The following is a 72089-nucleotide window of genomic DNA, read 5'->3' as shown; positions in this document are numbered from 1 at the left end:
TGGCTGCTGGTGACTTCAGCTCTCGCTACGGCAGGTAGGCAGCATAACGTTATTTTTCGACATCCATGACTACGCAAGGTCGTCTGATCAACATGGCAGCTGCTGTCATTGCACTAAACATTGAGCTATCCCACGATGACGCCACAAACCATGAGAAGAACATTGGATAACGTGCCACATGCTGCTTCACCAAGACCATTTTACCCTCATCACGTGTTCTGACAAATTTTCATGACAACATCTGAATAACGCGTGCTAACAGAGTAGCAAACGCATAATGATGAGAAAGATTTGTGTGAAAAATACTTCTAGAGCAAAATTATATTTTTTTTAACTAGTACAAGGGTAATTTGTAACCATGCCTTCTTGTTATGCGACGCTGTACTCTTCCACCAAGTAACTCGTTCACTACATGCCATTAGTAACCTCAAGTACCGTCGTAAGCCGAGTATCCCCTGTAATAATAATAATAAGAGGAAAAGCTAAAAAGTTAACAGATTATTCTGTCACTCCACTGATTCCCCTCCAGCGTATGTACACTGGGACAATTCACGTACCTCTCGTCCAATTAAATGACTTAGTGGAGCTAAAGTGGTAGCTCGGCTAAACCGTGCATGTAAATGTACTAACAGATGCTCTGCTTAAGCTGTCCCTCGATGCATGCTGTGCACCGATCCATTGGTGCGTGTGCGTGGGTGTGTCTTTATTGGATTAAAATAAGAGAGCGTGTATTAACTGAATTTCCCCCAAGGACATCACTGCTCTTCTATTTGGACGCATGATTTTCTGTGGCCTTCCTGACGCAACCTGGGAACCAAACCTAAGCCAGATGCAGGACAAGCAGCAACGGGATGCACTCGCGATACCCTGCCAATGGAATTCAAAAAGGATGCATGTTTAATAAATGGTTAGCATTCGGCTCTCAGGAATAAAAACTGTGGTTTATGGATTGTACTGTTACCGTTACGTATACCATGAATATTATAACACTTCGAAAGCTTTTCCCTCGGAGGTGGGCACTTCCGTCCATCATCTCTTCCCATCGTTGACGGATGCTTACATTTTCAGCGTATTTCAGCAAATGTGGTATGACGTGAAGCAAAGAAACACACGGACTGAAGCTGAGCAGCGGCTGAAGACGGTTTTCGTCCATCGATCCGGGTCAGAACAGACGGTCCTTCTCGGTATGTGTATTTTTTTTTTTTTAGGTTTTGCATCATAAAGCACTCGCCGGAAGGTGGGCAGCCGTCAATGACGGGAAATGCCCACATCTGTTTTTTTTGGAACACATGAATATCATGAATATGAACATACCTTCAACTCGGGATCGTACTAAACTGACTGCTGCATTCTGCTCATTCAGCTGCTAACTTGCTTCTCTTAGTCTTAGTCGATGTCTCCAAAGATGTGGAAGTGCATTGATGTACTTTTTTCTGTCGGAGTTTGAAATGTCCGACAGTATTTGAATGCAGCTGCAGTTCCGCTCGCCGAACGCTGTCAATGTAGCTCCCGTTAGCGGCTAGTTGCGAACACCGGAGACTTGTGTCGTATGCTCGTATCATAGAATGACAGACTAATTAACAGACTAATTAAGCGTCCTTAATTGGCAATTAAATATAATTTTGAGGTGGCGTCAATTTCAAAATACGCGTGGGTCAATTTCAAAATACAAATAACAATTGAATCAACGTCAATCTTTTATTTTGAAGTTGGCCTTTGCAGCGCATTTCCGCGTACTACGTACGTACCACCCGAGTCCAGAATCGTGGCGTTTGATGCGGATCATGGCTGTCGCACCACTCATTTAAACATGTACCGGGTACTCGCACCGTGCCACTGGATTAATTTTTCACCAGCACAGGCTGTTTAGTTGGCCGCATTTGCGGGTGAAATAGTCGCAGTCTCGAACCCTGACTAGTGGGGCTGCATGGAACATATTATTGTCAAGAATTTTTGGGGGAGTTGACTTCCCCTTTAAGCTTTTGATTTGTTTGTCAATAATCATTTTGGTCATGAAAATCGCGATATGAAACATCCCTATGGTCCTTTCAAACCTACACGACGTCAGTGTTGCTTCGTGATCGTAGCAAACAAACCGAACACTGTTGTGCACTTCTTCCTGAGAGAAAATAACAAGCAAGAAAATGAGAATTTCGCTCTCTCCTTCCTTTGAGCGTTTGCTCTCTGTGTGGCCTTGGAGGGAGCGGCACACACATCCTGCCTCTCAGTGTGATGCAAGGTCAGATGGTCAAAGCAAAGGAGCCAGCAGGAAGACTACAGTGTGTCCATCTGCTGACTTGTCCCGTTGAGAGATGTGTTGCGTTAGTGTTGTTGTCCGGCACGAACTGAATATAATCGCTGAACCCCCTAAAAATGCTTTCATACCACCAAAGACATGTATTTAAACTCCATCTTGATGATAAAGTTATGTGTCTGTGGCTATATTTATAGGGGTTCTTTTCATACATTGGATGAACATCTTACGCTATAACTAACATTACTCATCACCTAACACCCAGTTCTTTAACACTTTACACCCAAAGTAAACAAAAGTTCAAAAAGTAAAAATAATATATATATTTTTTTTTTAAAGAAGATACTTTGGATTCTGCAGATTTCCAATATTATGAGTTTCGCTCAGCTAATAATTTACAAGGTGATTTTTTTTACCCCAAGTATTACTTTCAGAAACGTTATACAAGACTGCCCATATGGGCTCCTCAGCGCCAATCCTCTGGAGAGCTCAGCTGCACAGGAAGAGGAAGTGAGGAAGACATTTTAGTGTGAAGCGACACCTCGCCTTGTCTAACAACTAGTTTGCAAGCTGTGACGTGGGAGGACAGGGGAGGCCCAGTGCTGTCCCCGCCCCCGCGAGCGCTCTCTGTCTCTGGAGACAGGGAACATTTCATTCAAGGCGTCAAGATTGGTACCAGACATTTCTAAATGTTCCCCCTGCCCTGCACGACCCCTCTCACCCTGGCAGAGGTCAACGCAGCTTCTATCAATCCTGTGTGTGTTGAAAGAGACATGCTTTTGCAGGTGTGTGTGCGTGTGTGTGGGGAGAAATTCAATCAAACATGTTGAATTGTATGCCATAAAAATCATGGTGGTATATAGTCACTAAACGTGGAAAAAAAGGGGGAATATTTTACCCCCCCCCCCCCCCCCCCATATATAAGACACACACCTTGTTGCCGCATCTACTGGGCGTGCCATAGCCTGATGGTGGCAGTAGTGTGGCACAGCTAGAGTTGATTGGTGAAGAAGTAGAGTTCACACTAAAATGGAGCTCAAGTCCAACCATTCAAATTGATTCACCACAACGGAAAGAACATAAGCCTGTGAGTATTGCTGTCACTTCTCTTTGTATGTATTAGTGCTGTGTTTGTGCAAAAATAACAGTTCCTTGATCGATTAAAAGGTTCGCGATAGCAATGCTAATTTCTTTTAGCCTGTCATTTGCCATTGTATGCTAGCATTGAGCTAGCAGGCTTATGTTTGGCTGAGGAAAGTAGCATCGAGCTGAGTGTAGCCTACTTTAAATCAATGTTTGTGACAAATCAACAGCATGAAATAAAAAAAAACGTTGCCTCTCTTGTAGAACTGATAGCTAATTGCTGATGTGAACACTGCACTGATGTGAATACTGTACATTCAAATCGGAGAGCCAACCAAAACGCATCATTGGGAATAAGCAGAAACAGCAGAGAGTAACAAAAAAATAATAATTAATAACGCTATTGACAATTCCGAGCTTACGTCACAAGTCAAAATGGCGGTCCACTTGGTGAAATGACGCTCTCCGCTTTGGATCGTTGTAAATTGATTTGTGGGGATTATTTTGATTTCAAATAACCATCTGCCTGGTTTGTATGCTAGTCACAGGAAATGGCAATATAATACAATATAATTGTTTTCATCGTGGAAAAGAAGCATTTACATTGTGTTGGATTGCGGAAATATCAGTAATGCCCGGATGTTTGGAATTGTCAGTTGTCACAACAAAATGCACAAAAGAAAAAATGCAGCACGTTTTTGACATGATGAAGCAATTGGGCATAACAGATAATAGGAATATTAATCTAAATTCATTAACAGAAAACACAATTTTGCTGAGTTGAGCAAAAGCTAAGACTCGACGAGAACATAAAGCTCCTGGGATAGGAGGCAGCCATTTTGCCACTTGCTGTCGACTGAAAATGACATCACAGGGCCGAAGAGCTCATCTTGTGAATGTCACGTGACCAAACCCCAAAAACAGATCAGCCGTGATTGGTCTTTACCTACAGCAAGTGCCAAAATGGCCGCCCATTTGAGATAGATAAAAACAGGTAGATTTTGCTGCTTGATTCATGTTCCGCAAATGCAATTTTAATCATGATGCTGTGATTATACTAGTGGGGGTGCAAAGAACCTAGTATTGTAAAGAAAATGTTTGACTTGACTTCCAATTCAAGCTGAATGAAAAAAATCACGGCTCACGGTCAGAACTTTACTGTACGTACCTATCATCCCGACTTGCTGTCTCCTTTGCTTTGGTGAGGGCATTTTGTTTCGTTCTGCATGAGTAAAGTCTTTTAGCGCGTTTTTCTCTGCACCTCTTTTCAGTGCGGCCCGCGTGTTGAAAGGATGCCTTCTTTGTCTGGCTCTTAAGTGAGATACACGTGGTCATAAATGGCAGCTCCTGTCAGCGGCATGAACTCGCCCGCCAACCTCGCGAGTGCACTGAAACGTAAAACTTGGAGTCAAGGCGCTGCAAATATTAGCCCGCCGTTCTCACACGCAGCATTCCACAATACTGGACGCCGACCAAAAACAAGCTTATCGACTGTATTAAGTCATGCGTTGTCGAATTGAGAGTTTTTTGGGTTTTCCCACGCACTCGCCAACCCCATATTTAATTCGATCTCAATCAGCGAGTCCATATGTTGCAACTTTTTTTTTTTCTAAGCATGGGACTTATCAAGCTGCTCCATTAATCATGCTTGTCGCCAGCTCTCCCACCAGTGTCCAACAGACTCATTAGCTAACACTGAAATGTGGTAGTCATAAATCCTGTCAGGGTGGAGCGGGTGGGGGGTGGTCTGCGTTGGTATGCGACAAGCATGGGAGAAATGACGGGCTGGGAGGAGGTGATACACCGTAAGAAGACACAACAGGAGGAGGAGGCGAGGTGTCAAGAAGCCGCAGCATCCAATCTTTAGCGCAGCTCGGTGGCCAATGGGACACTGACAGTGGGAGATGAATGGGAGGGAATTATCTACTCACTCGGCCAGATAATTGCTCCATTTGGCCCTGAGTTAGAGAATGGTTTCTAATTAGCTCCCTGCAGTCCCCTGGACCTTCACTCCTCCTTCTCCGACCCCCACGCCCTCCCCAAAAAGAAAACACCGTCACACATGTTGGGAGGTTTGACCAACTGGGCCGCTTTGATGACACCTGAAAAAAAGTCCTGTGCCAGTTGGCAACACGGCTCATTTAAATTCTCTTTAAAAGACAAGAAAAAGTTCAGTGACAACAGTTTGGCACATTTGCATGAGTCCTCCTTGCCTTTGGTTGGTTGTTGATTACATAAAAGGTAATGAGAAGAATTAGAGATAAGAAAGATTTTTACTGAATTGAGGGCATTCATTTATATATATATATATATATATTATATATATTATATATATTTTTAGTCTGATGACTATTTCAGTTTTCACTTTATAGCATTTTAAAATATAGAATTGATTTCTTAAAATACTGTACTTAGTTTTAAAAAAATTCAAGCTAACTTTTCTTCACCCCCTCCCAAAAAAATGGCTGGGACATCCTAGTTTAAAAAAAATGAAAAATTCCATCCATTCATCCATTTTCTACGATTGCCGATTATAAAGTTGTCACAATAAAAAAAAAAAAAGGGTTAGTATGTTCTTCTTTAATTCGTTCCAGATATGGAACAACCACATGAACAAAACATTCTTAACAGTATAGGCACATACATATGAATACACCTCATACACATACAGTATCTCGTTTTCAACATGTCTGAAAAGTGCAGATTTATATTACATTTAGGTGTGTCAGGTGATTAACATTTTTAATCGTAATTTTTCTTTTTTCTTTTTTTTATTATTTATTTTTATTTTTAAAGAGCTCAGTATTGTTCATTCGGAAATGTCATCATCATTTGCATTTTTAATCATAATTAATCGCATGACTTATAGTAGTAGTTAACTCACGATGAATCACACATTTTATATCTGTTCTAAATGTACAATAAAATGTACAATAGTTTTCATACTCTTGTTAACGCAAAAGATGGGACAACAATTTTAAACTAATAGAGATATGGTTGCATCTTTTAGTCATTGATACAGTAATTTCATAATAATTCATCACATTGATGTCAAACCAAATCAAATCAAACTTTATTTTTCAAGCACCTTTCATACATTAAAATGCAACTCAATTAAAACATCCATAGTACAATAAAAAGATAACCCATCCCTCCCCCAACATGCCCATGATCATATCCACAAACACACACAAACACAAACCACATTATGACAGGGCACAGAAAAACCCTGTGAGGAAAGGCACCCGGTAGGAGCTCATCCACACTGAAAGGAATGACTACCAACCACAAAAGGGAGCAATGTCATCCTAGAGGTCCCTGGCCCAGATTGACCGCGGCCGTCCCCACACACAGTGAAGCACGCCACAGCCCCCCAGGGCCAAGGGGCGCCCGGGACGACCGACCGCCCACAGCAGAAGCCCAGCCATCCCTCCCAGTGCGCAGGCTCCCCCATGAGGAAACACTGCAGCTAAAAACATTGTAACAACTAAATAAAAATAATTAAACGCTAAAAGAAAACAGGTAAACACTAGAAGAAAAAATAATAAAAGGCAAAAACAAAGCTAAAAGACGATATAATTAAAAAGAAAGAAAGAAAGAAAGAAATTGGGTAAAAATAAATAATTTAAATGCCAAACTGAAAAGTGTGTCTTGAGCCCATAGTGGCTGAGTGCAGCCTCACCTAGTTAAAATTAAAAAGATGTACTGTACTGTAAAAAAACCCAAAAAAAAAACGAGTGTGATATTGATTTGTGTTGAGCTCAATTTTCTGCCACTAGATGGCAAAATTGCATTTGTAAAACTTTAGGGACAGCAAAGTGCATTTTTCTTTTCATATTAAGAGCTATCTAATCTTTAATATGAAGTCACTTGTGAAATTCTGCACAGTTTTAAAATTGTTAAATAGAACTTGACCCCAATCTCCACAAATATATGTATTATTATTACATTTATTACTGCTAAATTTTGTCGTGGACGTGTCTCCCAGTACAGGTTTTCCAAGTAAGGGGCGGTCATTAATCACTCGTTAATTTTTTTTTGTAGAATTTTAAATGACCTCAAAATTAACTCACTAATTTTGACACCCCTAATTAAATTAATATTTATTTCTCTATCTATCAGACATTGTATTATTGGTAAATAACTCATGTTTGTCATTATTTAATACGTTTATGTAAATGTCAACGTTTAAGAAAGCGTCACTATCTCATTTTTATTCTCACTTAAAATACTGAAATCTGAATCAGCTGTGTCACCGTTTCGGTAATTGTCACTTCACTAAGGATAAAAAAGTGACTGCCACCCCCTGATATCGCTTCAAGTATCAGCAGGAGGCCATTTACAAATAAACTTCAGGAATTAGCATTGGCTTTATTTGCTCTCACTGTTTGGCAAAGCTCGCCTGCTTTTCCTCCGATCGCATTTTAAAGCATTTGTACTCCGGCCCGGTGTTCGCTAGGCTGTGGGTTAATCTGCATGAAACGAGCTGTTGCCGAGCTCACGCGGGTTTAACCTTTGGAAAGATGGCTGATCTTGAGCGTGGACGATGCGGATACCTCACATGACCTAAAAATGGCACTGAAATAAAGTTGTGCCCGTATCAAAGATCAAATAAGTCGCAGCAGGACAGATAACAGCAGTGGGAGCAGTGCAAGGCGGTGACAGCTTTAGTGCACTGTGGCCCCTGCCAGGGGTCTGAATGGGGACCCCTGACATTTGGAAGCCCACGAGAGTGGCCCGAGTCTGGGCGGGCCGTTGGGGTTGAGTGGGGTTAAAGTAGGTGATGATGGCTGGCCAGATTGGAGAGGGTGGAACATATTGCGATAACCAGCAATACCGGGTGGGGGTCCCAAACCGTGGGGGGCGGGGCACCATTTTTAACTCCGATGCTAACCAAAACAGCAGCACCAAAAAGCACAAATTAGCCAAGCAGAGGACTTCAAGTATGGAATTTTACTGGGTACCACTTAAATATTAAAGCCGATGATAAAACAAGTCTATCCAAATCAGCTCACTCTTGCGTCTGTTGCTAACCAAAACAGCAGTTCAAAAACTACCTTCGTGCAAAGAAACTATTGTTGTCCACACACGCCACGACGAGCCCATTTTGAATTCTGTTGCCGATCAAAATGGCAGCACCTAGCGCAGCAGGTAAAAGCACGGGGTTTGACTCGCTGTCACTGGACATGGCTTTCCTGCGTGATTACAAAATGTGTACAAATAAAAGCCTCACCCGTCTAATAAATGCCTTGCCCCTTATAGATGCTGGTCACAGTTGGGTAAATAAGTACCCAAGGTCACTATTATATAAGGATATTAGTTACATTATAAAAAGAAAGTCATGTACTTCTGCTACTGCCAGTTGGCACATCTTAGACATGTTACTGTACACACTACAGTGGACTCTTGCTACCGAAATAAATCCTCATTAACAAAGTCTGCCAAATTGCTGCTCGTTAAAATGACTGTCCTCCTAATCCTAGAATAAGGAGATGTTAAACCATATATTATAGTACTATATAGATCAGGTAGACAGCCAAGACATCATCATTTATACCACGCTCCCATCTATTTTGTCAACAGTTCTTCCATTAACACCCATCAATAGGTGGGTTTCCATCCACCTATTTGTATTCGCATTTTCAAGAATTGCGAAAAAGAAACTGAATGGAAACGGCAGAAATTTAAAAATAAAAAGGCCCAAAATTCGGAGAAAAAAAAAAGTACGCTGAAGCGTATCGAAAAAAGGAAAATGCGCATTTTGCCGATGGAAACAGGTTTTGCGAATAAGCGACTACAAGACCAGATATACGTCCCATACTACGCCACACGCACGTTTGTAGTCGCAATAAATGGCGGACGATAAAGTAAGATATGTTTGGGGAGATGAAAGAAGCAAACATTAATGCAATTTTAGATGGCTTTATTAACATCAGCTCTCGATGTAACGACACACTTCACTTACATGCGGGAGGGAAGCCAACAAGACAAATGACTTCCGTTCAGTCCGTCAAAACCAACATTCCCACCTGGAACTCTCCATTGTCCCAAAGTTCCGTCACTAGGTCATCTCGCGGCGCATATTCGCAAAAGAAGAGCGGAAGAAAAACGGGCATAAGTCGCATACAAATTTTTGCATTCAAATTTTGAAACATTTATATGGAAACATGACTACTGTGAGCTGTGAAGTTTATTGGCCTGCAGACAAATTCACTGGTCCGAGTCCCTCTATGAACCCTCATAGCCCCCATAGCCTTGCTCACCACGCATACCTCCGTTGCAGGAGTTTTATTAGCCTTCTATTTCCCCAAGTCCACACTACTTTTGGTAGATCATATTTTCAATTTCTGCCCTAAATGCCTGGAAAGACTCTGCTACAAATAATATATTTAAAAATATATATTATTTAGCCCATTATGGTGGTATGAAAAGTGAATGTAATAATTAGAATACAGAGTCAACATTGAAAATGGTAAACAAGTGAACAGAATGTAAAGCGTTAAACAAATTGCCCATCATGTTTTAATGCTGCAATACAATTCAGTGTGCTGCTCCTTGTGGTGAGCCCACTTTGGCTATCGGGGGCAGTACTGTATAATACAGTAAAGCAGGCACAAACAATGGAGAATAAACATGCACTACTACACATTAAGTTTCTATATTAACAGGGAGTTTTTCAAAGAGAATTAACAATATTGTTTTATATGTCTGAGTGTGTTCATATATTATTGTAAAATATATGATCTGCAAATATCCTTTGCGTAGAAAGTTCTATTGAAGCTAACAATTAGCAATACCAATGACATTTTCCACATGTTAGCATTAAGCTTGGCAGTTTAGTTTGGTTGTCTTAAATATACATGTGATTATTTGTTTTATACTATTTATTAGGGATGTGCCAAAAAAAATCGATTCTCATAAGAATCGCGATTCTCATTTAGTACGATTCAGAATCGATTTTAAATGTCCCAAAATCGATTTTATGTAAATTATTTTATACTGTCTTGCCTTTGTCTGTGTGTGCCTTTATTTGGAGCACTGTTCATGTTGTACCCGGTTTGGCCACTGAGGGACAGTGTGGTTCCACGCGGTCTAATACACTGTTAAGTTGTAGCCACTTTAAAGAGTAGAAGGAAAAAGTTATTCCAATAAAAGTTGGGGGGTGGGGGGGTCAGCGAGGAGCCGTTCTTTTGAGCGATAAAAGTGCCGCGAGTAGCGCGCTAATTAGCATTAGCAAGTCAGACTGGAGTAGATCATTACAATCTCTTGCACATCTATAGATTGAAGCAAAAATCATTGTCAATCAAATCATTTTGAATATAAAAAATCGTTCTTAATCGAAAATCAATTCTGAATCGAATCGCTGGCCCAAAAATTGGAATCAAATCGAATCGAATCGTGAGACATTTAAGGATTCCCACCCCTACTATTTATGGCATGGAAATGTTTTTAATTACTACTGTGTCTGCATAAACAGTAAACAGTGAAACCTTAACACTTTTGGTGGCGTTGTATGGTGAATAGGGGTAGGTGAGGCTTAAACATTCCGGGTGCGAGATAACCGTTAGCCTCGGAGACACTTTAGCAGTTCAAACAATCATGGCGGCTTCATCTGCTCATGGATTTTAGCACGCCGGGCGGGATTTCAGGTTGATATTTCCAGATTTGTGGAATTCCATCTCATCTGTCAAGTGTTTGTTTGAAGTGATTGGAGATATCCCTCCATGCGATCACAGGCACAGGGAGACCAGGAGACTGCACTGGCAATAATGGGAAAGGCGTCCTGGGAAAATAAACGGCAGGCAACGATCCCTGAATGCAACAGAATCCTTTCTACAAACCTCCAAAGTGTGACATGCGGCCTGACCTTGGCAACAATGTTTCATGTTGTACTAGACTACAGGTATTTGGAATACAGGGTTCACACAATATATTGCGATTCACAGTTTCTGACCCTGCTACATTGCACAATTTTAAGCTAGCGTTTCATGGTTTAAGTTAACAGTCAAGTCCGATTTTAGAGTTGAGGGCCTTTAGGGTCGTACCACATTGTTCCGTAGCATGTTGGGCAGAATTGAGCTCTCCTGGAATAGCTGCAGCACAATAAGGAAGAAGAAGAAGAGGATGCCTCTTTAATGTAATATAGTAGCTTGTTTTGTCATTTTAGGATTCATTTTTCTCACAGGCAAGAGGAAATATATACCTGCTGTGAGTATTATTAGTTATGTTTGTTATTGCAGCATGTGTGTTAAAGTAGCAGGTGTTTGAAGGTTAATAATTACAGCATTCCCACATATGTTACTGTGATTTTTATTCGCCACACTTTTTTGGCCATGCTATAACTCCCACATAATTCTTCCAATTTACACTGTTCGGATTTCAAATGGCTTCGAAAATTCACGCCATCCTGGGTAGATATCGTCTGATTCCACATTACTTGCAGTATTTGCACAATTTAACGTTAAATATCAACTTTTCCCCATTCATTTTCTATGGGACCACATTCCACGCCCACTTCCGTACATGCAACCGATCATCATTTCCAGCTGTCTGATACTGCTCAGTGGGCGTAGTTGTCCAGTAACCAGAAGGTCGGGGGTTCGAATCCCACCACTGTACGTTGTTGTGGCCATTATGCTAAGTGTATATACAGTACATGTATACCAACTGACTAGCGTATCAGGAAATGCGTTATAATTTCACTGAAATGATCAAACACGCGTCCCCATTCAGTAGCTTCCACAATAGTACAATGGTTAGAGCACATGACTGGCATGTGCTAGGTTCTGGGTTTGATTCCTGCTTGCCCATTTTTCATCCAATTGAAACCGTTCCAACTTTATTGTTTTCCAAAAATTCACATCTTCCCTGGTGGTATTCTTCTCAGTCGTAAGAGCTCCAGTTTAAGCATTTTTTGACATTATAAAACCACTAAATCTCCATTCTGGCACTCAGTAAGACATCCTTCTGTACAATTTCACGCAAAACTTCAATGACAACCGCAAGTCTGCTGTGGGTAGTGCAGCAGAGCTTTGACCAGTAAACAGGATGTAAGGCAGTTCAACTTTTTAGTTTTTTTTTTAATTTAGCATAAAACCCCAATTAATAATTTGTAATTTTCACGTAATTTATCTTTCGATTTACTTTCACAAGCATTCCACATGCATTCAGCTTTTATTAGCAACTAGCTTTCAGCAATCTCACACATTTTCTCCAGAGATTGTACTTAGTCTAGTAAGCATAAATCTATGCTCGTTTCTTTAAGCCAATCTACGGCATTTCACAATAAATGTTAACATTAAGCTATCGGACTTTTATTATATAGTTTGATTGAATATTTTGCCGTTTAAGCATGCAATATTGAATTGCCTTTTGTTGTATGTGTCAGTTTTTGGGCAAAATTAATCACACTTTGCCTCGTTTGGAGAACTGTGGAAGTGAGAGTACGAGAACAGGTGCTAAATATATATTTCAAAAATGTGTAAACGTGTTTAAAGCCTGTGGGAGGTGTACAGATTTTTATTAAATAAAAAATAATAATACTCATTTTGAAAAAGTAGCAGTGGTGTCCAAACTACGGCCCGGGGGCCATATGTGGCCCGCCCACTGTTTTTTAGTGGCCCGCAGAATAAACTAAAAATAGCATTTGACTTGGCCCACAAGGCTAACTAACAAATGGTGTGGGGGGAGGGGGGGGACGCGAGTGACGGGGACTGCCACTACTACTATTAATGAAGCTTTTCTAGATATTCAAACACAAGTCACCTGTAATAAAAAGCGGTGATGAAAGTAGTACTTAAAAAATAATAATAATAACAGCATCATATAAACAATGTGTAATTGCTTGTTTGATTGATAGATTTTTAGCATGTTTAATATGTATTTTTTTATTTTTAAACAAGCCCTTCTTTGTGTCCATTTTTCATTATGTGGCCCTTGAAGGAAAAAGTATAATCTGTGTTAAACGGGGGTTCACTGTACTCTACTGTACATGTACACACATGCATACACATAAACACACACACACACACACACACACACAGTACAATATTGGTCCAAGGCCACGGCTACAAGACACCAAGACATTAGTCATTAGCTTTATTTGACAGGCAGGGATTTATCCCTCTGCGTTAAATCACAATCGAGCATAAAAATTCACCCGTGACATGTGTCTTGTTAGCTAACATTTGCACGCGCTCTCATGCGGACGCTTCCAATCCGGCCGCCGACAATATAACACGAGTGCGACGGCGGGAACACGGCATAAATCAGGCGGTAACGGCGGCGTTGGCGAGTTGAGAATGTGTCACGCGTCACCTCTGGGAGAAACGAGTATAGCAGAGCTCAGCAAAGTGCACGGCGCTGATAAAGCTGGATTGTCTGGCCGTAATCAGAGCCAGATGTGGTCAGGCCCTCGCCATGGTGGTCCCACCACATCTGCTATGTCGGAGGGAGGGTTGGGGGGGGTAAGACGGAGTGGGGGGGCGGGGCCACAGCTGGATGACCTCTGACCCAGAGGAGGGAACCACGAGCCAAGGCTGACAGCTGCCATGGACGAGGCAGGCGACCCGCTATCATCTCCTTCGCTCGTGTGCTTTACGACGCAGACGTTCTGCTCAACTCATCCACTTTGCTATTTTTTTTCTTTTTTCACCTCGCACCGCGTGTGTTTTGTTCCAGCGTGCGCAGGTCAGCTTTTTTGCTGAAAGGAGGAAAAACGCAAACATCTGTTGCTGGCTGGAATTTTCATATTGCAGAGATTCAATGATAAAAGCACACAGTCAGCATGTTTATCGACACTATTTCCATTTTTGTTTGCCTTTTTGGCCTTTTCCAAGTTTGCTCTTTATTCCAAAGCAGAAAAGCGTCCCGAAGGCCATGACTGCGGCAGGTAAAGCGGCTGTAGCCTTATTTAAACGTTCACTATTAACCCAGGGGCTCACAGCCTGGTGATGGACAGCCTTGTGGTTGAGGCTGGCCCCGGGCTATTAGTAGATCATTGGAGGAGTTACTTTTCCCGTCACGTCCTCCACTTTCCTTCGGAGGGTGGGGGGGTAACGATATTGATGCGATTCAGCTGTTAAGCTGGGAAAAGAAGATCTCTGCTGAGGTTAGACATTTACTCAGATTTCGGTCAACGGGTGTACTGATTAAAAGGCTTGAGTTGGAAGGTTTTACCCATCGAGGCTTGTCGAACGTGTGGGTTATTTGTTACTAAAAGATTACAGCAACAATAAAGGATTGAACCAAGTTTGTTGCCGCCATGGTTACATACCAAACCAAAATGTACACCCTCAACAGGCTACAGTGTATGTACTCTTGATTGGATCTTTTTTATTTGAAATGGACTGGCCTCCACTCAAACAGATGCCATGTCTTGATTAATCACAGATTACGTAGAACTCTCCCTAAATCAGGGGTCTGCAACCGGAGCCACATATGGCTCTTTAGTCCCTCTCCTGTGGCTCCCCGTTGATCTCTCTAAAAAATAAAGAAATAAATTAAAATAAAATAAAAAGTAGAAATTAAGTTGTTTTTTTACATTTATTTATTTTATTATATTTTGGTAATTTTTTATAAATATTTTGGTATGTATATTATATATATTGTATTATATTTTGTATTATTTATATTCATTATATTATGTTATTTTATTATTAATTATATTTAAAAAATATTTTTAGATAAAATATTCTTTGAATGAATTTAGGATTAAGATTTTTTTTTTTAAGAATAAATAAATGTAAAAAAAAAATGTCAAAGTCCAAATTTGCAAGTTGCAAGATTTTTTTTAAAACTTAACATGTCCAAAAAGTGACCATAAAATGTCCCAAAAGATCCAAAAATAGCAGAAAACTATAACGTATGCAAAAATGCCCCAAAAAAAGTCAGGAAATGTCTTTTTTAAAAGCCAGACAAGAAACCTTCTTTTTTCATCAATCCATTTTCTGTTGTGCTCGTCTTCATTTTGGAAGGTGGACGAGCTGGAGACAATCCCAACTGACTTAGGGCGAAAGGTGGATCACACCCTGGCCTGATACATATAAACAAACATTTACACTTTCTTTCACACCTATGGACAATTTATAGTCTAGTGCATGCATGCATGTTTTTGGAATGTGGGAGGAAGGTGGAGTACCCAGATAAAAAAAAACATGCAAACTCCTCATAGAAAGGCCGAGGCCGAGATTCAAACCTAGAACTTCTCGACTATGCTAATCACTACCGAATTTGTGGTTCTTGCCTATTTATTTATTTATTTATTTTTATCAGACGTAAAATTTTCGGTAACTATTTACTTCAGTTCACTATTGTTCACATCCGTTGTGCGCCGTTGTGGGATGGAATGCGGCCGACTCCCGGCCAATTGAAGCGGCTCCCCTCATTCCCATTAAAATCAGGGCAGTGGAAGCGCACACATGCTTGACATTGTGGAAGCAAAAACTGACTCACTTGGGTCCTTGAAAAACTGAAGATCGCCTTGCACCCATGTGTGAACACCCCTCCGGGCCCACCACCGTTGTGCCGTGCGGTCAGGAGGTTGCTGCTAAAAAAAAATTACGATTATAATGATAATAATTTGTTCAATGAATTGATTTGTGATTCAGAGGGTTTGTCCCAATCTACTGTCATAATTATGAATGAAATACGATGACGTCCAACATGCACATACCTCCGCAGAGCACCAATTCTGACTGCCTGCACATTTATCAAATCCACTAAAATCACATTGCACCACCTACGCCACAATTTAGACCTCATTTTAAGGAGTCTAAGACCTAGTCTACTTTTTGTCACCAAATTGTCAGATGTGCCAGGGAGCTCCACCCAGCTAGGCGTACCTCTCTACCAAATTCATAAACATTGTAAGGTAGACTAGACCCCGACACAAAAATGAAGATGTGCCCGTTATTATTCAGAGACGCACAGGTGCCTACCTCCAAAAATAAGGCCTCTTGTGTTACTGACGATGTCACCATTTTGAATAAATTAAATAATTAACGTGTAAGTCCTATTTGGACAATGTTGCTAACCAAAACAAAAACAACCACCAAGGCACATGATGGTCTGATCCTCTGCAGTTGAGTAAATAATGTGGGGAAAATACATGCAGATATACAGTAAGACCTGCTGTCATTGAACTCAGTTGCGAACCAAAACGGGAGCACTTACTGAGGTGAATAAAGTGGCTGCCAGATGTCTCACACAAAAACAAACGGTTGAACTGTGAAGCCTAGTGTAACTCTGTTGCTAACCAAAACAGCAGCACTTACTGCGCCATGTTGACAGCCTGTAAATGAAGTATTCAGTTGGCTGTTGCTTATATTTTGATATGAATAAAAAAAATAATAATCCTGCTGACTATAAGAGGTTGTTAGGAAATCAGGCAGGACTCATGTTACATTCCATTCTGACTCTTTAACGCCGCATTCCGTATATGTTTGATATGTTTCACCACCGCTCTCACCCTGACACCCATGTTCAGCACTGTCCATTAACGTTGCGTATCTGTGCTCTTGATGGATACAGACGGAGACGGAGGGGTACGGCCACACTCCACTCCCCGGACGTCAGCGGCGCACGGTGCCGCGATAGGGGTGAGCGACGCACCTTCTGCACTCGACGATGGAGCCGCTGTGGAAAAAAAGACATTCATCTGTCCTCGCGAGCTCAAAGACGAATGAGGCGCTGCGTGAGCTATGCTTCAGGTGCCTCATATTTTCTCCACGGCGCCCCCCTCATTTTACTACAGCGGAGGTATGCATTTATCAAGAGGGAAGGGGCTTAAATCATTGCTCGCAGCCAAGCTCGGAGGTTGGAATGCCAAGGCTGATATGGCTGAATACACTTGTGCTTTGTGTGGGACGGGCGCTTCGTTCTCACCGTCTCAATTGAATTTGGTGCAGATTTAAGTAAGACAGTTGGGGCAATTTTTGAGCAATTATACTGTAGATATATGTAAATGTCATCAGCAAAGCCTAAATGGTTAAACACCAGGTTGCCAGGTCTAGAAAATCAACCACTGTGTAATAAAACTGAACAAAACTACTCACCATTTTATACAGATATGTGGAAAATAATAATGGTGTAATTTAATATATTTTAATATTTCAAGTTTAAAATGATACTAAATGCTGACAAAAGCAACATTTTTTTTTCTTTCTTTTTTAAGAGCTCAGTATTGTTCATTCGGAAATGTCATCATCATTGCTCTTTTTTTTTTTCTTTTTTTTTTTAAATATATATATATATATATATACATATATATACACATATATATATATATATATATACATACATACATACATATATATATATATATATTTTTTTGTGTGTGTGGGTGAGTATGTGTATGTGCGTGCGTGCGTGCGTGTGTGTATTTGTTAGCTCACCAGAAAACCTATTAGAAAAAAATCTCATACCGTTCACCTAAATCGAACACCAGGAGACCCGAGGGGACCGAAGAAAACCAAGGAAGGTGAAATCCAGCACCGACCAGACACCCCCCACCAGAACTCCTCCCCAGCCCAAGAAACATCCAGACCCCAACAAATCCAAAAAACATAAAGTCAGGGAGGCCTCAAGAGACCAACGGAGAGACCGAGAAAAGGAAGGAAGGACAGACGAAGCCGCGTGAGATCCGAGACACCAGCCTCCACCGATTCAATAACCTGAGGAGGAAACAGATTGTGTCTGAGTTTCGGTAGATGCTGGTGTGGTGGATCTGGCATGCATGAAAATCTCCACCAAAGAGGGGAGCCGTCGACCCCCGCCGGAACAGAGCAAGCGCAACACCTCAGGGCCCCCCAGGCCGCGGCAGCGCCAAAGGACGACCCCCGGGCCCCACCAGGGCCACCGGCCGGAGAGCAAACCCAGGAGCAGGAGCGCCCCCCGCCCCAACACGGCCCGCGCCCCCGGCCCAACGCAGCAGGACGGGGCACTGCAGGCCCACCAGGCACTCCCCCGACCCCCAGCCCCCGGGGACCACCCGCACCCAGGCACCGGCGCCGAAGAGGGGCCGGACAGCGGAGCGGAGAGGGCAGCCGCGCCCACCCCACCCCCCGCCGTGTGCAAGGACGGAACACCGGGGGCAGAAGGGGGAGATGGGGGCACCGGAGGGCGGCCGACACCCCCGAACCCCAGGCCCAGCGGGGGAAGGCCCCGGTCGTCACCCCAGCGTTCTTTGTGAAAATTAACCCCTGTTACTGAGTCCGCCAGCTCGCGGACTGGCGAACTCTACCCCTAAACCGTGAATGTGACCCCACCCAGTGTATATACAAGTGTGTGTGTGTGGTGCATTAAAATTAGGAGCAGGTGAACCGGAGCCGATGGAAATGATATTCCCACGCTCCGATCCACCCGCCACCCAAGCATGTTGCTGAGTGTATGTGGTGCATTAAAAAAAATAGATAGGGCGGGGACAAAAGCAACATTTGATGTGTCATGTTTAGGGAAATAGAGAGTGAGGATTGCTCAATTCCAGTCGATCATGATTTTGACTTTTTAACATTCTTATGCAAGTGTAAAAGTGCGTTCACCAGTTCATCGGCACTGTCGGGTGGAAACTTTCTGTTAGATTACGCCTCTTAATAATTAGGTAGGTGAGTTGAGCTAGGCCGTTGTGTCGCTGTGACCTGTCCTGGTTTGGCGTCTTTCTATCCATCTGCACTCTGACGCACTTGAAACCAGTTAAGAGCATCGGGTCACACATTGTCACATGGGCTAGGGTGAGCCGCTCACCCACATGGGTATTAAGGCAGTATAAGAGTAGAAACCATTTTGGACAGATTAGACCTTCTTCCACATTTTAAGAGGGGTTCATTCAGAACCTTTCACTTCTATGCCCTAATTTGGTCAATGTCATATTTTTCACCCCCCCCCCCCAAAAAAAAATATCTTTGAAGAAAAAAAATAATAATTCATGAAAAAACTTCGATAAAAATGTTACAAATAAAATGTTTTTTGATGTGTCTTTTCCAAGGCCGATACAGATTATTGGTCATATATTTGGAGCCGATATTTATTTGCAGCAAAACAGAAAATGTTAACGTCAAAATGTTTTTTCAAAACCCTAACTTTGTCGAAATACTATTAAGCATGATTGTAAGAAGGTAAACTCATTTTTTTCCTTTTAATTCTAAACATATATAGAATAGACAGCTCTGTTTTAAAACTCTCACAAAAACATTACTGAAATGTCCACTGCAATCATCAATGGGTCTGAAAGGGTTATTTCGAACAGAAAAAAAAAAGTGCAGGGAGTTCAGCAACTTATCTTACAAAGTTATGTACAATTTTAAATAAATACAACAAATAAAAAGTTCACCCAGTTTTAAATTGATCTCTTGAGCTGCTATCTCACTAAGCGACGAATGCTTACCGAGATAGCGAATTTGGGGTTTTGGTCAGGGTTCGTAAAATGTTTTTCCAAAGATGTTTGCCGTCAGTGAAAAAATGTATGAACATGTTCAAAGTTTAAAATGTAAATGTCAAAACTGTCTGTGAAACATTTTTACAAACTTTTGTAAACATTTTACAAACACTGACGAAAACCTCAAATTTGCTACGTTTGCAAGCATTTGCCACTCAGTGAGATTTAGCTTTATCGGCCTTCAGATTCGTAAAAAAGGCTGTGCCGACATTCGTCAATATGCTCATTATTGGCACCAATAATTGTTTAATCAATACAAAAAGTACACTCTAAAAACAGTTGGGTCAGCAGTAACCCAATCATGGATCAAAAACGGACCGATCCACTTTATGGGTCAATTTGACCCAAATTTCTGGGTTGTTTTATACAACATGACCCATTTCTTCACTCAAATGTGGCTCTAATTGATTCAAATCCATTTTTGACCCATAGTTTGATTATTTTTGATCCAAACTGTTTTTAGAGTAATCTGCCATTAAGTATAAATAAATGTTCCCTCTGATAGAAACTAACTACCGTTTGGCCCATGACAAAATTGACCGATCTCACTGAGCTGAAGTCCTGAAGAAGGTTTTAAGTTCCGCCGAAGGTTTTGCGCATTCCTCATATCGCCTTTTTCCAGAAAATGTCAGTGGGGTTATGCGACTTCAGTGCCATTCAACTTCAGAGCTTCCTCTGTATTAGAAATCACCGAGACTGCGCTCCATAAATCTTTACCTTTGGCTGCGACTTCTAAGAACGAAGGAAGTATGATTGGTTCAAAGTCCCTTACGTAAGAACTACAACACCCTGGACCACAGTAAAAGAAACGGGGGCCGCAGATAGGGAGCGCAGAGGCCCCTCCTTCCGAGCTCAGGCATTTCCTTCTGGGATATTCCCCTCTCGTGACCTCAGAAGAGAAGCGGGAGGGACGGCGGAGAGGAAAAAGTGAGCGAGCGGAGCTGGCAGGGTCCGTCGGAGCGAGCCCCGGCGTAAGGGAGAGTAAGCGAGCCGGGGCGACCTTTGACGGATGTGAGTGACAGGCCGTCGGTTCGGGATGGGTCGATGAGGAGCGGCTGGAAAGAGGCCCTTTTTTCTATTGTTCTGTGCGTGACGTGGCCTGCCACGCTTCAGCGAGGGCAGGTGCTTGAGGGTGTCAAAATAGGAAGGCGGGCGGACAGGCTTGGCTGCCGTCCATGCTCCTTTGACACATGACAAAAAAGACACTACTCTCACCTCACAGCACAAAAGAATACCACAAGTGAGATCGGGTTAGGCAGCGCGGTGCCCTAGTGGTTAGCATGTCTTCCCAACAATTTTTTTCTTCATTGCATTGTTTTTTGAAAGGGATCATGCCCAATAACGAACACTAGTATAATATGTCGAAATGAGCATACTGCTAATTCACATTTGTGGTCCCTTGGAAGGTGACATGAAACATGGAAAGAAATCAAATGTATTGTCATTGCACATGTCACAAGTACGGAGCAAGCCCCAAACGATGCTCCCATAGACAACACATATCAACAAGTAAAAAAAAATCCTTCAGTAGTTCACATTTTAACATTTAATCAACAGTTTAACGTGCCCAACTAAGTGCAAATAGTAAAGTGAACACTGTATTTTTTTTAAGCTGCAGTTTCGAATAATTATTTACAAATAAGTAATTGAAATTTGGAACAAATATTTGGGTGATCCTCTCGTACATACATACATACTATGAGCAGTTCATTTTTTAAGTGATACATTACAGGATAAGCACAAATCTACAGTATTTTAAAAGAGGCACTTGGGTTATTTTTCTTCAAATGGAAACACTCCCATTGTAAAAGGATTGGTAAAAAAAAAAAAAAAAAAAAAAGGAATTTGGGCGGAAAAGGGACCAACCCAACTTTCAAGGTTACAGTATTTATTTAACCCAAAAAATTGGGTCAAACAACCCAATAATTTGTGTTGTTTTGTATCCTATTTTCAGGGGTTGTTTTGTGGGTTATCAAGAGGATGCACTCAGATTGTAAAAGGTTTGGTAAAAAAATTTTTACCGAAATTGGGCAGAAAAGGAACCAATCCAACTTTCGGGGTTACAGTATTTATTTAACCCCAAAAAATTGGGTCAAACAACCCAATTATTTTTATTGTTTTGTATCCCATTTTGGGGGGCTGTTTTTTTGGGGTTGTCAAGAAGACACACTCACATTGTGAAAGGTTTGGTAAAAATAACTGCACTCTAAAAACAATTTGACCCCACAATGGGTCAAAAATGGACTGATCCTCTACTTGAGTCAAGAAGTGGGTCTTTTAGTGTAAAACAACTCATAAATATTGGTCAGATCCTTTACTTGGGTCAAAAAATTGGGTTATGCTGTATAAAACAACCCAGAAATTTGGGTCAAATTGACCCATAAAGTGGATCGGTTACTGTACCAACTGTTTTTAGAGTGTGAAATTGGGCAAAAAAGGGACTAACCCAACATTTGGGGTTTAAAGTATTTATTTAACCCCCAAAAAAAGTATTTGTGGGTTATCAAAAGGACACACTCACATTGTAAAAGGTTTTGTAAAAATAACTGAAATTGGGCGGAAAAGGGACCAACCCAAGTTTTGGGGTTACAGAATATGTTTAACCCAAAAAATTGCGTCAAGCAACTCAATTATTTTTGTGGTTGAAAGTTGACATACCTTTGAGGTATTAAAACTTATGAACACAACTGTACATGTACAAAATCGAACTTATTGTCACAAAAATGCAGTAAATCGTCACCAAAAGTCACGTCTACTCATGTCAACTTCAACCTCTGAAAATATCAAAACAATTTACACAGTATTTTGGATTTTATAGTCAATAAGACTTTTTCCCAGCATACAGTGCGCTCATAAATTTACATATCCCTGGGGTCCCGTATATACTTTCTAGCACACCTGTAAATGAATAACCCAAAGCGTTGAGTCTGTCTCTTTTTGACCCAATTTGGGTTATTTTTGACCTGACGGTTTTGTACAGTGACGCATGATAGTGGAAGCATGTTGCTTTGGGGCTGCTGTTTTTCAGACACAACTGTGGCCTTTCACTAGCTAGACGGAATTATGAACGGTTCGAAATACCCGTGAGTGTTAATACAAAACCATTAGGCTTTAGCTAGAAAGCAAAATTGCCTAATGTAATTAGTTGTAAAAATTAAAATTTTAAAATTTTGGTAATCTCAGAATGTCACTCAAATTATCTAAAATTTTAAAGAGTTTACTATTGAACTTAAGTTTAAGTGTAATTCTATTTATATGGGGGGGGGGGGGGTTTCAAAGTGAAAAATACATTCAGTAGGCTTTTTCTTGCATTAGAACGTGCTCAAAAAGTCAAACAAGAGTGTGCGGCGAGCGTTTGAGGAAATGCAATAAAAAGACACCGACTGGAAAGCACATCTGGACATTCAAAGAGGAAGGCATCGAGGAAAACGTTTCATGTCGCGAACGCGGAGCATCTTGAATATTTGTGACGCTTTGTGAAATCGATATCACTTGAAATAATCATTGGATGTCTGACAAATATTTTGTCTTTCAACATTGGGGCCTTTTTCATTTTTCTTATCTAAGACATGTAGTTACTCAGATATTCATATTGCAGGCGATGTCATATATTTGGAACAGTTTTATCGGCCTTGTTGCTTTTATGAATTGTATTTGGTTTAGGATTGGTTTGAAAACCACCTCCAATGTAGAAGTGTGTCGTCGGCCGGATTGCCTTGAATGTTCCACGGACCTCGGCTGCTCTGCGATTGCAAAACAACAATGGAACCTAATGAACAGTTCCTTGTCACTTGGGTGCAAAAGGTCCTTCTTGAGAACGCCGACCACAATCAAGCAGTTCTCCGTGCAAAATGAGCCAAGCTGTTATCAAAGCCCCGAGTGATTATTTTCCACAAGATTTTCCTGTCAGGATGTTATGAATGTCTCCGTGTTCGCTGGTGGCTGATAAATGGCATCGCGTTTCTGCGCTGATGTCATCCAGCGGCCTCCGCTTTCCTCTCCAAGTAAGAGTGCGAATGCACTCGACGTGGCCCGACGCGGGGCGACACCGTCGTAACCCGGACCGCATTTCTGCACAGAAGCAATAGGATCCATCACCATTACGCTGCCTATGAGGGTCTTTATTGGCGCACTATTGATCATTCTTCATCCTCACTATGTGCAGCATGAGGGCGGAATGTATTTGTACTGGCAACGAGAAAGGCTTCCACCGCGGTATTGTAGGCCGCAGCATTATATTAGCCGATCTCTGCATGCTTTGTTTGCTTTCACGGCGTGCTCAGCCATCACTCAGCAAATAGATGATCGGGGTACGACTTCCTGCAGCGCCAAGTAAGCCGTGGAATGTTAGCCCCATCGCAGCTGCGTGCAGGACGCAGAATGGAGATGTGTCACGTCGCTCGCCGTAGCCCGGGCCAAGGGGAGGTCGGTCGGGTTGCGGGTCTCTGCGCATGCCGCAAGAGAGCGCGCGGGACTGTAATCGAAGTCTTGTGAACTGCGAGGGTCGTAACTAAAAAACACCGTACGGGTGGTTGGAATGAAACTGTACACTCGCGCTAATGTCACGTGGCAACGGAATGAGTTGTTTTTGTCAATGCTCATTTCGGGTTAATATTTCAAATAGAGGAATTTTGTAATTGCAGTGTAATTACAGCTAACTTCCAGGTTGATTTCATTATTAAAATGGGAATTTAACTATTCCAGGCTCCATCCCAAAATCTTTATGAACTGTACGGGTGATCTCTCAACTCAAGTTTGAACATTCGCAAGTGTCCACTTTATGACGGAGGTGTCGTGCTAATGGAGCAACTTAACCTGAATTCGAACATCAATTGCAACACAACGAAGTCAACCACTAACCAGTGAAAGCAAAAACTAGTTTATTGTGCGGGAATACCGTACACCAAGGACCCCTCTTCTGCTTTATTTTGTAAATTAGTAGGATTCCATACCAGTAGCCAAGTCTCTTGAAATACAAACTAGACCCAACTAACTAGTATTATACACTCTGTTGATTCAGAATTATTGTCAATATTTCGTGAATATGCTACACTGCAAAAACTGGCCTTAAAAATGAGAGGAGGAAAGTGAAATGAGGAATTTACTGTCTAATTGAATTTGAGCCGACAGAACTGCAAAATTTGACTTTGACCTTAAACCGAGTAAACATAGCCAATAGAGGAGTGAACAGCGTTGTGTGACATGTGCTGTTCGAGTGCAATACCCAGAAATGTTTGCGTGTGTATGGAAATGTTTAGCTGGATGATGAGCATTATGAGCGTTAAATGAACTGTTCTTGGTACTGTCGTTGGCCATGTGTGTGACAAGGGATTCGGGAGGTTAAAGTAAAAAAAAGGAATTCCTTTTTTGTAGATTGTACACTGCGATATGATTTCAAAAAAGTGAATATGACGCTTTAGACAACATATAGTGTCGATGAAACACTATATAAGTACATTCCATTTAATATTCTGATTAAATTGGATTTTTTTTGGGGGGGGGGGGCATGACATGTTTTTCAGCAAAAAAATACAATTAGCACCCCATTTGATTGGATTCTGGATTCAGTGATTAAATGGTAAACAAATATGAGTACAGGCACTAACTAGCTCGACTTAAAAACACCCACCAATGTTTTAAAGTCAACCATAAACATTTCTTGACAATAGAATGTTATATGTGACCTCACCAGTCTATGACATTCTGATTAATATTACAGTTTAGGAATATGAGTTATGAAGCAAAATCCAGTCAATTTTATCCATCTCAGGGGGCGGCCATTTTGCCACTTGCTGTGGACTGAAGATGACATCGCAGTTGCTCAGGGCTCAGGCATCGACCAATCACAGCTCACCTGTTTTCTGAAGCTGAGCTGTGATTGATTGTTACCTGAGCAACTGTGATGTCAGAACAAGTGGCAAAATGGCCGCCTTCTGATATTGATAACAACTGCTGGATTTTGCTGCTTGACTCATATTCCACAAATGTCATATTAAACAGAATTCGATATTTAGACTAGTGGGGCTGCGTAGAACATATTGGCAAGAATTTATTTGGTGGGGGGGGGGTGACTTCCCCTTTAACACTAGCGTATACTACAAAATAAATGTCAGACAAGGATTTTAGCTTTTACAATGTACTATTCATAATTATACCTTAAACACACGAGTAGAATTCATTGTTTAGATGATCATCGAGTTGAAATGTTCCGGATTTAAAAAAATATATATATTTTTTTTTCATTCGCTCACACAAACACGCACACATACAAACATGTCAATTCACGTCAACTCAAAAAGCAATATTTTCAGATGCCCGCCTTCACTTTCGTAGCATCTCAATCCATTTTTGTGCCCATCGCCCTGAAGGCCGACCAGCAAGCGAGCCTGCGGGCGATTGTTCCCGGGCTGCGCCGTTGACGGACAACGCGGCCGATTCGCTTCCACTTCCTGTCGAGACCCAGACAGCCCGCTTCTCCGCTCTTATCACGCATGTCACCAAGCCAGGGGGAGAAGGAAAAAGAAGGGGAAGTCGGGGGAGTATTAAGAGCAAGAAGAGGGGTTTTCCTTTATGCTCTTTTTCTTGACATGGCGCCAACATCCATCTTGAGATGACGAGTGAAGAAGCTGCATGGTACTTTAAGTACGTGTATTATTTTCAGCAGAGGTGGAAGATGAAACGGCTTTTTTTTGTTCTTTTTTGTTTTTTTGTTTCTCCCTGTTAGGGCACGACAGGAGATTGTTGTTGCTGATAAGATAAGAATGTAGCAGTGGCCTGCTCTGGTTGGAGGAAATGCCTATCTGATGGCATTTTCAAATTGGATTTTGAATGCTCAGACGGGGGAAAGAGAAAAATAGCAACACGTTGGACGTCTCAAGAGTTGGCTTTTACCCGATGATGTCATCTTTTGCGCGACTACTGGGAATGTGTTGATATTCAGGATGTTCCCCCCAAAAATGCCATCATTTTGTTGTCTAATAAAAGCCCAATTCTCAATCATATTATCTAAAATTTTGTATAAGTAAGTTTAATTTACGCTCAACAGAGTTTAGTTAGTTTACATTTTATTTAAAAAAAAAAAATTGTGGAAAATGGCATTAGAAAATGTCACGGGGTGCAAAATCTATACGTTTTAAATGAATATTTTTGTTGAAATTTTTTAATTGTATGCATTTAGATTTATTTTTACTTTGAAGGATATGTATTTACTCAAAATGTAAATATATAAATAGATAAATAATAAAAAATAAAGTGAAAATAAAACATAAATAATAAGAATTTTTATTTTATTTTTTTTTTATAAATAAATCACCGCTAATATTATTGAACACCAGATGTCACATACTTATCTCCAACTTAATCATTGTTGTAAATAAGACAGTCAGTCAAAAATAAAACCATACACCCAAGATGATGTATTTTTGCCAGAAAAGTCATGTTTGGAAACTTTTCCAACAGGCCAAGACTAAATAAATGTGACCCTTGAGGGATTTTTTTTTCTTCACATTAAAAAGCCTGCTTGTCATGAGCAAGTTTACCTCATGCCATTAAGTCAGTCGTCTGTGGTAGTCTGCTAAAAAAAAAAAAAAAAAGGCCAGCGAGGTCAAGAGTCGATTATTTTTTCAAAGATTTGGATTCATTTCGAATGAAGCAGTCCAACAAAACCAAACGACATGAGCAGAATGGAGCCATTAAACAGCATGTCTTTGGGTTTAAACGTATTTGACAGGAGATGAGCTGCTTTTAAATGAGTGGCGGGTGCCGTCACCCTTTTCCTGCCTGCGTTACGGAGGGAGCACGGTGTAAACCCTCACACCTGACTGAAAAACCGGCAGCAGTGGCCCTTTGCTACTTCCTGGTGTCCCCTTGCTTTCGAGCGCCACCCAAATATTTCTTCTTACATTTCGATTTTATGGACAGGTCCTTTTAAGAAACACAAAAACACACATTTGTTTGCATTGGGGCCATTTACACACAGTAAATTTATTATAAAAACACATCAAATATTGACTCTTTATTATTTACTGTTATCTACAATTTTACTATTGTCATCTATAATCTGTTAATGAAAGCTTTCTACAATAGTCGCACCAGATGATGGTTGGTTTCATCAATCGAAGTTATTATGCTAACAATTAGCTATCGAAACAAAACAAGCTAGATAGCTGCCCAATTAAAATTATAATGAAAATATATATGAATTTTTTTCAGGTCATACCACATGATGTCCAAATAGGACCACTACATACCAGTTGCTAATGTATTTCAAAATAAAAGTGCCATATTTATTTTTGGTCGGACCACATCGAAATTCATAAAATGGGCGTCGTTGGACAAATTAATCAATCCATGACCCATTGACAGGACGTCATTTCCTGTGTGCCGAAAGCATCAAAATGGACGAGACTGTCAAGTAGCAATTGAACCCGAAATGTTTACCCGTTTGTATGAAAAGGGCAAAGTGGGTTTAGGCCATGTTTCCATCAAGCGGCGTTCAGTTCATTATGATCAGATTGGAAACAGCAACCTGGCTAGCAGATGTAAATAACTTGTTTCCATCTCCGTTGCCAGATGGAAGTGTAGAGTTTTAGACTGCTGCTGGAATACCGAAGAGTAAAATGGTACATCGTGGTTATTTTTGATAAACATAATAACTTTTGACCTCTGAATGAAGCCAATACTCGTGACAATGAACAAACACAAATCTCTATTTTGTGACTAAGGCCTTGTCTACACATAGCAAGGGGGAAAAAAATGAATATCCTGTCCCCTCTATCTAGAAAAAATGTGCACACCATCTCGTATTTAGAAAAAAAAAATCAAATCAACCACACATAACCTCATAAATGCGTTTTTAAGTACATTCAAAGGGCATCCAATCCATACATATTTTAAATGTAAACACAGTTCACATAGGTAATGTAAGAACACATTTTGTCAAACGTATTCGACGTTCCGAAACGCTGAATCATAGAAATCGCAATATCGTTGAAAAATATCTTTGCTTTGTGATGTGCCCTGCTACACGTGGACGAGGCCTTATATTGGTAAACACCAGCGGCTTTCGTAATATTTTACTGCCCCTCGCACCAGATGCTAATGTCAACTCGCATAAAGCTATGGAAATGTTTGCAGGAAACCACAACATAATAAATATTTAAGTCCTCTATGCAAAAGGCGCAGGAGCATAAGTCGAGAAAAAGTCAAGTCAAGAATAACTTAATAAACATACATAACTAGATGAGAAGTAAACATGAGCAATTTAAACTACTTAGACTGACAGCAATATAAAAAACTAAAAGCTTAGTTTGAATTTATCAGCATAAAAATCGATATTTTTTTCCCAATTGTTCTGCAGTGCAGTTTTGCTCTAGTGATGGGCTACAACTTCATAACCTGAGGACCCCCCCCCCCCCCCCCCCTCATGATGAAACTTTCAGTTTGTAAAAGCAGATCAACATACCACGATAGCATATGAAACCAGGCGCAAGCGTCAGACGGCGAAGCCTCCTATTTGGTGGCTGCAATACAAGGTTGTTTATTTGGATCGAAGCGGCGGGGGAAGCGAGCCCGCCAGTCGTTCCCCGGCGCTTCTAATGTCCCGCCATGCGGCCTGCCTGACGCAGTCGGCCCCTCTGTTATGAGCAGAGCGTAAACAAAGCATTAAGTCATCGTAAATCAGGGCCCAATGGGCGAGGGGAGCGGAGATGGCAGCTCCTCCGCTCCTCCTCGGGTCCCAATGTGTAAGATGATTATTCAAATTGCAGCCCAATTAAGATAATGCTAAATGACTTTCCCCGTCTCCCACTTTGATGTGCGGGGGGATTTTTCTGCATTCTCCGGTGGAAGGAGCGGAGGTTTGAAAGGGCGGGAAGACAATTGCTCTGAGCTCAGAGCTTTGATGTCGGGAGCGTTGCGTGTAGTTTGATTGGAAACGTGCCTGATTGCTTCTGTGAGATTCGTTTTTAGACAAAGCCTCATTTGCAAAAGTGAACGCTACATCTCATTTGCCGCACGCCGCAGACGACGTGAACTTTTGGCAGAATGAGTGCAGCTTGTGCGTGCTGCGTTGCACTCTTGGTGAACTCATCCCGGCGGCCGCGGGCCCCTCAACGCTAATACATTGTTTCGGATTTCTTCGTCTTCTGCTCCATCTTGTTTCCGTGTCCAATCAGTGGGACTGGATTTGCTTCCTACTGTGGACGGCAACCGACACAGCACCCAGTGGGATTTCTTTAATATACCTGAAGTCGCGTTTTCTACTGTTTAGGGCTATGAAATCCAGAAGTAGGTTGGTTTGGGTTTTGGATTAGACTTGAGTTTGGATTTGGTTTGGCTTAGATTCAGGATTTGGTTTTGACCTGGTTTGGGTTGGATTGGATTGGGGAATCCAAACCCCAATCCAATCCAACCCATGGATATGAATTCAAACATATTCGGGTTTGGATGTTCTTTGGATTTGGTTTGGATTTGGTTTGGATTTGGTTTGGATTTGGTTTGGATTTGGTTTGGATTTGGTTTGGATTTGGTTTGGATTTGGGTTTAGCTTGCGGTAGGGTTGGGTTGTTTTGGACTTGGTTTGGATTCGGGATTTGGTTTGGATTTGGTTTGGTTTGAACTTTGGATTTGGATGTGGATTTGGTTTGGTTCGGGGTTGAGTTTAGGTTGGTTTGGTTTGGATTTGGTTTGGACTTGTTTTGGTTTGGTTTGGATTTGGTTTGGTTTTATTTGGACTTGGATTGTACAGTGTTCCCTTGCTAAACCACGGTTCACTTTTCGCGGCCTTGTTTCTTTTTTTTTTACAATAAATGTGCCTATTTTATAAAATTTTTGAAGGTTTGAACATAGAGAATGTTTAAACAAGAGACAAATGTAAGAAAATGTAAATGCCCCAGTGAGAAAAGTGTATAAAAATGTGTGGTGAGGGGTTTTACAGCCTTAAAATATTTATAATAAATGTAAAACATGAAGCTAACTACTTCGCGGGTACGTATTTTTTGGAACCTAACCCCAGCAGAAAACAAAGGAACACTGTATTTGTATTTGGTTTGGGTTTGAGTTTATGGTGGTTTAGTTTAGATTCAGGTTTGGATTTGGTTTGGATTTGGTTTGGATTTGGTTTGGATTTGGTTTGGATTTGGTTTGGACTTGGATTTGGTTGGTTGGCTGCGATAGAACCCGAATGTATACATAAACTGGAACATGTTGGTCTCCTCTAACACGCTATAACCCACCCAAACAAACTATAAATAATAATAAATAATAATAATACATTTTATTTGTAAAGCACTTTATATTTGACATCAAACCAAAAAAGTGCTACAGTGGGTGTAACATAAAACACATAATAAAACCAATGTAATTAAAATAAAAAAAAAAAAGCAGGCAGTAGCAAACATAGTAGCAAAGTCCTCGTTTCTATAAATATTTGTATGAAAAATGCTTCTAGACCAGGGTTCACCAATTCCGGTCCTCGAGGTCCGGAGTCCTGCTGGTTTTAGATATTTTTGCCCACTAGCACATCTGATTTATATAATTAGCTCATCAGCATGCTTGATAACGATCCTGATCTTTAGTTTTCATGTGTGTTGGTGGGCGGAAACATCTCAAACCTGCAGGACTCCAGACCTTGAGGACCGGAATTGGTGAACCCTGTTCGAGACCAGAAATATAAAACAATAATAGGAAAAATGATACGTTTTTTTTATGCTAGAGCATACAGAAGGCTTTGATGCCGCCTCTGAACTGAAGAGAATGCATGAAGCTATGGTAGTTATTACAAAATCTGCCAGCAGGGTGCAACAGAGTATAAGAGATCAACCAGGGCCATGTTGCAACAAGCTGTTTCCCCACTGTTTCAAATGATGAAAGTGGGCTATATTCTATTGCTAAATGCTGCAAAATGGAAACAGATAGAAATATACTTTTTTTTCCTGAAGAAATAAGATACTCTAATCTTTGTTTTAGTAGGATTCATGTTTTTATAGCAATAGAATACAGTATTCTGTGGGCCTTGCAAAATCAGTGAACATCCAGTAAAACAGCTGGGAGCGAAGGGGGTTGCTTCAATGAAAATGCCTGGGAGTGAATGAGTTAATTGATAATGGGGATGGGTATCATGGGAGATTAATTGATTAATTGATTTCTGCAAATTGTGTTCGTATGGAAAAGATTGATCCATTATGTCTCAAAGCAAATTGAGAGCAGTCCTTGGCTGGAACCAGCAAAGGCACGGTTAATTCAATCCCAACCAATTTTCTGTCGGAAGTTCAACATGTCAGCTAAGGCCTTCCTCCGCTCGCTTGTGGAATTATTCTGTTCTATATGAGAATGGCATAAAAAAGGGGGTTCTGAACATTCACAGATCTGAATATCCTAGCAGGAATAATTGTTTTGAAAATAATTGATTAATTGACTTATTTCTAATGAATTTGTTGTATTTGTACAGAAATGGCTATCTCTATAAGAAATGTACCTTTAATAGTCCTTCATGAAATTTGGATTGATTACTTTTGTGTTGAATCAAAATAAAACATTTGAATTTACTTTGGAAATCAATGATCAACATGTTTGGCCATTTTCTGATATGTTATGTTTGCAATGTCAATTTGATATAATGTCGTGTTTTTTTTAAATAAAGGGATGAAAATTAAAATGTGTTTTTTAAAATCCAATTCATTGATTAATCAACAAAATAACTGACAAATTAATCAATTATTAAAATAATCATTAGTTGCAGCCTTTCTTGTTTATTATATTTATGGAAGTTGGTAGACAATTAATTTATGTATATATATATTTGAGTGAATTGCATTATAGGGAAGACAGAAAAAAAATTGGACAGGACTGTTTGGCAGCACAGCAACGTGCTTCCATGAATCTGCAGCTTTTCTTCGAGGGGTCAATCTCATAAAAATAATAAATTCAATGTCAGGTTTTTCTCTTTGACTAATGTTGCCGCTCAGCCATTCACTGTCTATTGTTCGCCGTCGCTCCTTTTCGTCTCACGCTTCACGTATTTGCCCGACTGGTCTCTGTAAACACAATGGCAAAGAAACATCAGAGGCCCCGTGCACTGGGGATGTTTACATGAGCCCAGAGCTTGGAGATGGAACAGAGATACCAGTGGCGATCTGCACCAAAAAAAAAACTCTGCAAACACCATCTGGCCACCTCACACCTGCACGCCTCATGAGAAGCGAAGTTCATGTTGTACTCTCTAAGAGCGAGATACGCACATTCGTAAAAAAAAAAATTCAAACGTGAAAGACCACACACATGATGAGGTAAAAAAATGATTGCCGTGCGTTCTTACTGTTCTAAAGGAGAAAGCAGCTAAGTGGCTATCGTTCTGTTTCATGTCACAATCATGGAGTCTGAATTTAGTGTTGACCTAACACAATTAGGATTTGCCATCGTAAATTGAAACGGTAAGATTTATGAATGTCGGACGCAATTATAATTATAAAACGGGTCGGAAAAATTCATCTGAAAACACGCAAATCATAGGGTAATTATTTTCTACTTTAGGTTTTTAGAGACTTTGATTGGACCGTGGTCTTAAATGCTCACATTTCGACCAACTATCGGTGAGAATAAATCAATATAACCTACCTTATTGTTTCCCAACAATGTGATCGTTTGTGATCATAAATATTGAACAAGTTTAACGTTTAAGACCGTCAAGTCTCAACCGTGTCCTGGGTAGATCATAGGGGGGGGGGGGGGGGGGGTGATGGCTTTTAACACACCACTCACTAATAATCGGGATTGATAATCAGGATCATCATTTAGTGGTATATGTTGGCTGACTTTGATTTGAAGAATGCAATAAGGATTGATTATCAGTGTAACACAGATCTTGATTAGGGTGAGGGAGGGGCGGGCGGGGGTCACGCTTTACTCACCCAACACCACAGGATAATCATTTCGGGCCTTTTGATGAATTTGATCATGAGATGGAAATTCTCAAACTTAGCCCAATTTTCAGTATGCACGTACCCCACTTCAATCTTTCATCATTTTGATTTTTAACACACCACTCACTATGTGATTATCGCGATTGATAATCAGGATCATCATTCAGTGGTATGATGTTGGCTGACTTTGATTTGAAGAATGCAATAAGGATTCAAATCAGCCTGATTATAATGTATAACACAGATCTTGGTTAGGGTGGGGGGGGGGGGTGACCCTTTACTCACCCCACACCACAGGATAATCATTTTTGGCCCATCCAATAGGCAGGCCTTTTGATGAATTTGATCATGAGATAATTTTTTTCAGTATGTATGTACCCGCTTAAGTTGTCCGTCTTTCGTCATTTTAGAGTTGTTCTTTTGTCTTCCCCTTTTAAAGTTTGTTTTTGTACAAAGGAAGCATCACACACAAAAAAAGGATAAAAAACATGTTAACTGGCCAGAGAGTAAACAATGGCCTACTGAAAGAGGCCGTCGGGAGGAAGGATTTCTCATCTGTGGGGGTCAAAGGTAACATTGTCCATTGACACAAGCTGACAGGTGATATTTGAGATTGACTTCTGGTCACTCCATTGTTGTTCCTGATGCATAACATACATATTTTATTAGACATCAATAAAATATTTGCACGATATAATCTGAGTATGTCGCACACGTTTTCTTAAACACACATACGCGGCATTATTTGTCAGGAGTGCGCATAGTTCAGAAGCACGTTGTTAAAAGTACAATGGTAAGCGGCGCTATCGATCCGCCATCAGATGAAGAACAGCTGAGTTAGATCACAACGCGCTAGGATGCCTCCTCGTCTTTCCTGCTGAAAATGATATCAGGTCAAGACACACACTGCAAGTTATCTGATGGGAATACAGGATAGAAATTCAAACAGAGAGAAAACATGAATGTTTTCATACTGCGGGACCGCTTCAGGTTCACATCAGAGACAACCCAAGTGGGGTTTTCCCACTACGCACCTTGAATGCAATTTAGAATGCAGTTAGCGTAAAGTCCCGCGTATAACACGGCCGCACAAAATCACCCTTAAACAGCCTAGCGGCGGGGGGAAGGGGGGGGGGGGCTGTCCCCCACTTTGCTGCCATTTTGTTATGAGATTGAATAATATGAATGAATAATGATTCAGAGCATAAAGATCAAATGTAAATGTTTTTTAAATCCAGGTTAAAAGCAGTGCTCTTTTCCCATACCTATATAATTAACTTTATTTTTTAAATCATGTTTACCAAAATCTTGTTCTTGCACTGTACGCTCTTTTAGTCATTTTAGGAAGCTATTCCTTTTTTATTTCTTTACTTCGCTATTACATCTCTTTAACTCGGCTGCTGCCTTAAAGTGTCTGTGAAGCGTACTGAGTTAACGTCTTGTATGAAATGTGCTATAAATCAGTAATTCTGTTTTCTTTTTTTTACAACGCTTACATACCGGTACTTCCTAAATGATAAAATAATGTAATCTATACGGAAGAGAATTAGGGATTAGGATTCTCACTCTATTCTCAGACTTTAAAGACTTTAAAGTGAGAATTCTGACTTTAATCTCAGAAAGTCAGAATTCTGAGAATAAAGTCAGAATCCTGCCAACATTTATTTTCTCTTCACTGGCCCTAATCCTCTTCCGTAAATCTAAAATAGCATGAAAATTGTTAGTTTCTCATTAAGCTCCCTGTATAATACCCACCCTCAAATTCAGACACCCCCCCACACCCCCAAAATAAAAGTTTTTCACAGGATTTTACCATAAGTAAATATTCATTAATATTACTAAACATAATATATAGTGATGGTACCAACTACCAATATTTATGATATAATAAATAATATTTATTAGGTATCGGTATCAGGCGAGACCTGGCAAGGTATCAGTACTCGCGGCAGCAACCAATACCAGTCGTTTTACCACTAGGAACTACAAATTAGAAAGTAAAAGAATAGAAAATTGCCACTCATTTCATGCAAAAAAAACTGTCATTGTTTTTGGGGGAGAAATTTTATGTATCAAAAGTGATAGTGGTATCAGTAGTCGGTATCTGTATCTGTAAAAGTTGAATACTCAGTCTGAAAAAAATTGTATTGAACATCCCTAATAATATACACTGGGGGGGAAAATCGAGTCGGTTGCACGTGATTGAATTGTGTTGTGACCAAATGATTTCATAATTTTCGAGGAAAACGGGGAAATGACGTCAGTCTAATTACTTACAAATTTAAATTAAAAAAATTATTACTTTTTCAGGTCTTTTTTTCAGTAAGATTAAATTGAGAAAATAATTACTCCCCCTCCTTTTTATTTTTTTAAATAACAATTAAGATAAATTCTAACCCTACACAATAGCAAGATATAAACAATACGATGTGATGCGATACAATAGCGTGTGATGTGATATTTTTGGAGGGGATATGATAAAATGCAGGTGAAATATACACAATATACATAAATACAATGCCGATACAATGCGATGCTATCAGACAGGATACAATGCTAAGCTGAATGAATAAAAATTTAATTAATTAATTAATACTAGGGCCGTCAGGTGATTAAAAAATTTAATTGTAATTAATCACATAACTCCGATAGTTAACTCACAATGTACAATAATACACAATATTTATTACACAATATTTTGTCTTGAAAATATTCAACACAGATCGCTGCAGAACAATAAAATACACAATAAAATATTTTCCCCAAGTTTTCATGCTGTTGTTAACATAAAAGTGTGGGGGAAAAGGTTAGATTAATAGAAATATGGCTGCATCATTTAGTCATTGATACAATCATTTCATAATAATTCACAAAATTGAGTTAAAATTAAAACAACAAAAAAACAATTGTGATATTGATTTGTGTTGAGGTCATTTTTCTGCCCCTAGATGGCATAATTGCATTTGTAAGAGATTGGTGACAGCTCAGTGCATTTTTCTTTTCATATTAAGAGCTATCGAATCTCTAACATGAAGTAACTTGTGAAATTCTGCACATTCTAAAATACAAGGGTTGACCCCAGTCTCCACAAATATGTGCATTATTATTACATTTATTACTGCTAAATTTTGACGTGGACGTGTCTGCTGCGTTGCGACTGGAATTCCCCCAATACAGGCTTTTTCCAAGTAGGGGCGGCCATTAATAGCGGATTTTTTAAAAAATTAGTGGTGTTAAAGTAACTTTAAATTAACTCATTTTGACACCCCTAATTAATACATTCGACTAATAACTACAATACAAATAAAAATCGATTCAGATTGATATGATACCGATACGAAATAATACAGACAGCTAACAATACAATATAGATACCTACCATGTGCTATGGTTGTGATTGATTTGGTAGAATAGAAATAAAAAAAAAATTAAATAATAGAAAAATATTCAACACAGATAGCTACAGAACAATGATGGTACAATAGAGCCGGATAGAAAACGATACAAGAAAGGATACAGATAGATATGATGCAGGTAGATGACATATGATGTGATTCTGTATACACGATATAATGGGAACGATACAAACTACATGACGCGACAATACAAACACAGCGAGAGCTCGTTCTACTATCGCTTTTGGTTTTGTGTGTGTGTGTGTGTGTGTGTGTTGTCGGCGTCCGCCTCATCCTTTTCATTCAGCAACCACGGGCCGTCATGTGACTTTCCCAATTCATATGAAGAGCGGCTGGAGTGGGAAGTAATTGAGGAGTTGGTCTGCTGTAGACATCACACACTTGAAGAGGGCGGAAAAAAATAGACGATTTTGTCATTGGCGTAGTGGTGCAGTAGGCTGCTACTGCCAGTAACTTATTGGCACTGATGCTTGTCAAGGCATTTCGATGACTTTTCCTGTGTCGATACACGCACACACACACACACACACACACACACGCACACACACGCACACACTCAAATGCGGGTTTTCATCCCTGCATTGTCTTGTTACTATTTGGAGCAAAAGCAACATTCTGGTGTGTCGTCCAATCCATCACTGTCTGCCTTCTCCGCTCACCGTGACACTTCGGTCTCCTCCCTGAAGGGACAGTCCGACTGCAGAGGTCAAGCAGGTCACTTCCACGCACCTTCTCAATCTCTTTCCTCACTCGCCGTCGGCGCCTCCCCCCAGGTTCCCAAACACTTTCGGGGGGCAAATGTGCCAAAATGTTGGAGCTCGTATTTACGGTAGTAGAAGTAGAGATTGTTGTACTTACAGAAAGTTCCATTTGCAGGTGCATCTCTCCATACGTTAACGTTACAGAAAAGTTTGTTTATTCAAAAAGTTTAACTCTGGGTCAATAAACCCCAAAATAACTTTTTTTTTAAACTGTAATTATTATATTGAATTTAATTTAGATTTGTTTTAATGTAATATTCTACAGTTTATTTATATATATATATATATATATATATATATATATATATATATATATATATATATATATATATATATATATATATATATATATATATATATATATATATATATATATATATATATATATATATATAAAGCGTTAATTGATTAATTAATCACAAAAGACGATCGCATTAATCACGAATTAATGCAGATGAATCGCATTATTAATTTTGATTATAGATTAGCCTTTAGCGTGACAGCGGGTGGCTACGTTGAAGGTAGCACAGGTTGTGTTTGAGCAATCAACATAATTTCATGCATTAAAGTAAAGCATTTAATGAATGTTTGTGTATCACATTTAGAATATTTGTTCATGTCAAAATATCAGGGATTTTTTCAAATTATGCAAGTAATGAACTGATTAGAAAAAGAGGAGGATGAACGTGTGCAGCGGATCATAAAATGTTAAAGATGTCCTCAAAAAATTAACACATAACCGGTGCTCTTCAAATTTGGCGGGGAAAACAATGTCGATAAAAAAGGCTTTTTTATTAAGCGATTAATCGTGATTAATCAAAATTCTAAGATGTGATTAATCTGATTAAAAAATGTAATCGTTTGACAGCTCTAATATATAAATATATATATGTATATGTATATATATATGTATATGTATATATATGTATATATATATATATATATATATGTATATATATATATGTATATATATATATATATATATATATGTATATATGTATATATATATATATGTATATATATATATATATATATATATGTATATATATATATATATATATATGTATATATGTATATATGTATATATATATATATATATGTATATATGTATATATGTATATATATATATATATATATATATATATATATAACTCAACCATTAAGTAAAACATTTGCTATATTTTTGGTACAAAAATGTACTGATACTGTTAATTTACATTTTACTGTAGATTTTTTAAAAAAAGAAAAAAGAAAGAAACGTTTTACCTGAAAATTTACATTAAAAACTGTTATTTCTATGCTAAAAATATTGTCAGCTGTCGTTACCAAAACCATAGTTGAGATGGTGGATTTGGCATTTTTCATTAGCTCTAAGCTCCACTTTTCAAAACAATGCAATATATAACGAAATATTTCACTCATGTGTGAAGTGAATCCATATAATAGAGATAAGTTTCACTTTTGGAATTAAACGATGAAATAAATTAGGTGTTCCAGTTTAGTGAGCTGCATCTGTGTATTTGATTTGAAATGTTGTCATGTTGTCACTGCCGATTGCTTAACTGGGAGAAATGCAAATAAATGATTTTGTCACAGTTGTTTTTGCCTATTTTGATATTATTTAAAAAGTCAGCATGCACAAAAAAAAAAAGTCCCATTTTTATCTTCTATTTTTTATGGTCTTTCTTGGCCTCTAATTTCATATAATGTTTTCAAATGCATTCTGTCAATGTTTTCCCAGCCTTAAAAACAAGAGGCGACCCCCCCCCCCCCCACCCCCACCCGCCCCCTTCGAAAGACACAGACAACTGCAACTGGGGCTCAAATGGCCGCAGGGCTTTGAAAGTGGCCCTCTCATGTCACGCAGCACTTCAAGTTTGCTCCCAACAAATCACGACGTGCACGTCAGCTGCTTGATTCTTCACACTTTGACATGTCCGAGAGAACAACAAAAATACACCGTTTCATTTGATTTGGCTCTATTCCGTTGTATGCTCATTTGTCATTTCGTTCATTGAATCGAGCTTAAACGCGTGCACTGAATCTGGATGTGTTTGTATACATGAAATTCCTCACATCCACGCTGTAACAAAAAAAAATCAACGTCTATATATTTTTTGGGGGGGTGGACTAAAACAGTCGTTTAAGTCGAAACAACAATAAAACAATTTTTGATATTTATAGCAGCACATTAGCAACAAAGCAAAACAACAGAGCAAGCAAGTTGCTAAGTTGTTTTTAGCTCGACTTCAATACATTGCAGTAGCTCTATAAAGTTTTTTTTCTGGTGTGAAATAAATGCGGGAAACAAATATTCAGAACAGCAAAATTAAAGACATTTAGTTGAATTGCCTATCTTAAATTTTGACCGAAATTTGTTACCTTGAATTTTTTTTAAACAATGAATGCGTTGCATATGAAACCAATAAAAATCTGTCCTTTTTTTTCCAAACCATTTTTTTAAACCAAAATGGGGTTATTTTTTATCCAACAGTTTTAAAAGTGTAGCCTATACTTTTTTTAAGGACAGACCTGATTAAGGTCAAATTGACCCAACTTTGGGTTGTTTATCAAAATAACCCAAAGTTGGGCCAAATTAAGCAAAGTAGGTCGCTCCTTTTGTAACCTCGTTTTTTATTTTATTTATTTATTTATTTATTTATTTCACCCAGCACTTTTAATGATGTAAAAAAAAAAAAAAGTATAATACTTCAGTTGTGTCATAATAAAAAGTTTTCAATTATGTTTATAAATAATTTTCTTATTTCTGGAAATGGTGAATTTAGATTTTCGTAGCTAATCATCCCAAAATATACACACAATGATCATGTTATTTTACTCTGTGTATTTGAATGTTACCAAATAAGGGTTTCCACGATTTCTAATGTATTGAGCTGCACCTGTGTCACAGGGGTAATTGATTACGCACTCATTAGCAAGCAGCGGTTCGAAAACAAGTCCGCACTGGATAAGATTGTTTCCGCTCGTCGCGGATCGCAAGCACAGCGCAGAATCATTCGCCGCAAAGTCTCGCGCGGGTTTGAGCGACAAGTGTGTGTTGCAACCTCGTAACCTTGCCGTAGTTTGGGCCGCAGCGCGCGCACAATTGGCGTCTACGGCCTCTTTGGATTGAAAGCAGATGGGGGCGAGCTCGGCTGCCGAGCTGCAGACGCTGACCCGCAGCTAAAACATTTTGCACGGGGTCGGTGGGGGTCATGCAGGTGCAACGCACTCACGCATCATCTACCCCCCCCCCCCCCCCCCCCCCCCCCGACGTGATCGCAAAAGCGACGAGACTGCAAGAGTCGTGTGCGTGCAGTGCCGTCCCCCAACTGTGCGTCATTCCTCATCTTTTCAAAAGTGGCTAATGACGTGTGTCAAGTTTTACCTCCTCACTTGTGGTCGTGCATCAGCTGACTATAAGTCATAATAGACAGCAGGGGGCTTGTCTGTGTTCGACCAGATTTCTGGCAGGCGCATTTGGAGTTCTTGGCTTATTTGTTTATTTTTATTAAATATTTGTAATCATAGTTAGAAAATTTGTTTGGAGTGAAATGATCAAATGATTCCATTGGTTCGTGTTTGAATATACGCGCCAACATGGACATGCATGATGACTCAGTTATTTTTCGTTTTTGTTCAACATTTACACGCCAAATAAAATATTCCAAATAAATGTTTTTTTTCTTATTGCACATAACGTGTAAATGTATTTGTTGTTATATTTGTACGCATTCCAATGTATTTTATTTGGTTGTTTCCAATATGCGTTGCAGCACAAAGCACATTTTAGGCGTTTCATTTCATATTTATTTTTCAACTCCTTCACAGCGCGTTATTTTAGTATCATTTTTGTGCAACGTAACACCTTGCATTTATTTTATTTCGTAATTCCTAATTCCCACACCCCATCATTTTTCTATTTTAGGCACGACACATTGAAGTGGCGTGTCTTAAAAGTTAAATGAAGCTTTTGTCTTCTCACATGTGAGAGAAAGCTGCATGTGCCTTTTCAAGAATGCAGCGGAACATTCCAGGGGGGGGGGGGTGAGAGGGTTGAGGGGGGGAAAAGGGGGTCCCCTTTAAAATAGATAAAATGTGTTTATATTAAATAAAACGAAGGCAAGCATTGTCAAAGTATTTTCCTTCTGGGCGCAAAATTTGGGGGTCTTGCCTGTAATGTTGGGGCCGTCACGCTCCTCTTTGACCCCCCCTAAGCTTGAAAAACGATTCCAACGCGCTGATTGGATTTTTATTCCTTCCTGACCTGGAAGTGTTCCGTGAACGCGCCATCAATCTTTGGACTAACGCGACGTTATAAGGACAAAGCAAAAAAAAAAAAGTGTGGGGGGGGGGGGGCGTGGGATGACTTTGTGGGAGGGAGGCTTGATTACAATTGTTCATTTGGCACCTTTTTATGTTTTGTTTTGATTGATCCTTTCCTGTCATTAAGGATTCAAGTTGGCCTGCATAATCGCAACTTGTTTGTTGTGACGTTTAAATGTTTTTTTTTTATTCATATTATATTTCAAATATAAGTTTGAACTATCTTTAAAAAAAAACCACACACGGTCATTTCACCATGATGTAAACTTTTTATATTGAAAAAGGAAAAATATATATTTTTAAAATAATAATAATAAACATATCAACGCAGCGATCGGTCAAAATGACGTCAATGCGCCTTTTTACGCAATAGCAAACATGAAACGCTCCTAAAAAGCGTGTAATTTTATTTGTATTTGGCTTTTATCATTCATTTTATAACTGTGGAACAAAGTATTAAATTGTGTTAGAAAATAAAATAAGTAATTTAAAAAAAGAAAAGAAAACCTGCTGATTTAAAAGAATTTACTGCATTTCTATATTTTTTTCAACGGTTTTTGTTAGTTTGGTGACAATAAAACTGTCCCACATTTAAGCAACCAATAAATCCTTTTATGACTTTTTTTACGGCTCTTTTTAAACGAATGTGTGTCAAATGTGCAGTTTGCGCATGTGTGTTATGATATTTGCACATATGAGCACAAAGTATCATCCAAAATGACTTACAAGATTAAAATAAGATCCAAATTGTGTGCAGTTGAATGTAAATTACATGAATTGCACAGTGCAGTTCTCATCATTTTGTTATGCATTATTAAATCAATATTGGTGATGACGTCATAGGCTATAGTGTAAAATATCACCAGCCTTATATTGCGACCCTAAAGAAACCAAAACTTCTTACGCTCACATAAAATGACCATTTATTAAACAAACAAGCAAAATCCTTCAAAATAAAAATAAAAATAAAAATACTTAGCAACATGTGAAGAATCTTTCAAATAGTATACGGCGATATACACGTTCCTTCAGTCACTTTTATAATGGAACACTTTTTTTGTAAGTCAGTGTGTGCGTGTACATGTGTGTGCGCGTGTGTGTGCGTGTATCTGTGTGTTTGGTCCATAATATCCTGGCTACAGTTTGGAAATAAATTACTATATGCAAGTTACACGTCCATGAAAAAAAGAAGAAGACATTTTAACATATAAAGAAAAAATAGAGAAAGAGAGACTTACGTGTTATTTGTGGTAACACTGTTTAGAAACATCAAGTCTATTTTTTTTGTGTTTGTTTGTTTGTGTTCTGTCTCATATTAGTCCCATTTTGAGGATGGCGTATCGGACTTGTGTTGTTTTTGGATCAGAACTTGCTGCAGTCATACACAAAAGCTCCCGAAGTGCGATAGATGGACTGGCTGGTCGGGAAGGACATCTGGCAGCTGTTATTCCCGTTCACCGGCGAGTTATTCAAGCCGATTCTCTGCGACTCGAACATCTCCCGCACCGAGTGGAAGTTCTGCTGCTGCGCCGCGGCCGCCGCCGCCGCCGCCGGGTACGCGGCGCCCAGGTGACCCAGGTCCCCGGCCTGGTTGAGGTACCATGAGGTCAGCCTGCCCTGGTGGGCGTGCGGGTGGCCGTCCTGGCCCGAGTTGAGGCCGCCGTGGCCCAGCGACGACGCGGCGGTGCTGACCGAGTAGTCTGGCAGCGTCTCGTCCTGCACGCCGGTGCTCGTGGCGGCCTGCAGGTGGCTCGCCCGGTCCCCGGCGTACAAGCTCATGGCCTGCATGTTGCAATGGTAGGTGGCGTTGGAGGTAGTGGAGATGGAGTTCTGGCTGCACGGGGAGCTGTACGCGGAGGTCTGGTTCGGGGAGTAGCTGAGCGACAACGACGGGGCGATACCTGTCCTCGAAGGGGGCAGCTCGGTCGCCCCTTGCGGGGACCCCCGCAGGGAGGTCATGATATTGTCCACGCTGAAGCCCTGGTTGTGGTGTTGTTGTTGTTGGTGGTGCTGCGGCTGTTGCTCCGCGGCCTCCAAGCCCACCATGGAGCGGTTGGACGGGATGCTGCTGTGCGGGCTCCCGCTGGACATGCTGCTGCTGTCCGGACTCTCGATCTTGGGCACCGCGCTCAAGGACGGCGAGTTGGCCTGCGGGGGCGTCACGGTGCCGTTCTCCGTCTTAATATCCTGGATTCGGACCGGCTGCGTGCCGGCCTGCTCCTGGTCCCGGGTCTGCTGTTGCTGCTGGCGGGCCGGCGCGTCCTTCTGGAGCCGGTCCTCCTTCTCCTTCAGCACGTCCTTCTTCTTGAAGCGCCGTCGCCTGCGAAGGAAGCTGCCGTTCTCGAACATGTTGTACGAGTCCGGGTCCAGAGTCCAGTAGCTGCCCTTGCCGGGTTTCTTGTCGTCGCGCGGCACTTTGACGAAGCACTCGTTGAGCGACAAGTTGTGGCGGATGCTGTTCTGCCAGCCTTGCTTGTTGTCCCGGTAGAAAGGGAAGCGCTCCATGATGAACTGGTAAATCCCGTTCAGGGTCACCTTCTTGTCGGGTGAGTTCTGGATGGCCATGGTGATGAGCGCGATGTAGCTGTACGGAGGCTTCACCATATCCTTGGGTTGAGGCTGAGGGGTGTACGGTCCGTAGGCGCGCGCCATGCCGGCCGGGTATTGCTCGTGAGCGGCGTGCGTGTACATGTTCATGGGCGCCGGCATGCCCGTGTAGCCCCCGCCGGCCGCCGCTCGGTAGTAGCCCGGGTCGCCGCCGATGTACGGCACGACGCCCAGGGAGTTCGGGCTGGAGACGGAGTAACGCGCCTGCATGGCTTCGGCTCCTCCAGAAAAAAAAGTGTGCTTCCTTTGCGCGAAAAACGAATCACGGCTCCTTTTTTTTAGTGAGAAAAAATGGAAGGGAGAAAAGGTGCTTTTAAGCCGTCCCCATCTCAGAGCGTTTGGAAAAGTTCTGGACTTTGGACATCCGTCAGCACGCAGGACTTTTGCGCAGTTAAATTCTTTCCTCCTTTTTGCTGCTAGTGAAGCTCCTCCTCGCTCAGGGCCACCGGCGTCCAATAGGAAGTGTGGCAGGGGCCCCCGGGAGGGTGGGGGGGGGGGGGGGGGGTTGGGGGCAGCCCACTTCAGGCCCACGTCGAGTCACAACAAGGGAAGAGCGAATTATCCTCCAAATGCGTAAATATCACCCAACATTTCTCATTTGGTCACCATCATCATTATTATTATTATTTGGGTTACCTTTTAATTTTCTCCTCATTGATTTCAAAACAGCAGATGGCTGCCGTTGGAGATCAAAGTCCAGACTGGGCTCATTAAGCGAGGGAATTAAAAGGCAAATTTGGGCTGGGAGGTGTAAAGATTTGTTCAGGGGTGGGCTTGAAAGCCAAATGGTGTTTTGTCACCCAATTGAGCCGAATGATCAATTGGGCTTCTAAACATTTGCATAAAACACACACATTAATTTGATGCTTCTTAACATTTCTTCAGTTACCCCGGTCAAGTTTTGAAATGTGTGAAGGTTCAGAAAAAAGCAATTGATCCCATCAAAAGGGGCTTCAATGCACAGCGTGAAATCGCCCACAGTGACTGCGAGGCAAAGTTACACTCCCGATATGAGCGCGTAAGCCTTTGCACGTCGTCTTAATTAAAATGTCCATGCAGTGCTCGGACGGTTTCTCCTTACATGGACCCGGGCATGAACTTTTTCCACCGCCTCCGGGCTGTTTGCACACGCAGCCCACGATGGGCCTTCGACTTAATACCACGGCCTGCCCACCCAGGCCCCTTTAACTCAGGCACAATTGAGGCTATTCAGCGTGGTTAACCTTTTCTTTCTTTTTTTGTGTCATTTGTAATAGACGGAAAATATGAAGGATTTGAAATAAAACATGCGCAGGATGAAGACGTTCAATTACATTTCATTTGAGGACAATTCGTGATTCGTATTGTTTCATAAATGTCCAATTATGGATTTGTTTAATAGCAATTAGTAACAAATGTAAGGAATACGTGTCCTTTATTTAGGTGTGTCGCTAACAAGTGATGTCATCGGGCAGCGCCGAGGTAAAAGTTGCCACGCTGATTTCCCGCCGTTTTATAAGAATTCAGTGTGGCCATACATTGGGTTGGCATACTCAGGGTGTGAGGAATTCAATCTCAAACTAAAGGCAAGGGGTTAAAGTCATCAATTTGAATGTGGCTCCCTCTAATGGACAGAAAGGGGAAGGCCGAACAAAAACTATACACAAGTGAGAATTCCTTTCACACAGTGGCCGTCCTCTGATTGGTTGGGGGCAAGGGGATTTTTATTTATTTATGTATATGTCACAATGTATAAAATATAATGTAATAAAAAAAGAAAACTGAGAACCACAATTGTAACTGAATTCTAATACACTCAATATCTACAATGTATGAGAATGAAATGCATGATTTGTAAACATTATAATTCCATTGCACATTGAAACTTAATAGGATATTTTAAAAATGACATAAAAATGTCTTAATAAAGTTCCATATCATCACATATGAGGCTATCATTTCTACTACGTTCCACTCAATCGACAATCAGGCTTTTTCGCACTTATGAGACACTGCTGCCACCTATTGGTCAACTTAAGTACTACTACTTTTACAGTTAGTGTCCGAAATGGGAAGGCAGAAAGTCGGCTGTCGCCATAAAGTGATGCGGCAGTAGATGAACAAACAGAAGGCTCTGGAAGGTTTTTACCTGTTAACTGGCTGTTCATCCTTCCAGTGTGTGTCACATCGTCCAATTAAGTCGCAAAACAACGTCTGAGAAAGCTCCATTGTAAAGGAACGCAAGTAAAAGCATCACAATGCAATAAGCAGCCATTTTGTTCCTAGTGACAATTCCGAACATCCGGGCATTTATGATATTTCCACAATGCAAGGCACCTTATATGGTGAAAACAAACGGCGTATTGTATTGCTTTTGCCTGTGACGAGCGTTCAAACCAGGCAGATTGTCATAGTAGCCAAACGACATTTCATCACATTTTAAAATAAAAATAATTGTCACTAATCAGATTACAACAATCTTTTTTTTTTTTTAATCCAGTGCTTTTCAATGACTGGAGAGCTTCCTTTCACCAAGTAAGACCACCGCTTTGACTTGTGACATAATTGTGACGTATGCTCGAAATCGTCCATTGCAGATGAGGTACACATGGAAAATTGACGATACCGTTCCATAAAAAAAACTATTGGTTTATTAAAAAACCTGAAAAGTAACTGTTCTAAATCTCAGATAGATTTTTTTTAAAGTCTCCACGTCACTGTTGACAGCGGATGGTGACGTTAAAGGTAGCACAGGCTGTGTTTGAGCAATAAACATAACTACATGCATTAAACTAAAGCATTTAATAAATGTTTGCGGATGACATTCTGAATATTCGTTCTGACACGGAATATCATTAGGGTATTTTGTTTTATTAATATCGGTACTTATCTAGGTATCAATATTTTTAGCACATGTGCAACCACATTATTTCAGGTGTTTGTTTTCACTTACCCTTTCGTGAAGATTTCTTTTTAAATTGAGCTCTACCAAATGATTAGATCTGTCAAAAAATCAGATTAATCACGTTTTAGAATTTTGATTAATTAAAAAGATTTTTGATCAACATTTTTTCCCCGCCAAATTTGTTATGGGTTTCCCTCTTCCAACACAAGATGATTCCAATCAGCAGGATCGTTATCAGGTTTATGCAGAGCTTGCTGATGAGCTGATCATACATCAGCTGTGTTGGAGAACGGAAACAAGTTCTGCATTCCGATACTCCTCCCTGACACTAGGGGACGCAGCACCACCATCAACTCACATGAGAAGGAAGCGCCTGAATGAGGAAAAGTAATGAGGAAAAATAGCCAGCAAGATTTTGGAAGCACCGTCGTCTCACAATTTATTGCTCAGATGATGTTTCAATCTCTAAGCAAACTTTGTTATGCTCTTTTTTTTTCTTCAATAAATTGAAGATATATGAACATTTCTACTTGGTTGAGTACGTATGGATGTTCGAATTCAACATAAACTAAGGAGCAGTAAGTCCATACTTTATATTATTGCACCGTATTGCATTGTGTAAAACACTCCTAGCTCTTGAATTGTGAATTCCTTGATAATCTTAAACTTTGATTTTAGCCCGCATCGACTAAAGATAACCTCATTTCGTGAGCTTGTTTTGTAAATCCATCCATCCATTTTCTCAACCACTAATTCCTCATAAGGGTCGCGGGGGTGCTGGAGCCTATCCCAGCTGGCTCCGAACACAGAAATAAAATACTTTTATTAATACTTTTTGTCCATTTCAAATTATTTCAGACACCATTGTGGGGTTTACTTAACACAAAGTGGAGCAACAATTAAACCTTAGCGTACACGTTGTCTTATATATTGCAGTCAATTAAAGCAACAATAAAAAATATGTTTGCCTTCATTGTTTTTAAATTAAAATAAGCCTTTATGTGACATTTTAAAGAACGGGACACGGCGTCTTATCCAATTTGTCATAATGGAAAGGAATGCGTTATGATTGTTTGCATGAGAGTACCACTAGAGGGCAGCAGTGCCAAAATTTAGAAGGGCCAAGGAACGTGCTGAGTGTACGGCACAATATTTTGGTTCCAAATTTGGACTTTAAACGCTATTAAATCCCACCTGCAACCCTACAAAGGTCGACTGCCTGAATGATATAACGACATAGTAGTCATAAAAAAAACCAGCAAGTAGCCTAGCATTTCATTTATTGAATGACGAGTCGTTCACGTTCATTTTTAACAAATACAATTAAGAGACCACCATCAGTCACACAATCCAAGTACAGGATTGCACTACCAATAATAATAAAAACAAAAATACGAAGACAATTGAGTTAAACTGCTTTATACATGTTTATACATTTCCTATAATAATAATAATAAGAATGATGACAAACGGCTTAGATAAAATACATTCCTTTAATGATCATGTTCAGCAATATTAAGTGCAAAGCAAATGTAAGTGCATCCCCCAAAAAATCAATTTAAGATGGTATCAAAGTTCATTAGTTTCAATAGTTCAATTCAAAAGTAAACATTTTTAATTATAGTATTGTAATTTCCTGAGAAGGTGGATTTGCTGTTTTCGTTGGCTGTAACTTATCATCAACATCACGCAAAGTTAAATGATGAAATACTTCATTGTAGTACTTTTCACGTTTTGAATTGAACCACTAAAATTAATAAATGAAAACACTGAGAATGCTGCACCAATGGTGATTTATATTTAAATGTCCAGCATGTGTACCTTCACGTCCGCTGCCATAATAGATCACATCGCCTGTATGAAAACGTAATGACGTCACTGACTGAGGAAATGTTGACGATGGATTGTAAACCCTCTCCTTCATTTTATTAAAAAAATAAAAAAAAGTCTTGTTGGGCTCTTTACATGACGCAAGGCTTCACGTCCTGATAGGCGCTCTGATGATGGTGCAGCTGATGATGAGGATGATGATGGCGATGATGATGATGGTGATAATAAGACGCTCCGGTGCCCGAATGGAGAGGTGACATCCCGTTGAGGCTTAGAACCAAATCCTGCCTGTCGCACACTGCACTGGAGTGGCTGGAGTAGCGCGACAGTCCAGCTGCAAACCGACAAGACCAAAACAAGCATCAAATTGACTCCATGGATTAAATATTGAGAGCATGAAGCATCACTTCAAACCCATATGCTAATTTATCATTAAATTAGGCCAACTATAAATTGCTACGATACAGTCAATATTTAGATCTCTGTAGCCCTTTGTTGCATGCACGGATTTAGGATTCAATTTTTATTATTCATTTGTTGGATATGAACGTATGGTGCCAGTTTACAAATGTATTTGCTTTCTAAAATAAAAGGGCAATATTACTTATCATAGTAACTAATTTAAAGAAGACAGTGGACCTTGAAATTAGGTCATGTTCGATATTGTTGGAAATCTTTTTAGTTTTTCCAGGTGCATTTTTGACATTTTATATGCAGGTTTACATCATACAAATAAATATAACAATTATATTAATATTTGCGTTTCTTCACACTTAAAAACTGCTGGCTGAAAGATTGGACGGAACCACTAAATTTACCCAACTATGGGTTGTTTTGAACAAATCAAATCATAAAAAAAAGAAAAGGTCGTTTTATACAAAACATAACCTTTTTTTTCCTCCCAGAAAGTTTGGTCAAATTGACCCACGTTTTCTGGTCAGTCCAATTTTTTACACAAACTTGCTGCAAATTGGATTGTTTTTGATCCAACAGTTTAAAGAGTGCATCTGCTTAAGTCATTTATTTTAAGCCCACCGAAAATGGACCGTCCTTTGCATGTTTTTTTTTTATAATGGAAATGCAATCAAGAATAAACGAAATTAAATGAAAATAATATATATTTTCTTTACAAACTGTTAAAATGTAAAATATGTTTTGCATTAACTGATTTATAAAACTGTCTGCAAAAAAAAAAACATACATTATCATGCATGCAAAAAAATACAATTTTCATTATTACAGTGTAACTATACACAGTTGCAGTTTTGATTCTTATTTGATTTTTTGGGGCGGGGGGGGGGATAACTAAATACGTATGTACTGTACTGAAAAAAATCATTTGGATTGATTTAATTCAGGCATGTTGGCTGCACATGATTAAAATGTGTTTAAAAAATATCATATAAAAGATATGTTTTGCATTAAATGATTTATAAAATTGCAACCGCCTGCAAAAAACAAACAAATTATCATGCATGCAAAAAAAGCAAACCCTTTTCGTTACTACAGTGTAACTATACTGTTATAAACAACTATTTTACCCAACAACATCTTAACAGTTAGGAGATCATAATTTGTGTTTTTTTCAGTTTTGATTCATTCTTATTTGATTTTTTTTTATGTGGCAATAACTCAATACTCATGCATTAAAAAAAAAGATTTAATCCATTTATTTAATTCAGACATGTTGGCTGCACTTGATTAAAATGTGTTTTTTAAAATATCATCATTTCAATATTTACGAGGAAAAGAAGAAAATTACAACACAATGGAAAGGAAACTTTAATTTTGGTTTTGTTTTTCACCAATGACAGTCCACACAATAAATGTTTGCCTACCTGGAATGTCAGCAGAATCTCGTCCGTTATGATGCAGATACGTTTGATCCAGAGAGTAAGACGCCATCCCGTGCGCGCTGGTGCCGGTGCTGTTACCGGACGCCAGAGTCTGCTGTTTCAGATATGAAGGTACCGCAGACGAGCTCCAGTGGGGGGCCGAGTTGCCGTAAGGGTTTTGACAGTCCAGGGAGCCCACCACGGCCGGCGAAGACTGCAGGGAACTGCCGCCGCTGTCCGAGCAGATGTAGTCCGCGTTGGGGGTCGCAGTCACGTACGACGAGCCGGACCCGGAGGATACGTGATGCCCCCCTGCCACCCCCTCAAAGCCCGAGTGAGGCATGGGATTAAAGTCTAAATTGTAGCCGTTGTGGCACACTAAAGGTCCCGACGCGGCCTGGAAGTCGAAGCCGATGCCGTTCATCATCCTGTACATGGGTTTGAACGTTTGGCATTTTCTACGGAAGCCGCGAGGTCTGCGTCGGAAGGAGCCCTCCTCGAACATGAACTCGCTGCCCGGGTCGATGGTCCAGTAGTGGCCCTTGCCGGGTCTGCCGAGGCCCTTGGGCAGCTTGATGAAGCACTCGTTGAGAGACAGGTTGTGGCGGACCGAGTTCTTCCATCCCTGGTACGAACCTCGGAAGAAGGTGAAGCGCGCCTGCAGGAACTGGTAGATCTCGCTCAGGGTGAGCCGTTTGCTGGGCGAGCTCTGGATGGCCATGACGATGAGGGCGATGTACGAGTAGGGGGGCTTCTCCGGGCGCCTCAAACCCGAGTTGCCGCGCTTGGCTTTGGCCGCCGCGTCGTGGGGAGTGGACGCCGGGATGGAGCGCGCTACGCTCGGGTCTAAATGTCCGTGGGGGCTCTTGGTCGTCATGGTAAAAAAGAAAAAAGAAAAAAGGAGACTATAATAAAATATAAGTCACCCTCCCTTAATTAAAGACATTAGTAACGAGAACCTGCAGCCTCGCCTCCTCTTCCTCGCCTCGGTCCATTGCAAAGCCCCTGGACTTTGCTCAAACACCCCCTCGACCACCTAGCACTTCTCCAAATCTGCCTCTGCCCCTCTAAACCTTCGCGAGCCCTCCAAGAAATCCTTTGGAACTCAACTCCCTCCCATCTGGACAAGATCCAGACTAGAAGCCGGACACAAGGCTGTGGAGTGGAAGACCCCCCCCCCCCCTTTACACATAAGCACTCCCTCACCTCCACTCCCCTTAGCCCCTTCATAAGCACAACTGGACGCTACATTTTGACAAACACCATTTGAAACAAGAGGATTTATAAGAACAGACAAAGGGTGCAAACGTTGCTCCAAGGGCCACATCCAGAAAAAAGGAAGGATGCAAGGGCCACTTTGAAATGTTGAAACTTGGGGTGTCAGGCGGTTAAAGTTTGTAATCATAATGAATCGCATGATTTCAATAGTTAACTCACAATTAATCAAAATTTTTTACATCTGTTCCAATAAAATCTTTTTTTATAAATTCTAATAATCTTGTTAACACAGGTGGGGAAAAAATAATTGAAATATGGCTGCATATTTTAGTAATTGATACAGTAATTTCATAATAATTAATAAAATTGGTTTAAAATTAAAAATATGTTTTGTACTGTAAAAAAATGAGTGTGATATTGATTTGTGTTGGTCATTTTTCTGCCACTAGATGGTATAATTGCATTTGTAAGATGGTGACAGCTCAGTACATTTTTCTTTCTTATTAAGAGCTATCTAATCTTTAACATGAAGTAACTTGTGTAATTCTGCAATTTTTTTAAATTGGCCCCAATCTCCACAAATATATGCATTATTATTAATTTATTACTGCTAAATTTTGTCGACCTGTCTGCTGCGTTGCGACTGGAATTCCCCCAGTACAGGTTTTCCAAGTAAGGGGCGGTCATTAATCGCACGTAAAAAAAATTTGTGACATTAAAGAAACTTTAAATTAACGCACACATTTTGACACCCCTCGTTCAAACTTCTTTTTTTTAACGCCAAAACCAGTCAATCCAGCAACTATTAATTGTTTATATATTAGTTATATTGAAAAAAAACAACCCTGTAGGCTATTGTAAAATGTGATCATATGATTTTCTTCAAAATATTGCCATACTAAACATCAGCTGAATCCCATCTTTATATTCAGAACCAAAACAAGAGCAATATGGACTTTGTTATAGACTGAGCTTATATTGCGGTTTCTACACCATATGGTTCTCAAAGTGCTTTACAATGAATTACATTCACTCTTTCACACACACACACACACACAATCATAAATCAGTGGTCGGCTGTCGTAATCGGACCCTTTTTTAAGCAGTTACTTGGACATCATCAATGTGATAGGTTCATAATTTGGACATTGACACAGAACAAAAGGTGGAAGAAAACATTTTTGCCACTAAAAAGGAATTAATAATATTCGCCATGGAGAAATGTTACAATCGTACATGTAAATAGTTAAATTGCACCCTTTGGCTTTTTAGTATTTGAATGATTTTTTTAGTAATAATCTCCATCACCTGTACACATTTTTAGAATACGTCGCGGGCCGCTGAAAAATGGACGGCGGGCCCCAAAATGACCCCAGAGCCATAGTTTGGACACCACCTTCTTATACAGATAAAAGCCGAAATGGATTGAAATTTAATTGGTTTTCTTTCATGCACCATTCCACTACAATATTTTGTGTCAATTTCTATTAAATTTATGTTTTACGGGTCACACTAATGTGGAAAAGAACTTTCGTATAAGCACTATTTAATATAGTCGTGACAGACTAGCAAAGATGCTGTTGTTTATTTATCATTCTGTACTTTCCGGATGAAGCGTTCTCAAAAGTGCACCACCTTTCCTGCGCATGCGCGGAGACCGAGAACTAAACATTCCACGTACACATCGGTGGGCGTGTCATCGTCAGCTTGATCGTTCCTGACATTAATGTGCACCTCAAAGCACTTTCAGGTACTCGAGGCAAAACGTTTCACACAAAAGGGCAAGGAATATAATTTATTGGAATCATGTTGATGTACACAATTGCGGTGTAATGGGTGGCACCTACAAGTTATTACAAGAACAATTAAGTGTTAGGCAACTTCGCCATGGAAACGCATAAACAAACAACTTATCGTTATTATGCCACGTTATTATAATTAATAGACAGTTAAATGCTTTGGATTTAATCATTTACTGCACACGCACGCAAGCACGCACTTTTGGGGGTCAATTTGACCTCATTCCAAATTGAGTGTCTCTGAATACATACTGTCTTGCTTCATAATTGATTAATTATTAATTAAACAGCTGGCTATTCCTAACATTGACAATTGGGATTAATTTGACCTGAGGCTGTTCTAGCTAAACTGATAAGAATGATTAGCATTTTGTTCTCATGGAAGATATTGAAGACACTATAACATACAATTTTATTTCTTCAAAAAGACCAATAAGTCACTTATAGCACACAAAAGTACATCTTTAAATTTTATTTAAACAACATTAAGCTTTATAAAATGTAACAAAACTGCTCAAGCAAGTCTATGACCAAACAACATATTAAAGTAGGATTAAATATAAAATAATAAAAATTAGACAACAAAAATAATTCTACAAAAAATCGACTGATTTTGTTCAACTGCACTTCACCAGTGCACGTGATCTACGTTGACGATGATGACGAAAGTCTCAAACTGTTCCCAACCAGTGCGCTGAGAATGCCACGTGAAATGTCATTTTTACAACACCTGTGCAACAAATAATGTATTTTTGTGCATCTCTATACCAGCGACGTATAGTGACAGTCCAAAACGATTACGTGCTCTTCCACTAGATGGCAGAAGGCACAATTTCGTGTTAAACTACACGCGACATTTCACACTGAATTTGGACAAGCTCTTTATACTTATTTTTTCCCCCCTTATGTAAAATATGTTCGCAGTAAAGGTTGGGAAACTGCGTTAAGGCGACTGAAGTGGTCACAAAGTTCGCAAGAAAAGGCCGCCGTTATGCGCATGCGCAGCGCCAAGGTCCATTAGGCCACCCGGGTGGACGTAAAGCGAAGAAGCAGGTGGATTTAAAAGCGGCGGCGTCATGACGACGGCGTAGTGTTCAACGTGGTTCAAATCCCGTCTGAACGGCGTGCTGAGGATGCTGTCAATCGTGAAGGAACTTGTGAACTTTTTGCCGGCGTTCGGCGGCGCGTCCTCGGAGCGGCGTTCCTCCTCCTGTTTGCCGCGGCGGATGCTGATGCGCTTTCGCCTGCGCCGGAACACGCCGTCGGCGAACGTGTACTCGCTGTGTGGGTTGAGCATCCAGAAGTTGTCCTTCCCCCACGGCCGGGACGGGTCGCGGAGCACTTTGAGGAAGCAGTCGTTGAGCGACAGGTTGTGGCGCACGGAGTTCCTCCAGCCCGTGTAGCTGCCGCGGAAGAAGGGGAACTTGTTCATGAGATACTCGTTGATTTCGGCCAAGGTCAGGCGACCGCACGGCGAGTCCCGGATGGCCATGGCGATGAGGGCGATGTAGGAGAACGGCGGTTTGGCTCTGCGGGTGTACGGCTTGGATTTGCCAGCCAGAGGGCTGTGCGCCGCGCAGTCCCCATCCGAGCCCAACTCCTCGCACTCCCTCGGCTTTGCCGGTCTGCTGGTGGTCTCGTCCAGGTTCACGTTGCGGTGGTTCCCGCACACAATCCCGAGCTTCATGGCTTTTTTTCTTTTCTTTTTCTCGAGTTCTTTCCCGTGCGTAAGTGAATCCCCCCTTTCGTAAAAGTGCTTCTACCTGTGCGATGCCCGTTCTCACCTACAACCTGTTTGAGCAACACTTTATAGTTTACCTAGGGGACAACCCAAAGGGGCGGGGCTTGTGATTCCTTTAAGCGGCGTTTCCCATCCTTTGAGTCGAGACACATTTTTACGTGAGAAAAACAATCCCACGGAAGCTACCAAAAGAGTCACACAAAGTGGAGGCACATGTTAATTATGTCTTTTACCATCAAGTGGAAGCGTGTTAATTGCTATACCTGTCACAATACGTCACTGGCGTAGACATGATACATTACGGTACATAGCCTACCACTCAACAAAAAAATAAACGCTTTTGTTTTTGCTCCCATGTTTTTACGAAATGAACTTAAAGATCTAAAACTTCTTCCACATACACAATATCACAGTTTCTTTCAAACCAGTCTAAACCTGTGATAGTGAGCACTTTTCCTTTGCAGAGATAAACCATCCCATGATTAGACACCATCATTAGTGCACAGGTGTGCCTTAGACTGCCCCGAGTGACCTTGTGCGTTTATATTTTTTCTTGAGTATATGTTTGAACTGTCCAGAAACACTGCAGAATGCAGGGACTTTTCAGAGCCCGAGGGCCTCCAAAAAATGAACGATGGCGAGGCAAATATTTTCAACAAATAACTTGTTAACAGATATGAAAAATAACCATGAAAAAAAGGTATAAAGAAAAAGAAATTAAAGGTGAAGTCAACCGCAAAATATTCTTTATAATAATATGTCGTGTGTGTGCTCCCACTAGTCTAAAACGTTATTCTGATTAATATTGTGTTTGTGGAATGTGAATGAAGCTTTTATCCATATCATGGGGCGGCCATTTTGCCATTTGCTGTCGACTGAAATTGACATCACATTTGCTCAGGGCTCAGCGTCAGAAAACAGGTGAGCAGCGATTGGTTGCTACCTGAGCTCTGAGCAATTGTGAAAGTCGACAGCAAGTGGCAAAATGGCCGCCCCTTGAGATAGTTAAAACTGGTGGATTTTTCTGCTTAACTCACATTCCACATATTATTGTAAAGAAAATGCTTGGGTTGTGTCGTCTCCATTATGAATTGCTGACACCTGAGCGACAAATCAAGTTCATTTTGTTGTTAGCGTGTTCGACAACAACGTGCTATTACATTGTCTATGGTGTTTTTTAGTTCCTTATGTTCCCCTTAAGCCTCTTAAGCTATTGCCTTGCTTGCATGACTTGTTTCTGCATCTCTGAATACATAAGTGTGAGTAATTTATCATTGTATTGCCTCATCTTTGGAGTACGTGTTATCACAACGAGACAAGCAGGTGGCGCGTTGCTCCTTTTGCCCACAGCTGCACCTGAATCTTCATTTGTTCAGCCCACGTGGAAACCACTTGTTGTGTTTGTGGTCTGTCTCGGCGCCAGGATATTGTCGTCCAACAACAAGAAACATTAGCGATTTATTTATTATATTAGTGAGGTAAATATACCAATTTTTAAAAAGTGACGACCTCACACATAATTACGCCACAGCATTTAGGTACACTTGCAGAATCAAATGAGATACGAAACAACAACTATGATGTAAAGTTGGCCTTTTCTATTATATTTATTTAATTCAACATTTAAAGAAGGAGTCAAGTAAAAAACAAAAAATCTAAACAAAAATATGTTCTATGCATCCGCACTAGTCTAAACACGTAATTCCAATAAATACTGCGTTTATGGAATATGAGTTAAGCAGCGTTTTTATCCATCTCAGAGGGCGGCCATTTTGCCACTTGCTGTCGACTGAATATGACATCACAGTTGCTCAGTACTCAGGTCACGACCAATCACGGCTCACCTGTTTTCTGGGTTTGGTCATGTGACGTTTGCAAGCTGAGCCCTTAAAGTAGCACTAAGGCACGTTTCAACCTTAATCAAATATTTTCATAACTCTTCTGATGAAACATCGACTTAAAACTAGTTGAATGGTAACTTTGCCATGGCCCGGGGGGTCTGAATATTTTTTACTGGAACTGAACAACTTTGAGGAGGATGGTAGGAACACCGTCACACAAAAAACTACAAATGCGCTGACTGCTTTATGGCATACGTCACTTCCCATTTTCCCCATTCGTTACAAAGACGGAAGTCAATTTGAATGTCGTGAGCTCAAAAAAGACGCAATGCGCTTGTCTTCATGCGAAATGTGGTCATATCATCTTCAGGCATAACGTTAACAACTTTGTCCATATGGCGGCACCATCATCAACGTAAACTGAAAGTTCCGTAGTGTTGCTTTAAGCACTGTGATGTGCATTCAAATGGTCAGAAAATAACGAAGAAAGAGCAGTACAGTAATAAGGAGAAAGTGACCAAATGAATGCCCCGTTATTATTATTTTTTAATCGTTTCAGTTGAGATGTGTCTCAAACATCGGGTTAGCATTTTTCCTTGGCATCTTGTGAGATTTTAGTGATCACAAAACAGAAAACATCGGACGTAAATGAGTTTTTGCCAAAAATAATATTGCATCCAAAAGAATCAGGAGTAGCAAAAAAAGAAAAGAAAAGAAAAAAGCTCTTTCAAATATTTTGGGTTCCTCATTTAGCTATATGAGGCCGCAACATACTAAAATAACAATAACAAGTCTAATCAAATATTGGATCCAGCTTTTGTCTTAGATTCCGCAAGTGTACCAAATGTTGTGGCTGTTAGGTGCATATTGCCAATGATATGCAAATGAATAGTTTGTATGCATTACGGACTCCCAGGGGTCCACAAGCCGTACAATGGGGGTCCGCAAAAATTATTTTGAATCATTTACTAACGCAGATAAATTTTGACTACAGATGATCTTTTAGCTGAGAGGGGATGGTTACGTTAAAGGTCGCGCAGGTTGTGTTTGAACAATAAACATAACTACGTGCACAAAGTAAAGCATTTAATAAATGTTTGCGTATGTCGAACTATTATGGTATTTCTTTCCATTTTAAATTATACAAGTAATTAACTAATTAGAAAAAGAGGAGGATGAGCATGTGCAGTGGATAACATTTTTTTGAAGACGTCCTCAAAACATTAAATGTCGAAAAAATTAACACATAACAGGTGCTCTTTAAATTTGGTGGGCAAAAAAATGTTGATTAAAAAAAGCTTTTTGTAATTAAGCGATTAATCGTGATTAATCAAAATTCTAAGATGTGATTCATCTGATTAAAAAAAGTAATCGTTTGACATCTCTAATATATATATATATATATATATATATATATATATATATATATATATATATATATATATTCAAGATTATATTCCTATTTTTTTTAGAGAATAAAGGCAGAATAAAACTAAAGTTGTATTTTGAAGTCCCTCATTGAACTTTATTATAATAATAGTACGACTTCATTCCGATAAAATTACACCCCCCCCCCCTCCCCCAAAATATGAATTCATTATCGTCATTTAACAACTTTTTTTTTTTGAATTGGCATCTTTTAATTCCATTGGAATATAAACATGATGAACTGGAGTTCTGAGATTGGCTGGCAACCAGTTCAGGGTGTACCCCGCCTACTGCCCGAAGCCAGCTGGGATAGGCTCCAGCGCCTTGATCAATCGCACTTGAGTAGCTTGCACACGCCTTCGTCTCCTTTTTGAACACACCGGAATGTAATTTGGTTTGTGTTAGTTTCCCGTCTGGCATTTGCGCAAGGTCCAAATGTCATTTTGACAGGTGCTATGCAAATTAATAAAAAACGTATCCTCACTGCCAGCTACAGGGTTGCAGAAAATTGGAGCGCAACTACTTGATTGCCATCAGCCATTAAACTAATCACTCAGCCTGCACATTTGAAAGTGGTATTCTGGCAAAATTCAATTGCGTTGTTTGAAAGTGCATGAATTACGGAAACACCTGCACCTTTGACTCTACAAACATTTTAATAGGTGATGAAGCCACAAACTGTATCTCTGTTTTGAGTATGGACATCATCCACAAATAAATTAAAAAAACTTGAACAATTATTAATGTGCAGTCGGTTGTATGTTGTGTTAAGCAATACTGTATTCCACTGCATCACGTTGAAATGTAAAACAGACCCAATAAGCTTCTATGGTCAGAACACACGTAGTGCAAGTTCATGTGCACAGTGAAGCTGATCGTTCTTGCACAGCACTCTCGACTCGAGGTAAACACTGTCATCCAGTCTGCAAGGTGGCTGATCTCAGCCATGACTCACCAAAGGCCTCACAAACACAGGATTTGGAAATGTTTAAGGAAGGAGTCCTGTGGCTTGAAGGGTAAGTTGAAGTTGGTATTTGCTCCATGATGTGTTTTTGTCATGAAAAACAACATTCACACTTTCCCCAATTTGCACTCATGTCTGTCCTCTTAGCGTTACAAAAGCAATTACACTTTTTGCTGCAATGTGCTGCATTACTAATGGGATTTTGGTGACACAATATCAGTGATGCACATTGAAATGCACTGTACACTATAAAAACAGTTGGGTCAAAAATAACCCCAATTGAGTCAAAAACACAGAGAAAAACGGGTCAAATGAACAACCCACAAAACAATCGAAAGAAAATGTGTTGTACAAAAGCACCCCAAAATTATTTGTGGGTTATTCATTCATTTTGGGTTCACTGTAAAAACATCCATCCATCCATTATCTGAACCGTTTATCCTTGTTGGGTAAAAAATAACCCAAACTGTGTTGAAAAGGGGCCCACCCAACTTTTTGTGTTATTGATTTAGCCCAACGTTTTGGATCATTCATTAAAGCCAAAAAAAAAGTTGGGTCAAATAAAAAGCCCACAAAACAACCACAAAAATTGGGCTGTATTGTATAACACATTTTTTAGTTACTAACCCAACTTTCTGGGTTGACCCCACTGGTTACATAAATAACCCCAAACATTGGGTCAAATAAATACTTCACAAAGCAACCCAATTTTGGAGGGTTGCAAAGAACGCATTCACATGTTTTGGATTGTCTCGGGGTGCAAAACAACCCATTTTTGGGGTTATTCATTTAACCCAAAATATTTGGTCAAATGAATAACCCAAAGAGTTGGGTTGGTTCCTTTTTCATCCAACAGTTTCTAGAGTGTTAAATGAATAACCCATAAAACAAGCCAACAAATATTTGGTATAATAACAATCCCAAAAATGGTGTTGTTTTGAATGATATGTAAAATCTTGTCTCTGCTAATCTGTCACTGTGACACTGTCATGTGACATACCACCTTTCAAAGCTGCAGCTACCGAGTGCAACATGCATGTAGTTATATGTGCAGTTATGATATAGTTAGAAATTAACATAACATTATTCCAACAGCTATATCGTTTCAACAATAATGTTAATCCAACCGCTAACTAATGCTGGCTAATTTACTCGCTCATAGCATGGAGCCATAGTAGCCACTTGTTGATATACTGTAATTGTGTGTCAAGTTGTTTTTCATTAAAAAAAAATAGAGAAAAATGTATGCGAAATAGTTTTCGAGCCAAAATATTCAACATAATCTAGTGACAAAAAACAAACAAACAGGGATTAAATGAATGCCCTGACTAAAACTAGACTAAAACATTGACATAGACAAATAAAATTATGTTTTCTTGGACTAAAATAAAGACTAAAATGCTAGATTTATAGCTAAAAATTTACTAAATAAAAACAGGATGAGGTTGACTATCTATGATAAAAAACTAACAAGCGGGATTGGACGTGGACTAAAATTTAGACTAAAAATGGTGGATAAACTTAACACTACACTACAGTAGGTGGCAGTTGCATTCTCATTGTCAGAGACTGCGCGAGGAGTATTAGCTCCTGTGCATTTACAACCCCCCCCCCCCCCTCTCGATTATTAGTCATTGATACGACTTTTTGGATTTAATATATTACCCCAAAAGTTGTGTCAATCCCTTTTTGACCCAATAAATTTTTGTACTCAACTGCTTTTAGAGTGTAGCATCTTTTCTCCAGACACGTCCGCTGTTTGAACATGCTCTCGATCAGGCGATATCGTCGTTTCTCTCGGAAGAACATTTTAAATGTAGAATCACCTCATTATATTATTATGTAAACACAATTCCAAAGCCAAAATAGTTACTACCAAATATAAATAGTATTGTTCATTTGAATGTATGTTTTCATTTGGTTAAAAATTCTTTGTGTAAAGTCTATGAAAAGGGAAGAAAATTATAGTATAGATTTGTGTAAAAATGACGAGAACAAATCCATTTAGCAAGAAGCATGAAATGTAGCTAAAAAAATTCATAAGCATTTAAATGTACTTTGCACGATAGATTAAAGCATACCCTGTGTAATTACACAGAAAAGCATTTGTACGCTGCAAAGCATTTCAGTCATGTAAACCGTTGCAGCAGATTCCACACGGCGTCTAAAAATAACCCTGTGCAATGATGTCTACCTACGTACGTGTGCGCCTTGGTTTGGATAAGTCTCGCTCGAGGGTTCTCGCTGTCTATACAAACAAAAGTTCTGTGCGTGTGAGGCGGCCGTTAGTCGGAGGGGGTCAAGATGATTTCCAGATGATTAGGACTCTGAAAGCATAAACAGTAGTCTCAGCGTCCAGGATGCATTTAAAGGATCAAAATAAAAACACAATTCGATGGTAATTTGAAGTGCTGCTTGTTGCTATTTTTAAATCGACCACTAATGTCTATTTTGCACAAACGTGTCATCACAAGACAGCTTAAAGCGGCCTTAAATGTATTTGGATGCAAGTTCTTGCTTGTACAACATTTTCAGTCGCACCCTCCTAATATACACTCACTCATACATACGCATAGCATGATCAACTAAATGCTCCAGATTCTGTTGGAACAAATTTTGCAAGCTCAGCCGTCGCCCTGCCCCTGTAATATTCGTAACTACAGGCGATCTATTTAAAGACAGCTGGCCCTTTATATTGTATGAAAAGCAGAGAGAAACAGGCCCGTGCCTGCTTCAGGATTGGGGAGTTTGTATTTCTGGCATTCACATAATTGAACTGACAAACATCCGAGAAGACAAAAAATATTCAGAGTATAAATACATACAGTACATACAATGCCACTGATTATTGCGGCTTTTGCAGAAAGTATGTATGTAGAATCAGAATTTTAAGGTACACAGTTTACCTTTTTGGGAAGGAAGGAAGGAAGGAAGGTAGGAAGGAAAGAAGGAAGCAAGGACAAAGGAAAGGAAGGAAGGAAGGAAGGACAAATGAAAGGAAGAACAGAAGAAAGGGACAAAGGAAGGAAAGAGGGTAGGAAGGAAGGTAGGACGAAAGAAAAGAAGGATGAAAAGAAGGCAGGATAGAAGCAAGGGAGGGAGGAAGAATGAAAGAAAGGAAGGAAGGAGGAAGGGAGAGAGGGAGGGAGGGAGTGAGTGAGGGAGGACGGGAGAACGAAAGGAGAAACAGAAGAAGGGGAGGAGGGAAGGAAGGAAGGGAGAAAGGAAGGACAAAGGAAAGGAAGAACAGAAGAAAGGTAGGAAGGAAGGAAAGATGAAAGAAAAGGAGGGAGGAAGAACAGAAGAAAGGAAGGAAGGAAGGAAGGAAAGAAGGACAAATGAAAGGAAGAACAGAAGAAAGGGATAAAGGAAGGGAAGAGGGCAGGAAGGAAGGTAGGATGAAAGAAAAGAAGGATGAAAAGAAATGGTAGAGGATAAAAGGGAGGAAAAAAGGGAGGAAGAATGGAAGACAAGAAGGAAGGGAAGGAAGGAGGAAGGAAGAGAGGGAGGGAGGACGAACAAATGGAAGGAGAAAGAAGAAGGGGAGGAAGAAAGAAAGGAAAAGGAAGGACAAAAGAAAAGGAAGGAAGGATAGAAAAGAGGGATGGAAAACAGAAGTAAGTAAGGAAAGAAGGAAGGAAGGGATGGATGGAAGAAGGGAGAGAGGGAGGAAGGGAGAAAGCAAGGACAAAGGAAAGGAAGAACAGAAGAAAGGGAGGAAGGAAGGAAGGAAGGAAGAAAAGAAGGATGAAAATGGAGGGAGGAAGAACAGAAGAAAGGAAGAGAGGGAAGGAGGGAAAGAGGGAAGAAGTACAAAGGAAGGGAACAATAGAAGAAAGGGAGGAAGGAAGGAAGGATGAAAGAAAAGAAGGATGAAAAGAAAAAGAAAGAAGGATAGAAGGGAGGAAGAGAGAGAGGGAGCGAGGAAGAAAAGAAGGAAGGGTGACAGAAAAGAAGGATGAAAAGAGAAGGAAGGATTTAAGGAAGAATAAAAGAAAGGAAGAATGGATGAAAGAAAGGAAGGAAGGAAGCTTCGCTTAAGGTTGAAATAATTGGAAATCTAATAGTGTTGCAAGTGTCACATAGTTTTAGAGGAGGAAATGTCATAAAGACATGCAAGCATTTTAATAAAGGGAGTGATCCAGTTTACTGCATGTAAGGTATATGCAGGGCATAAGCAGGCCTGCGTGTGCATTGAAGGCATCTCGTAAACTGTCACTGACAAACTGCAGAGCCACAAAACTGCGGGTAAACATTTGAATCAGACAATCTATGGCTTGGATCCAAGTTACAAAGAACAAAATCGAGACACAAATGATGAAAAGATTCACGGCTAACATTTCACCTCTTCTGATCTCAGTGTCGAAACGTAAAATCAAGTTTTCGCAAGCATGCGATGACCACAAACATTCAATCATATTTGCAGAGTTCATCCTGCAAACTTTACACTTAGGCTCCGACACGTCTTTTTCATCAAGCGCCTTTCCTATAGTGGCACAACGGCTGATTTGAAAAGATGTCTTTCAAATGTCCTACTTTGACAATGGCACAAATGAATGTTTTGTTCCAGACGAGTCAACGCGTGTATACAACGTGAGCAGTAATCTGCCGGCCATATCTCCAAGGACAATGGTTGCGTGAGGCCGTGCTCTGCTGCCCCTTGCATGGATACTTTTCAACTCTCATCATTTCAAATCATACCCGTTTTCAACAACAGATGCTAACTTACTTAACAACTGACTTCTTTTCATTTTTTTTTTTTTTAAAGGTAATTCATATGCATGACAATAACTTTTTGGATTCAGAAAACACATTTAAAAATGGATCTCAAAGAGGTTTCAGTCTGATGCTAATATCTAGGAATAACACATGAGAATATGCAAATGAGTGTCAACATTTCAGTCCGGGCATGTCCAAGTACATAGCAAACAAAACAAAAGTGCTACAGCACAGCACTGTTATAATAGTTTGGGATTTTTCATTATAGTTAGTTTTGATTTTAATTTGACTTTCTTCTTCTTCTTTTTTTTTATTAAGTTTGAATCAGTTTTTAGAGCGGGCTTGTTAGTTTTCATTAGTTATTTTATGTAACTTTCAATTGAGTTTTTATTAGTTTTAGTATTAGTTTCCACAAAAAATCACAAAAAGTTAGAGATGTAACGATAACAGCGTGTAGCGCTCATAATGTAATAATTTCTTGAGCATGTATTAACATTTGAAAATTAAATACAATTTGCACTTAACTCGTTCAAAAATATAATGAAACCCAATACTGTAATAACGTTACCAGTAAGGCAATTAAAATATCCTGAATGATATTGTACAATTTTTACCGATAAAGTAATTCAGTACCTTATTACATTCTTAAATAACTCTCAAATTGACCTCTATTTAAATCAAACAGTGCTAAAAAATACACTTTGGGGATTAAAATAAACTCTGAAACATTTAACACCAAGATTTTAACACGTTTGCTCTGAATGCATAAAACATTCTTAGATTTTCAAAACACAAAATGTAAGACTCTGTACTGCAAATGGACATATTTATTCTATTATCAGTCATGTTTTACATGATTAATTTTGAGAGAAAAAAGACCCGCCTGAAAAGGTAATAAATCCCCAATAATGTGATAAGATATAACATTATCGGAAAAAAAAGTTATTACAATATCAGGCAGTATCTGTTTTTATATTATTGGTGAAATGATGACAGGATTGGGTTTTATTACACTTTTGACTAAGTGCAAATTATAGTGCGTTTTCCGGCGTTATTAAACACGATATTAACACGACAATAAAATGACTGGCCGCGCTATTATGTATAAAGACGCATTATAGTGCTTTTATTTTCTGTATCGTGATTTTTTTTCTTGATATTATCCTGAGTTTTTATTAAGTGTCGTGAGCACTTTAAAAAATATATATTTACAACCTCCCCACAATATCGTAATAATTGTCATAGAGAGATTCATATTGTGATAATTTTGTATCGTTTGGCTATCGTTACATCCCTACAATAAATATTGTGGAATAAAGTCAATTACAATTCCTAAACGACCATCCTTCTTCTGTACGACCAAACTGAAACACTGAATGATGATGTATGAAATTGGTTGGCGAAGACGAAAACAAAGGACATTTTCACTATCGTTATTTTACATATAATTAATTCTAGCTAGTTTTATCAACATAAAACGTCGTTACAGTTACTTACCTTTTGTTCAAAGCACACTCGTTAATTTTGTTAACAAAAAACGCTTAACCTGTTTCAATGTTAATTTTTTGCTAACTATAATAACCTTGAAGGTTGGTGATAAAGCGGCAAAAGCGCACATGAAATGACTTGATCGAACACAGGGAGGGGAGAGGACGAGCACTTTCTCCGCATGCGATTAATTTTTCTCTGCCAAGCGGTTGGCCTGCTGGCCCGGCTTTTACAATTGAAAGCCATTTTCTCAAAGGGATTGTTTTGACAACGCGTTTCAAAAACATAGTAACACTCCTGTCGTCATGTAAACAAACCCGAAGCTACTCATCTCAAACAATTGTGGGTCTTCTATTAAGTGTTGCATGCTTTCCAGTCAGGTAGAACATTTTGAGCAATTCAAACAATCCAAATCATCTTTGTATGCATAATCAGCCAGCGGTAATTACGGTAGCTCTGCTTGAAATAGAAACTGATGTCAAAGCTGTCAGCAGCGCTAAACCTTTCCCAAAAAAGCATGTTCGACTTGTTTTACGCGCCGTAGGGCATCTTACGTGAATGGAGGGAAAATATAACACGTCTTAGTTATGGTGTGTCTCTCCCCCCCCACATCCCATCCTGCCCCCCGCCCCACTTCAGAAATGAAGAGGTAATGTTATGGTAGTCCATCTCCGGGGTTTGGACGGGTTATTCTCAACAGAGGGGAAATTATGACACAAGGAAAAAGGGGTACTGTAGAATTGATGACAAAGGAGGAACAACCTAGGGGGGAATTATTTGCACTAAGCCCCCCCCCCCCCACATCTCCAAGTACTTGGATGTTAATCACAGGGCAAACACAGTCTTGTCATAAAGATTGAATGGAGTGCGGTTCTGTGGATTTGAAATGTGTGTTTGCTTGCCGTTATTTGTTGCCGTAGTTACCAGGGATTGCTTTCCTGATTGAGTCGCCGCGTTTCTGTAAACACTGCAGGGCGAGATCAAATGTGAAAAATATGGACTGTAAAGAACTGAGCAGCAACTTCTGTGTGCTTTGGTCCTTGTTTAAAACGTTTTTGTCAGTAATAATAACATATGTTGATCTCTGCTCTATAACAAAAAAATAAAATACAATCTATAATAATTTTGGATTCGAACCGACACTATGTGTCTGTTCAAAACCTTTGCGCTTAAATAAAAGGCAATGTCTGTTTCTTATTTCTTGGTCTCTGGCACATTCCATAAACACATCTCCCTGGTGGTCCGCGAGTAAGTGAGTGTGCGCATGGGGGTGCCTTTGAAGGGTGGGGGGAGTAAACGGAGAAAGGCAAGCTATTGATGGCCAAATGCTCGCTACAGCCCAACTCAATCTGACAGCTCGGCTAAATTATATTTACTTCCAAGCCGCGTGCTTCCAGAGCTGTTCCGGTTTCATTCTCGCAGGTGGACCGCAAGGCCTCGAAAGAGCAGTCCAAAAAAAAATCGCTTGTGCGTGTGAACGGACGATGTTTATCAAATGCGGGACGACTGCATGCGTGCGCGGCATGCTCGGTGGACGCACCATCAAAATGCTACTTCCTTGTACTAAAGTGTTTTGAAGGAATCAGACAGCGCCTACCTGACATTTATATAATCCATTTTGTTTGTCTACATACCTCTGTTAAATCAGCCACAGTTTACACCCTTTGTTGATAGTTCTTTATAAACAGAATGTCAGACGTTACAGAATGACATCATGTGATGTTATGAAATAGAAGTCTGCAGCTCGACTTTTGACGCAAACGAGAACGTTTGATTATATTACCCCGACGCTAGCAAACTTGCTTCCGGTTTACTTGAGATGCGATTTGAAGTTTTTGTTACTTAACGCCTTCCTCTCTCGGTGATTTAATAGTACCGTATGTTTCGACGCGAAACCTTCGTTCGCAACACGCTGCTCTTTGGAAAGACTCGTTTCTATACTCTTGCATTTGGCTGAATGATGATGCGTACCTGGTGACACTGCTTGGAGAGGGAGTTGGGTGTTAATGATTATTTGGATGCTGCATTACGGGTTATGTGCTGGTTGACCCGGGATGTGATCCGGGAAGGACCGTCACCTTGAAGTTGCCGCCATAGAGATTTGGATGAGGACCCACTTCCCTGACGTCTTCTTGCTGTGCTTTAATTTCTTCAATGGACTTTCGCACTATTTTAGTTAATAATGTTTAGTATGCCAAACTATGTCAATTTTTGCCCGTTCGGCATCCATTGCCGCCTGATCGTCCTGGAAGGGGGATTACCACATTTGCGGTCCCTTCTCAAGGTTTCTCATTTTTTGCCTTTTTTTTTCTGCCCTCTTGTGATTCGATTAGCGGATGTCGTTGATAATTGTCAACTGTGGGCATGTGAAGCCCTTTGAGACTCTTGTGTGATTAAGGGCTATATAAATAAACTTGACTTGACTTGAAATACTGCAATGCTGATTGTTTAGAAGGATAAAACTTGCTATGTCAGTGAGTGCCGGACTTTATCAAAATAGATGAAACATTTTTCCATATATACGGAAGCGTGGAACTGCCAAAGTGAAGTAAACATTTTAGACTGGTAAATACGTTTGAATGTATTCGTAAATAATTTTAAACATTTAAATATGTTTAAACAGTACGTTCGAATGTACTTGTAAATATGTTTAAACGTATTTAAATATGTTTTAAATGTATTTGCAAAAATATGTTTAAAGTTATTGAAATAAGTTTAAATGTTTGGCAAGTATGTTTAACATACTTGTAAATACGTTTGAATGTACTTTTAGGCTAAATGCTAAATGCTATAAACATTTTTTCCCATAATGCGCAAGGCAATTTTTTTAGCATTTGTCCTGCATTATACCAATATATTTGAAAATTAGACATTGTTTACTAAATTTTTTGAGTTATTATTCTGATTTATTATTGTGTCTGCGGTGCATAATTTCTGTTGCATTATAAGAAAAAAAATGCAAGGTTTGAATCATTTAGCCTACTAGTATGTTCAAACATATATGAAAATACATTTGAATGTACTGTTTAAACGTATTAAACAAAGTCTTTTTTTTTGGAATACTAATGTTACTACTACTGCCAAAAAAAAAAGAAGGTTGCCCCCTCCCCCAATCAATCAACCAATCAATTTATTTCATGCATTTTTAAAAGAAAAAAGACAATATAAAGCAATATTCTAATTCAAAGTAAAGCTTGTTTTGTCCGCCCCTGATCAACAAAAAAAACCACACACACAAATTTAATGACAACGAGCAGTCAAGATGCTTACAAGATTAGGAGCACAACTGGATCTTGATATCCCCTTGCCATCAAAAGTTATTGTGTGTATTGAACAGACTATAGCCTCATCGTGAAAAAGAAGTCTTCTACCAAACACAATGCAAAGGCGTTTCGCTAGTTTTCAATAACTGCCAATTATTAGCGAATGAAATTGCTTTCTCAAGCATCCTTTGTCTCGTTGATAATCACCGCAAATGTACGTCTGTCACGTTACAGTCTACGCGTCCGTGTTCGGCGCCATTTAATGGAATGCCACCGGTCCAGATGTCACACCGGAGCATTCATTTGCGTAATAGGCCCTGACAGACAGACGGAGACAGACACAAATGCCATCGTAACTCATCTTTGGAGCATGTGTCAGAATCACTGACGCTGCTTTCCCACCACATAAGAACACATGCTAAGCCACCAACAAAGTCGACATGCTAATGGGCGTTGAATCTAAGAAGATATGCAAATGAATGATGTAGTACATGTTAAGACATCAAATATCTTGGAAAAAAATACCAATAAAATGTTGTGTGTTCAAACGACATATAAACACAAGCCTGTGCTAAGCATGTAGCCAATAATTTGTTGAGCAGCATGTATTTTCACGCCGCTGCAAAGCGAGCCCCCGTATCGCGGTGTGTGGCATGTCTACAACAAGTGGAATGTCAACTCCACTTGAAATTTGATCCGCACCTCTTGGAAGTCGTCAGTTTTGGAGATCTAAGGGAGATTAACGCAGCCGCCGTTGTGTTTAGGGGCCAAGTTCAGATTGTAAAATTCATTCTCATATTTTAATCGATACCCGGGGGGTCGTAGCAACACCGTTGCCATCTCGCGTTTGCATAATCGAGGGCTAACTTGGGAGCCATCGCGGTGTTGGAGGGTTCAGAGGCTTGCGAGAACACATTCACACAATCAGCCAGCCGGTCTGTGCCAGTTAAGGTGCGTGAGAGACTCTGCCCCACCCCATTTCATGACTCATTCCTCATCTACCCGGTGACCTCTGAGAAAGGAGCATAAAACAGTCGTCTATATAAACATTCCTGATTATGAGAGGTGAACACGAGAGATTGTGTACCGGCCAAGTCTGTGTATGATTCATGTGGGTAAGGCTCCTCCGACACGATGACAGAATCTAATGAGCTGATATGCAACCGGTCTACAGACAAGTATAGTGGAGGAACAAGACAATCTGGACTAATCTCAAATTTGTTCAGATTAGCAAACATTTTTCTTTTTATAAAATATTACAGGCACAAATGTAAGTGTAAAAAAAAAATATTTAATAGTAAAAGTAACAGTCAATTCTACGACGGCACATGTAAATATATATTTTTAGAGGGCGGTGGCAATATTCAGAATAAAAAAACTCTTTAAAAAGCTTTATAAAGTGGCAAATTTGCGATTTAATAAAGTGGCAGATTTGCAAGAAAAAAACTCAGAATTTACGAGAAATACATGTAGCGTACTACTCGGATATATATATTTTTTTGTGTAAAAGTATCTAAGTTGATGTTTCGAATCTGCTGCTCTCCGTCATTCACTACCTAAAGTATGCTAGCATCTGATTGGTTAGTGTTTAGTAAGCTGATAGGGGATCAGGAAGTGTCGCTCTAGCTGCCGTGTATGACGAGTAAAGTTTAAATTAAGAATCCAGCTAGCCTTTTCATTTCATAAACATAAACATGTCCCATTAACCACCAACGAATACTCACATTAGACTATAGCTACGCTACGTGAATTTCTAGTTTTTTTCTCGCAAATCTACCACTTTATAAAGTGGCAAATTTACAAGTTTAAAAAGTGGCAAATTTGCCACTTTATAAAGTCGCAAATTTACACGTTTTTTTTCTCTCGCAAATTTGCCACTTTAATATTGCCACCGCCCTCTAAAAAAATAAATGTATACATGGCCCTAATACGTCGTCGTACGATCTTAAATATTGTAATAATCTGAATACTGTGTGTTAAAATTTTGTCGCAATATTTTTAGAATTTAATAATCAAATAAAATTGTATTTTGCATAAATGCATTACAAAACCATTTACCCAATTACTGTTCATTATAATATAATTCATTGTTGTTTATTTGGTCTTATTTAGTGACAAAAAACAACAAAACAATTACGCAACATCATATGAGCGGGATTGTTGTCCTCACCAACCTTTTTGAAACAGATTCATTGTTATAAAAATAATTAGTCTGTTTTCATGAAGGACTACAAAAATCAGAGATTAATTACTGTTGAGGCTGAAATTGAAATGAATCATT

At 39.9% G+C, this 72089-nt stretch overlaps 3 protein-coding genes across 3 annotated transcripts; all 3 read right to left on the bottom strand.

Moving 5' to 3' along the window:
* Positions 1-43097: 43097 nt before the first annotated feature.
* foxc1a (forkhead box C1a) lies at positions 43098-45174 on the bottom strand. Its single transcript, XM_086077849.1, has one exon. It carries the CDS (start codon positions 45006-45008, stop codon positions 43554-43556), a length of 1455 nt encoding a protein of 484 aa, XP_085933975.1. The 5' UTR covers positions 45009-45174; the 3' UTR covers positions 43098-43553.
* A 3982-nt stretch (positions 45175-49156) lies between these two features.
* On the bottom strand, positions 49157-52445 carry foxf2a (forkhead box F2a). Its single transcript, XM_086076307.1, has 2 exons — positions 51351-52445; positions 49157-49846 (listed from the first exon to the last, which is right to left on the bottom strand). The coding sequence occupies exons 1-2, from the start codon at positions 52222-52224 to the stop codon at positions 49644-49646; spliced, it is 1077 nt and encodes a 358-aa protein (XP_085932433.1). The 5' UTR covers positions 52225-52445; the 3' UTR covers positions 49157-49643.
* Positions 52446-54759: 2314 nt separating this feature from the next.
* On the bottom strand, positions 54760-56157 carry foxq1a (forkhead box Q1a). The gene has a single exon (XM_086090324.1). It carries the CDS (start codon positions 56049-56051, stop codon positions 55326-55328), a length of 726 nt encoding a protein of 241 aa, XP_085946450.1. The 5' UTR covers positions 56052-56157; the 3' UTR covers positions 54760-55325.
* Positions 56158-72089: the final 15932 nt, after the last annotated feature.

This window comes from Leptonotus elevatus, chromosome 1 (assembly GCF_054856555.1).
Source record: "Leptonotus elevatus isolate MCC_2025b chromosome 1, RoL_Lele_1.0, whole genome shotgun sequence".
NCBI classification, from domain to species: Eukaryota; Metazoa; Chordata; class Actinopteri; order Syngnathiformes; family Syngnathidae; genus Leptonotus; species Leptonotus elevatus.
This window is presented reverse-complemented; position numbering and strand designations above follow the sequence as displayed.

Excerpts from the sequence above, each read along its gene's own strand:
- foxc1a (XM_086077849.1), bottom strand. The coding sequence starts at position 45,008 with ATGCAGGCGCGTTACTCCGTCTCCAGCCCGAACTCCCTGGGCGTCGTG.
- foxf2a (XM_086076307.1), bottom strand. The coding sequence starts at position 52,224 with ATGACGACCAAGAGCCCCCACGGACATTTAGACCCGAGCGTAGCGCGC. Across the intron at positions 49,847-51,350 it reads AGATTCTGCTGACATTCCAG|CTGGACTGTCGCGCTACTCC; the intron begins GTAGGCAAACAT and ends GTCGGTTTGCAG.
- foxq1a (XM_086090324.1), bottom strand. The coding sequence starts at position 56,051 with ATGAAGCTCGGGATTGTGTGCGGGAACCACCGCAACGTGAACCTGGAC.